Source organism: Ovis aries, chromosome 3 (genome assembly GCF_016772045.2).
Source record: "Ovis aries strain OAR_USU_Benz2616 breed Rambouillet chromosome 3, ARS-UI_Ramb_v3.0, whole genome shotgun sequence".
NCBI classification, from domain to species: domain Eukaryota; kingdom Metazoa; phylum Chordata; class Mammalia; order Artiodactyla; family Bovidae; genus Ovis; species Ovis aries.
The window spans coordinates 178,833,024-178,905,112 of NC_056056.1; the positions used below are offsets into that span (position 1 = coordinate 178,833,024).

A 72,089-nucleotide genomic window follows, 5' to 3' on the forward strand; every position below is an offset into this window, starting at 1 on the left:
ACAAAGTTACATAGAGAGTTAGAGGCAGATTTTCTATTAGAACCAAGTGCATTCATCAGCTACTGCTGTGAAACAACATCTGTCATGAGCTTAAAACCTCTATCATGTATTCACATGCATTCGTCTGTAAGTTGGCTGCTGCTGCTGCTGCTAAGTCGCTTCAGTCGTGTCCAACTCTGTGCGACCCCATAGACGGCAGCCCACCAGGCTCCGCTGTCCCAGGGATTCTCCAGGGTGTGCTAATCCAGGATGGCAGTAATGGCAGCCACGGAGAGCTCCATGGCACAGGCACCCTTAAGCCTTATTCTTATACCCCTATCTGCTACCTTTTCCATTTCCAAATAAGTCACATGGTCAAACACAACACTAACGGGGAGTATACCTCATCGAGGAGGCTGCTTCAGCCCAGCGTGTTCTCTTGGGGAGGACAGAACATAGAGAGAGTACATAAATGCCTTCAGGAACAGGCAGGTCATGGACAGGGTGCAGTGGGCCAGATGAAAGACAATAAGGCGAAGCAGGACATAGTGAGCTGGAGAGAAGGTGACCTCAACTTTAGCTGATTGCTGGCAGATTATACGTATCTTTCACAGACTGCTGAACCGCAGGCCTTTATAAAGAAAGCTTCCTGATTCTTAAATCACTAAGCGGACCAACAGACGGAGCCCACGAGACACACTCTTACAGGCCCTGTTCTTTGCCATGCTACCAGCGCCTGAGAATCCCGTAGTCCTTCTGTGGCTAAGGTTCTCAGGGTGAACCCCTGGGGAAAGTCAGATGATGACAACAGGTGAAACAGTATCCTGGGCACACCTTGACTTGAGTAGGGAGCAGGTGGACCACATGGCAGCTAGGTGGCCTCAGAAAGAGAGGGAATGAAGAAGTGCTACGAATTTGATTCTTAGCAGCAAGCACATTTTGGCCATTAGTCCTCCAGTTACAAAAATCTGCAAAAGGAGTATCATTTTCATTCCATCTACCTTCCCAGGGTATTCAAAATTCCTAGTCTCAGCTACGTTGGCAAGGACTTCTCCCTTGGCATCTGCGCTGTTTAGAATCTGAGACCCTGCAGTGAAGAACTGCATCATATTCTCCTGACGAAAAGTAGCAGAATGATAACAATATTAACGATAAAAGCAGCCCTATATTGAGCCCTTCCTGTATGCTGATACCATTATAAGCATCCTATTAATACATGCATTATGATGTTGAATTTTCTTAATGATCCTGTAAGGTAAGTATTGTTATCCCACTTTTCAGAAGCTGAGACACAGAGAGGTGGAATAACATGCCTATCATTACACAGTAAGTCAAGGCACCCATTTTTCCCAATACATAAATCTGATGGAGCAAAAGTCAGAAAAATTCAGGTAGCATCCAAAATCACTTTCATGAGTCACAAAGACATTTATTAAATCTGTACTCTGTAGTCAACACATGTTATTAAATTCTCCCACAGCAGCTGTATGGGGTGTATCTTACCTTCATTTTCACCATAAGAAATTAATGTTTGGATATTTGAAATCATTTCACTTCCCTGTAAGGCTAGAATGTGGGAAAAAGAGGAATAGAATCCACAGCTGTCTGGTGCCACCAAAGACCAGAGCCTTCAATTCAGGAATGAAGCTCATGAGTTCTTATTTATCTCTCCTCCCAGTCCCCTGCTCCTCACTGAAGCTCCAGACCCATTGCAGCCTCCCTGAGAACCTAGTCCAGAGATCCCAGAAGGTAGGTCTTGTCTTCCCACTGCTGATTTTTAAAGCACGGTGCCTGTTCCTCCAAGGGCTCAGAGAAGGTTGTGACCAGGACAAATCCTTCTTCCTCTTGGCACCTTTAACTTCCCTCCAGCAACCCGGATTCAGCTTGCTTCCTGATGCCCAGACAAGGTGGGCAGTGACCTCAGACAACTCACTCAGCCACTCTGGGCCCCAGTTTCCCTCTCTGTAAAATAAAGGGTTTGATCTGAAAGATCTCCAGGTCTCCTTCCAGCTTTAAATAACAATCAAGCTCAAAGACTAGAAACAAAATGTCTTTTAGCCCATCTGGCTCCTTGGTGGGGGAACCAACACAGGGCTTTATAGTCAGGGCTGGGAATAAAGCTCTAAATTGAAATGATAGCTTCGGGGAGGGTTTTGTTTATTGTGACCATAACTCACAGTGGCATGGTGGTATACCACTTGCAGCACCATTTTATGTAGAATCTCATTTCCTCTGTGCAACAGCCCCATGAAGGCGGTCAGACGCACTCTGTAGAAGAGGAAGCATGTTCCAGGAGTGTGTGTATTTGTTCAGCTGTCGCTCACAGAAGCCCTGACTTCTGTGGGCTTTAAGAAGTGTGATTTAAGGAAGGAGGGGGCTAGAAGAGAGCAGTTACAGGTGGGACAATGGCAGCAGGGCTGGCATCTCCGCAATTCTCTCGCACTTTCTCTTGTGGTCATAAAATAGCCAAAACATCCAATCTGCTGTCAAATCAGGTGAAGGAGAGGCACCAACCACCTCTCACAGAAACACAAGACTTTCTCAGAAATCCCAGTATCCTTTTCTCTCATATACTGACATTTCATTGGGTTGCCTTGTGTCACCTGACCAGACCTAGCTGCAAGGGAATCTTCAGAAGCCCTTTCTCCTGCCCCTGTTAGTCCTAGCACTGTCCTAACAAAGCGCTACAGGCTGGGGAGGCCAAGCAACAGAAATTCACTGTCTCGCAGGCTGGAGGCCAGAAGTCCAAGGTGAAACTGTCAGCGGCTGTACTTCCTGCCAGGGGCTATGCTTTCCTGCTTGCCTGTAGAAGACTGCTTTCTCCTTGTGTCATTTTCCTTTTCTTGAATATAGTTGACTTACAATGTCGTGTTAATTTCTGCTGTATAGCAAAGTGATTCAGTTATACATCTATCTTCTTTATCATAGTCTCTTCCATTATGTTTTATCACAGGATAAACTTACTGAGGGGGCTTGCCTGGTGTCTCAGTGATAAAGAATCTGCCTGCTAATGCAAGAGACATGGCTTTGACCCCTGGGTCAGGAAGATCCCCAGAGGAGGAAATGGCAACCCACTCCAGTATTCTTGCTGGGAAATCCCATGAGCCATATAGTCCATAGGGTCACAAAAGTCAGGCACAACTGAGCATGGCACAGCAGCAAACTCTCTGAGACTCAGCTTCCTGAGACTACCTTACCTCTCATATAGCCTCTTGTCACAGGAACCTGCATTGAATAATGAATGAAAAAACAAACTCTAGATACAGATTCCCTGGCTTCAAGTCTGCTTTTGCTGTGTGACCTTCAGCAGGCTACTTAACCTCCCTGACTCCAGTGAAACAGGCAACTTATTTACGACACCAATTATGAGCTGAGTCTCTTCTAGGTGTCAGTCATTGTTCTCAGGGCTGACAGTGACTGTAATAGAAATTAAAGTGTTAACGAATAGTGTTAAGGGCGGGGGGGGGGGGGCGGGAATCTGATGAAACAGTGCAAGTAAATAAAATACTTAATTCTACAGTGCCTAGCACTAGCAAGCCATCAGGCAATGCCATTACCATCAAAGTAACTGTTATTAGCTAGTCTCCCTCTCTCCTTTCCTGGGCTTTCTGAGATTGTCCTTTATATCCTGGTCACTGCACATAGCAAGATGATGGGTGTAGGTCAGCCATGGACACTGCTGTGGCAGGCACAGAAGCACATGACCTACGATGGAAGCTGCCCTAATGCTCCAATGTGAAATGTGTGTTTGCTGGCCCAGAAGTCTGGAGAAGGAGGCCACTTTCCCCTTGACACCCAGCAGAGCAGAAATGATGGAGAGACCAGAACCAGTAGCCTCTAGCAACAGAAAGGGGATGGAGCTATCACTGCAACTTTGATGGCCACAAAAAAAAGTGAACTGTGGCAAGAGGGAACTTGGGACCCTCTGGGAAGATAGTAATGGGAAATGAATGACATACTCAGAAACACAGAGTCCAGAATAAGATGTTTCAATACAGAGAGTTAAGGTCTGTGTCAAAGCAGGAAATGTGGGACTGCACAACAATGACCTTGAAGAGGAGAGGAAGCAAACTGACACTTAGCACCAGTCCTAACATTTAGCACCACAAGTTGGGGGGCTTCCCAGGTGGCTCAATGGTAAAGAATTTGCCTGTCAATGCAGGAGACATGGGTTCGATCCCTGGGTCAGGATGATACCCTGGAGAAAGAAATGGCAACCCACCCCAGTATTCTTGCCTGGGAAATCTCATGGACAGAGAAGCCTGGCAAGCTACAATCCATGGGGTCAGACGCGACTGAGTGATTCAGCACACACACACACTACATGTTGGACACTTCATACACTGTATCTCCTTAGATCCCTGTGACAATAAAGACAGGCAAGACGGTATCATAGTTAAAGGAGAAGGTTAGAACAATGGTCAAATAAAACCCAGATATAAATTCCTGCTCAGCTGGTGGTTTCTAAGTCCCATGCTGTCTCTGGCAAATTACTTAACTTCTCTGAGTCGGTTCCCTTATTTGTTAAGATGAGAGTGGCTATTCCCAATATACTCAATGAGTGAAAAATAACAAAGGCACATGCTTAACTTAAAAAAGAGCAGTTGCTGCTGCTGGTTTTGTTCGTATCTCTCTACCATCTCAACTCCTAAGCAGGTTTTTGTGCCAAAGGAAATTTGGATAACTCTGACTCCTTCTGCTAAAAGGCTTCTTGGCCATTCGCATGTGATGATCCAGCCTCCATGTCTGAACACATAGGATGGGTGAGTGGATTCCAAGAGAGCTCAAGCTGTCTTGTTCCCAGGAGATCATTTATATAGGTTATAGCAAGTGATTTAGAAGAAAAAGCAGAATAAAGGAAACCCCATCTTTCAGGATCCCAAAAGGCAAAAGACATCGTCAGTTCAACTTTCCCTGCCCCCTTGTCTCCCCACTCCCACCCTCCCAAAATGGGGAGAGGGCTCCAGGTCTCCTCAGGTGAAGGAGACTTCACCATCAAGGGGCTGGTAGTAATTGATTTTTACTTGATAGCATTTTGAGTAACAAACAAATACTACTTGAATTTTTTTTTAACTTTCTAATCAATGTCCGTCTCTTGAGGTTCTGAACCATTTATGCAATACTTTCTGAAAACATACACTTTGTGACAGGAAAGAAGAATGTTTGCCCTAAAACAAAATTCTATTTTCCATAGAAGCAGTCTGCCTGTCTGCCTGCTAAGTGGTTTCAGTCATATCCGACTCTTTGCAACCCTACAGGCTGTAGCCCACCAGACTCCTCTGTCCATGGGGAGTCTCCAGCTAAGAATACTGAAGTGGGTGGCCATGCCCTCCACCAGGGAATCTGGAGTCCTCTGTCACTCCCAGGGGATCAGAAGAAGGAAACGAGGACACTACAGTCAATGAGTGGCCATCCATGATTCACCCTGAATAACATTAGTAATGACTCATAGCTATCACTGATGGACACTCCTTCTCAACTAAGGGGTACAGGCCCAGATGCTTGAGAAACCAAGAAAGGGGGTGAGTCAGAGGAGAGTAAGCCAAGAAGGGTATAAGCTGGCCAGTGCTAAGGACAATGGGTTTCTCTCCCTTGCAGGGCCATCGTCCAATCAGTTGTATCAAGAGCATCTCAGGATGGTCCACTCGGGGAGGCAGGGGAAAGAGAAGGGATTATCCGCTGGCTCCTACCTACATCCTATATCCCGTTAAGAATTGACTCCCAAGAGGATATCAGTTACCCTAGTTCTATAGGCACCTGACCCATCGGCCTCAACAGGAAAGCTCTGGGCGTGAGGCAAGAGGCTGACAGCATTAGACTTCAGTGAGTTTTGGTCACGTTATGCTGCATAAACCTGGTCAAAATCCACATAGCAGGACTGGATTGGGCTGGGAGTGCTTTGGGGTAAATGATTATACGTTATCTGGGGAGAAAAGAAAAGGGAGATGGGTTAGATGAGTTAGAGTCTTCCTAGCCCACTCCTAGCTATCCTATTTTTAATTCACATCTAGCATTTTGGGACCATGTCTGAGAATCCCTTCTCTAGAGTACAGCACTTCTAAAGCTCAATGTCCTCCCACAAATGGGAATCAACTCTCTCTAGTTCAATAAAATGACTTTCAGGGTCAAAATCTGGCCAGACCCAAAAGGAAGAGATCACTTAATTATAATAACTTCTCTCAGCATAATTTTATAATTTAGATTTACGTTACATTTGTCAGATTCAGAATCTTGACTACCGAATTAATGAGGCCTTAGGTTCCCAAGCTATAGCATCCCCTCCCCCATTCTAGCCATCTATTCTAGCTTTACCTGGATACACATGCCAGTTTGCTGGGTGGCCTGCATTATACACCACGTGTGAGTTCTTAGTTGCTCAGTCATGTCCAACTCTGCGACCCCACAGAATACAGCCAGCCAGGCTCCTCTGTCCCTGGGATTTTCCCAGCAAGAATACTGCAGTGGGTTGCCGCTTCCTCCTCCAGGGGATCTTCCATGCCCCAGGGATCGAACCAGCATATCCTGAATTTCCTGCACTGGCAGGCGGATTCTTTACCACTGAGCCACGGGGGAATCTCACATTATATGCCAATGCCTTTCAAAATGTGGGGCTCCAGCAATCCCACTTCTGGGCATACACACCGAGGAAACCAGAATTGAAAGAGACACATGTACCCCAATGTTCATCGCAGCACTGTTTATAATAGCCAGGACATGGAAACAACCTAGATGTCCATCAGCAGATGAATGGATAAGAAAGCTGTGGTACATATACACAATGGAGTATTACTCAGCCGTTAAAAAGAATTCATTTGAATCAGTTCTGATGAGATGGATGAAACTGGAGCCGATTATACAGAGTGAAGTAAGCCAGAAAGAAAAACACCAATACAGTATACTAACACATATATATGGAATTTAGGAAGATGGCAATGACGACCCTGTATGCAAGACAGGGAAAGAGACACAGATGTGTATAACGGACTTTTGGACTCAGAGGGAGAGGGAGAGGGTGGGATGATTTGGGAGAATGACATTCTAACATGTATACTATCATGTGAATTGAATCGCCAGTCTATGTCTGACGCAGGATGCAGCATGCTTGGGGCTGGTGCATGGGGATGACCCAGAAAGATGTTATGGGGAGGGAGGTGGGAGGGGGGTTCATGCTTGGGAATGCATGTAAGAATTAAAGATTTTAAAATTTAAAAAATAAAAAACTTAAAAATAAAAAAAAATAAAAAAATGTGGGGCTCACCACACCTCATCCTTTACGGTATCTTCACATCATTTCTATTATTTGTTGGTCTGCTCCAACCTGGTCCCAGATCTGCCTGTCCTGTCTTAACCTGCCAACTAAGTCAGTCCCAACCTCAGTGTACTACTTACCACTAACTTCCACCAAACACCTCTGCTCTTTGCCACCCACCTGCTCAGCTACTTCAATAAACCCCACTGCCAAACCTGGGTCTAAAATAGATGCAGCCCCCAGACCCTACACCTGGATGTCCGAGCTGTTCCCTTCCAGAGCCAACCTCTGTGACCAGGTACATTTCCCCAGCTCTAGCCTTGCCTGGTCCCCACATCCTCCTCCCCACTGGTGGGGCCTGTGCTGCCAGGACCCCAGCGAGCTGATTTCCAAGCCCAACCAAGCAGAAATAAGCACTTCCTTCCCAGAATGCTCTATTCATCATGCCCCACACCAAGAACAGAAACCCAGAATAGAGAGAGAGTGTTATTGCAGACAGGGACGCCACCAGCACCAGCAGCTCTGGATTTCATTTAGCTTCATCCATTCATCCGTTTCTCATATTTAACAAATATTTATTGACCAACCTCTACATGCCAGACACTGGAAAACTGCACTAAAAGGGAGAGAGAGAGTCATTACACTTAGAATCTGGTCGGGGGAAGAGACTGCAGACAGTTTTACAAGGCACTACTCAGCAATTACATCTGTGATATCAATAGATGCTAGAGAGAAAATATACAACCCTGGTCCACAGAATACAGACGGACCAGTGACTCGCCTTCTGTTTTTACAACCAAAATAAAAAGGAGATTTTAAACTAATCTGCTTTCTGATTCACAAATTCTTTGGCATTATCTCCAGTTGTTCTTAACTTTAGTACAAGCCACAAGTTTATGATTCAAATGAAAATGAAAAGCAAACTCCAACCTTCCAAGTTACCACCATCAGCTCTATTAATAGCGTTCAGCTCCTTGGAAAGAAATTTGAAAAAAAAACAGAAGTGAATTCTCTGGATAGATAAAGGCCAAGCATTGTTTGATGACTATAGTTCACATTGCGGAGAGAATCAGTGAGCTGGGAGGCAGATGGAAGGCGCCTTTGGGATTTCACAGGCTGGAGACCCCATGCATTTTTCTAATTCAAATAGGATAAGCCTCAGAGGCCTTCAATGCAAGATGGTTTTTAAGTGTTTCCAAGCTTCCTGAGAAAGATAAAACTGCCTCCTTCATCAGAATTATTCGACTGTGGCATTACTGCTTAGCATGGGGTGGAAGGTGATTGCATTTCCCCCATGGCCCACCTCACCCACCGTGCTGACCCTCTTTTCTCCCAGAACGATTTGCATACGGCTAGAGCCACCCTGCATTCACTCACCGTTCCTCTCCTGGCCTCTCCCCACCCTGTCTTGCCACAGTGTTTTCCCAAGTCTCAAATCCCATGCCACACTACAGCCACCTGCTGCCCCTCCGCTCCAGCTCCAGAATCACATCCTGCGGTGAGACCTTCCTTGGGCAGTTTACAATAGCTTTCTGTACCTCAGTTTCCTCATCAGTAAAATGAGGATAACAATAATGCTGACTAGAGAGGGCTTTGTGAGAATTTATTGAGTATGTGGAAAACCTTCAGGCAGTGCTGGCAGGTCTGAATCACTAATAATATAAGGGTTAGCTATTATTGGTCTTAACAGCAGTAGCAGAACATGCTTTGCAGGATTATTGTGAAGACTAAATATGGGAATGACTGGGACAATGCACCTTGTATTCCAAGGGCTAATGGGAGTCTCAGAACTAAAAGTCAGTAAGCGGGTGTCTTAGGAGCAGAAAGAATAGAGGGGACAGAAAGAATAGAGGCTCCCTTGAGGGTCCCTCAAGGACACAGAATGTGTCTGTTTTTATCACCACTGTATCCCAAAGGGCAGTGCAGGGTCTGGCATTGATACCCAAGGAAGGAAGGAAGGAAGGGAGGGAGGGAAGGGGGCTGGGGTGGGAGGAAGATCAAGAGAAAAGTCACACATACACAGTTGAGTGAGCTCCCATTGGAGCTGAGTACCTTAGGTTGGTGGAGGTGAAGATCACTATGTTGGAGAAAGTCAATGATAAACGAGAGGAAGGTACAAGAAGTGCCGTACTCATAGGCATCAGGTCCTTCCTGATAATGGTAGGAAAGGATGCGGCTAGGAAGCCTCCAAGTCAGCATCTTCAGGAGGGTGGAAGACGGACCAGGAGGTTGAGAAATGTCCATCACATGGAATTATGGAGGGTGGCAGTGTTGGAGAGAACTTGAATCTCAGCAGAAGGGCTTCTGCACCAAGATGGGTTGGGGGCAATGATCTGAAGCCAGGGGAATGTGCTACGGCTCGTAGTGACATGCACGGCACCTCAAGCGGGTGACAGGTGAAGAGGCATCTTTAGGGAATAGGCAGCCCCTCACTACCCCTGAGAGGACAGGAGGCAGAGATACAGTCAGGGATACAGGAACGTATGTGCGCCGGCATCACAGTTAGATCCGGATGGTCACAGGTTATGTGCAGGAGCACCTAAGCTTGCTTCAGGTTTATACTGCCCATGCTTTATTTTAACAAGTCTCTATTCCTACTTGACAGTGAGAAAATTGAATTTAGTCCAGTTCAGCCCACACAGCCCAGTCTAGTCATTTTTCCAGTCACTTCTGCCTTATTTCATGTATGTACTCAACTTAACATAGGTATTATTATTATTATTAATTTTATTATCATGAGTAAATGGAAAGTAAGCTGTAAGAGGACAGAGTCATGGACTGATTTGTTTACCATTGTATACACAGCATCTAAAATATTCCCTGGCTCCTTGCTCAGCAAACATGGATAACTATCCAGCTCAACTCCTCTTGCCAGATACACACCTTGCTCCCGTGAGGGGTCCCCATGCTGCCCCCACCTCCACAGCAAGGGGTGGTAGACTTGGGCACATCCAGCTACTGCGTCTGTTTCAGGGACTGTTTCATGTTCCCCCAGCCCCCAGCAGGGTGTTCAATGCAGCCTCCTGCCATGGATAACCCTATCAAGAGAGCATTTCTCCTTTCCCAAATACTGGTTTCTCACTCCACCAGGAGGTATCCTGGGGTCTGAGCTAGCCCTGGCCCTTCCTACTCCCTTGCCTCATTTCAGGCCCTGACAAGATGTATCATTTAGCTCTTGCTGCAACAAAGCCACATAACAAATACCCCAAATCTGTGGCTTACTGCAATAAGCAGTTATTATCATACTCACAGGTCTGTGAATCAGCTGGAAAGCTCTGTTTCAGGCTTCAGGTCTCTGGGATGAACGGCAATGTCACTGGGTAAAGAGTGCGGAGACCGGAGGCTGAAATACCGGAACGGCAGTGCACTCTGCCACAGCAACCCTGCCCTCCATGTGCTGGGAACCCTGCATGCTGCCCTCTCAGCCATTCCCCCACCTGCCACTTCACGCCAGTCATAGGCAGTCTCTTTGTGAGCCGCCAGCTTTTCCTTAGTTTCCAGACAGGAAGATGCCAGAGCTGGCTTTGGAATCTCCACTCTTCAAGGAGAAGATGGCTCCCCCAACACTTTCCCTTTTAAAGTGGGAAGGAGGGAATAAGATGACCTTTCTCAAAAGTGGTGCTTGCCATCTTTAACTTGTTCTCTGAGAGAGGAAGGGACACAGATCAGCTCTTCTTACACTCCAGAGCATCTCCTTTGGGATGAGTCTTGGGTAAGGTGGCACCTTTACTCTTAGTGATCTTGGTGGAAATAGAGAAAAAAGCACAGCTGAGAGTTCAAACTATTGCCACAAGGAAATACTAGATATTCTGCTTCTTTGTATCAGGAGCAGAGGCTTCAGAAGATGGCAAAAGGAAACACAGAGGGAAGAACAGAGACGGGGAAGAACAGAAGGAGAAATACAATGCCCTCTCAAAGGGATTAAAGGGAGTTCGAATAAGAAAATATGGGTGTTTGAGAAATATTTGTTTCATTCTATTAAACTTTTAATTTCCTCCATCTCCACTAAAAAAAAACTCCGGCCAGAAACACCACTGAGTGACTTTATAGAAAAGTATTAATAGCATCAGGGAATGTGGTCTGAGAACAGTAATGTGCCAGTGCATAGGGGGGAATTTAGCAAAAAATAATAATAATAATAATGAAAGAAAGCATTATTTATCTTAAATTTCTGTAAGTGCCAACCTGGCCCAGGCACAATCTTTTAAGTGGCACACATACACATACAAACCCTGTTATTATCCAAAGCAAATAAATGCACTAAGCAGATTTCTCACTGAAAGGAAATAATGGCATGAAACAAAGGAAAAGTAATAATGTCTAGAAATTGTGGTTAATAAAAGCACAAAGCTGGCCAACTTTTGCTCTTTAATTTGTTTATTAAAATTATTACAAGGCATATGCATTAGGTGGGCTGTAGGCATAAACAGTATTTTATGCACCATAGAAAATAAAAGCTTTAATCCACAGGCAATATTTCCTACCACTAGAACCAAGTCCACCCCATCAGGCAAGAAGGCCAAGGAAAAGATGATTTAAAGAAACTGAAATGTTCCCTGCCTCCTGCTTAAGGTGAGCAGGAGCATCAGGAGGTCTGGTACATTTTAGGACATAGAACGAGCTTGTGCAAGGCACTATGGTAGGGGTGACACAGAGCATGTGTGTGTGTGTCTGTGTGTCTGTGTGTGTGCTTAGTTGCTCAGTAGTGTCTGACTCTCGGTAAACCTTTGGACTATAACCTGCCAGGCCCCTCTGTCCAGGGGATTTTTCAAGCAACAATACTGGAGTGGGTTGCCATGTCCTTCTCTAGGGATCTTCCGAATCCAGGGATCAAACCCGCATCTCCTGTGTCTCCTGCATTACAGAGGGATTCTTCAGGGAATCAAAAGGCCAGTATGGCTGGAGTTCTGAGTGGGAGAGGGAAAAGGGCCAGGAAACGGGAGAGATACCAATGGTCGGATCATTCTGGACTTCGGAGATCACAGTCATTTTGACTTGATTGATGACACCAGCTTTCAGCTCATTTTCTGAGCAGACATGATTGGTCAGCACACACAGAATCCATACAGAATCAGATCTTTCCCAACTCACATTTCTAGATCCTCCTTCTTGTAGTTTTCTTTACTTATATCTTAAGTGATTCTAAAGCAATTCTCTGACAAAACAAAAGAAAACAAAACTCACTCCAACCCATTGGCCACAAAGTAGATTCTTCCAAAAGCACAAGTCTCTTTTAACCTTACCTGATAGTTAGGGATTAAAGGCTACATGCTAAGTCCTTCAGTTGTGGCTGACTCTTTGCAACCCCATGGACTGTAGCCCACCAGGCTCCTTTTTCCATGGAATGCTCTAGGCCAGAATACTGGAGTGGGTTGCCATTTCCTTCTGCAGGGGAATCTTCCCCACCCAAGAATCAAACCTGGGTCTCCCATATTGCAGGCAGATTCTTTACCAACTGAGCCACCAGGGAAGCCCAGGGAGGGGTTAACGGCTATACCACAGCTAACCAGCTGTCCATCAGAGCTGCTTTCCTTTCACCCTGGGATGGCAGTCAATGTTTTACAGCCTCCTCGGCCACTAGGTAGGACCAGATGGCGAAGAATTACCAGTGAGATCTGCCACAAAATAAATAAATTTATATTAAAAAAATAAAATAAACAACAAAACTTTATTTTCTCACAGTTGTGGAGGCTGAAAGTCCCAGATCGAGATCCTGGCTAGTTCAGTTTCTGGTGAGGGCTCTCTTCCTGACTTGAAGACAGTTGCCTGCTCACCGAGTCATAACCTCTTTTTTGCCTATATGGACAGAATCAACAATCTCTCTTCCTCTTCTTGTAAGCCACCAATCTTCCTGTATCAGGTTACTGCCCGTATGACCTCATCCACCTTAATGACCCCCTTAAAGCCCTGGGGGCAGAGGAGTTGGGCCTTTTACACCCACTACAAGCTGCTGGGAGTGGGAGGGAGACAGACTCCCAGGCAGGTCCACTCTCCCCGTGATCAAGAAGGCTCTAGCCTCCAAGGACAGTTCTCTAAGGTGCCAGGGGCAGGTGTGAGCTGCAGCAGCACGCAGTGAGGGGATGGCTACACAGAGCTGAGGGGCAGGGTCAGGTTCCAGCACCGCCCGTTTCACTGCTTTGCACTGTTCCCTGGGGATCGAGTTAAATAGCAGCGAATACCTATCAGGTTTGCTTTCTCCTCGTCTCACGAGGGGTGCAATCACGTGGATTTCCACACACATGACTCTTACTATGTGCCAGACACTGTTCTGAGTGTATTAACTTATTTAGTTCTCACCCTTGACCCATTATTATCCCCTTTTAAAGACTAGAGCATAAAGAGGATAAGTAACTTGCCCAAGGTCATGCCACCAGTAAGTAGCAAAATGGGTATTTATGCCCAGAAAATGGGTCCAGAGTCCTTTGCTTAAACACAATGCTACACCGCATTTGCCCAAGTCCCTGCTTTCTTGCGCTCTAACACAAGAGCCGCCAGCCACATGTGACTCTCAAAAGCTAGTTAAAAACATTAAAATGAAATAAAATTTAGAATGCCATCCTTCAGACCTCCCAGGTGGCACAGTGCAGGCAACGTGGGTTCAATCTCTGGTCGGGGAAGATTCCATATGCTGCGGAGCAACTAAGCCTGAGAGCCACAGCTACTGAGTCTGTGCGCCGCAGAGATTGAAGCCTGTACACCGAGACTCTGTGCTTCACAAGAGAAGCCACAGCAAAAAGAAGCCTGTGCACAGCACCGAAGAGTAGCCCCACTTTGCACAATGAGAGAAAGCTTGCAAGAGCAACGAAGACAGAGCGCAGCCAAAGACAAAGAAATACATAATTTTTTTAAGAAAGAATGTTATCCCTCGGTCACACTAGCCACCTTTCAAGTGCTCCACAGTCTCATACGACCAGTACGCAGACAGTGCACACACAGGACATTTCCAATAGAAAGTTCCACCACATAGCATGAGGGAGAATAGAGTCCTGGAGAGAGGGAATAAAGGGATTAAGACCCTAGGATCTGCAAAGAGGCAGATGCAGCTCCTACTCCAGCTTTAGCACTAAGCTGTGTCATGCTGGGCAAGCCTCAGTTTCATGCCCTTTTGAAATGGGCAGAGTAATGGCATCTTCCTTTCCTGTACTTGTTGTGAGAATGGTGGCTCAGATGGTGAAGAATCTTCCTGCAATGCAGGAGACCTGGCTTTGATCCCTGGGTCAGAAGATTCCCTGGAAAAGGAAATGGCAACCTACTCCAGTATTCTTGGCTGGAGAACTCCATGGACAGAGCAGCCTGGGAGGCTACATTCCATGGGGTCACAAAGAGTCAGATAGGACTGAGCAACTAACACTTTCACTTTCACTCACTTCTCGTGCTTATTGTGTGGATGAAATGAACATAAGGCGCTCAAACAAAGCCTGGCACGAAGTAATCACTGAATAGACACTAGCTATTATTGCTCCTGTTCTATTTATTATCATTATTGTTACTGTTACTGTAGAGCCAGGGCAGAGCTGCCGAAGAGCTCACACCATATCACAGATGGAGAAATTGAGGTACAGAGAAGGATTTTGGCATGGAGGCAGCAAAGCCAGGACCAGACTCTAACTCTCTCCGTTCCCTACACGGTCATCTTTCCACTGGTCTGTGCTATAAAACAATTCCACAGCCATTTTAGCTCTTCAACTCCAGGCTTTATCTATCGGATTTAAATATTCCATCTCTGACCAACCGTGAAACCATGGAAACTGAATGGCAAATTGAAAAGGCAGCAAACAAATTAGCTTGCAAAGCCCCTCAAATGATATAATCGCTCCAGCATTTAAGCTGCAGATATTCTCTGCATTTCGGCCAAGGCCTTTCTCAATTGCTTTTGTAAACCTGCGCTTTGTGTGTTCCTCAATCAGCATCAGCCCACACAATATTATAGCCAGAATCTACAGCCATTCTCAGTCCCGTTGATTCAGAGCCAAACTCCAAGGGGTGAAGCTTCCACTGAAGGTAGAGGGTGGGGTACCTGTACCCTCCCATTCTCTGCAGAAAGGCCAAACTGCATGAATGGATTTCCAGTTCTGCTGTCTCCTTCCTACCAGAAGCTCCAAGAATAAGCAAACAGAAGGGGTGTCCTGTGGGTGGAGAAAGAGAATTGTTTGGAGTGGACCAGAGGGGAAATTATAATGAATAGTAGCCAGCCAGAAGCATGAGAGGCATCTGTGGCAGACTGAAACAATGGCTCAATTCCTCACCCTTCATGGTACCCACACATTTTGGATGGCAGCACTCCCCGTACACTAAAGCACAATTCCATGGCCCTGCAGGACATTTTTGGCCAAAAATGAATATTAACAAATGTTATGCAGAGTCTTGAATTGCTCTTATATGATTTCTGCTTTTTGTGCCCCTGCTATGACCATGAGAAGACCATACCTGCTCACCCAGGAGGAAAAAGAAGAGCATCCATTGCATCTGAGCTGTCTCAGCTTAGCTACTCCAGATCAGTGTAGGTTCAAACGGAGCACCCGTTACTCCCTCCCCTGAAGATCCGCAAAAGCATGAGCAAGTCCATCTAATATCAACAAGGAACCCTTCTTAGGCCAGTCAATGAATAACAAATCACAGAGGCATGAGCTGTAATAATAAATGAGTGTTGTCCTAAGCCATGAATATGATGGCGATTCTCTCACCTACACTCTTGCTTGCCTCCAGTCCAGTTTCCACACACTTTCCCCAAAGCAAAGTTGGATGATATCTCCCTAGACAGGGCGGGGGAGCCTGGTGGGCTGCCATCTATGGGGTCGCAGAGAGTCAGACACAACTGAAGTGACTTAGCATCAGGAGCTGCAGCAGCAGCAGCAGCAGCAGACATATTATAGGAATAAATTATCTGAGAATAATATCCAGCCACTATCCCTAAAGATCCAGCCTCTGTTTACCTCTCCTAGTTCTGCTCATGTAACTCTCCCTGAAATCAGACCAATCTTCTCTGTTTCTGGAACATGCCAAGCTCTCTCCCACCTTGAGGCCTTCATATATGCTGTTCCTTCCCCTGGAATGGCTTTCTCCCTGCTGTCAACGTGGCTGACTCTCTTTCTGGTGTGTGTGTGTGTGTGTGTGTGTGTGTGTGTGTGTGTGTGCTAAGTCACTTTTGTCATATCCCACTCTTTGTTACTTTGTTACTTTAGCCCTCCAGGCTCCTCTATGTCCATGGGATTCTCTAGGCAAGAGTACTGGAGTGGATTGCCACATCCTCCTCCAGGGAATCTTTCCCACCCAGGGATCGAACTGACATCTGTGTCTCCTGCATGGGCAGGCAGGTTCTTTACCACTAGCACCACCTGGGAGGCCCTCTCTTCTTGAACTATTTCCCTGCCCACTGTCCTGAAGGAAGCCTTCTGTTTTGTCCATGTCCAAGTCGCTGTATCGTTCTGCTTTGTAATTATTGGAGCTGGATGTTGTTTTATTTATTTGTCTGCCTACTTTATTGATTTACTCAAATATTATTTATTGAATTACTATTATGTGCCAGGCTTTGTTCTAGGTGCTCTGGGGAAAGCTGTGAAGCAGACAGACCAGGTCCTCACCCCTCATTAAGATTTCCTTCTAATGAGGGAGACTGACAATGAACAGGTAATAAACTGTCCTCACGCATCCTATCTTCCCTGGTCAACAGACTAAGTGCGGGTGACTACATAGACTTCAACCATTGACTTCTTGTGATTGACTGTGAGTTATGCAGTGGGAGACATATGACCTCAGAAGTTCCAGGTCAATCTCTTCTCTGCACCATCCAGTGTCATCCTTATGCTCATTCTGCAGAAGGCCTCCTCTCAATCCCCTCCCCCGCAACTAACCTTAAGTTAGCCCCCTTCATGGTTATTTACTCCAAGTGCACAGGGCTTTTCTCATTACTATTTGAATGGGCCCCAAGGCCCAACCCACTGAACTGTGGGAGATGAGTCCTTTCCAGCTACCACGATACCCTCTGCCCCATCTGACCAGCTCCCTACCTGTGCTCAGGGCTCACCTCACCTTGTGCTCATCAGAAAGCAGACTTCTGCTGGGTTTCAAATTCCCTCTTATTTTTTGTCTATTTCTTCACACGGTCATGATGATTTATACCAGTTCCCATGGATTCACTAACTTCCCACATTATATTTCTTCTTGCAAAACTTGCTAACATTCTGTTCTCCGATGCCATAAATTTACCTTCTGGTAAATACTACTGCACTCAAGACAGATAATGCAATTTTCGATCATGATAAGTGAGATGGAGAAAATGGAGCAGGGAAGAAAATACAGCTGAGTGAGTTGGGTGGATGCTGTGGCACGTGCTCAAGAAGTGTTTGTGGATTAATAAACTGACAAAATTATGAATTTGCTATGAATAAATTGAGGGACCTGCAGCTTTTCTCCTCCTCTGCAGATCAAGCTTCTCCTACTCCTCCCTTTTCTCTCTTCTCCTGGGAGTTGACCTGAATGAACTGAGTGACTCTTCCTCCAGATTTGGTCCAGGTTGAGATCCAAACTATTAAAGACTAAGCTGTTGCCATGCAATAAAGAAGCCCCAAATTGTAGCCAATTAAATAAAATAGCAACTTACTTCTTTCTCACCTAACAATCAAAGATGTGTGGTCCAAGCCACAAGGGCAGCTGTGCTCCACAAAGTCATACAGAAGCCCGGGTTCCTCCCATGTTCTTGCCACAGCAGCACCTAGTATGTCGCCTCCACCTCCACGATGATAGCTGGATCACTGCCAGTGCTTTGCTTCACAAGAAGTAAGCTCTTTCTTGTTAAAGAGATGACAGGGAGGTTACACATTCCACTGATACAAAATTAATCAGATGACTACAGCTGGGATCAAGGAAGTCTGGGAAATCCTGTCAATAGCTGGGTGGCTATGTGCCCAGATAAAAGTTCAATTCAGTTCAGTCACTCAGTCGTGTCCGACTCTTTGCAACCCCATGAACTGCAGCACACCAGACCTCCCTGTCCATCACCAACTCCCAGAGTTCACCCCAAAGTTAGGGGTGTATTATTTTTAACAAAAGGAAGGGGAGCATGGACACTGGGGAACAGTGACAACCTTAGCCACACCCACACCTTTCTGAGGACCAAACTCCAGCAAAGCAATTTTGATTCTATTGGTCCTTGTCTGTTAAATGACGGGTTGCTTCTTCAGATATCAAGCTCCTGCTGTTGTTTAGTCGCTAAGTCATATCTGACTCTTTTGCGACCCCATGGACTGTAGCCCGCCAGGTTCCTCTGTCCATGGGATTTTCCAGGCAAGAATACTGGAGTGGGTTACCATTTACTTCTCTGGAGGATCTTCCTGAGGTTGACCCAGGGATCCAACCCACATCTCCTCCATTGGCAGGTGGATTCTTTACCACTGAGAAACCAGGGACTCCTGCTGCTGCTGCTAAGTCAGTCGTGTCCGACTCTGTGCGACCCCATAGACGGCAGCCCACCAGGCTCCCCTGTCCCTGGGATTCTTCAGGCAAGAACACTGGAGTGGGTTGCCATTTCCTTCTCTGCCAGGGACTCCTACTCTTCCAATGAAGTTCAGCTCAAATGATCCCATCATCGTTCATGCATTCAGAGCCATTTGTGCTGAGGGCTATAGACTGAGTGCTGGACCCCTTCCCTTTGAAGAGTTCACCATAAGCTTCTACAGGTAAAGGCAACAAGCTGAGCAAGCATGTGCTAAAAGCAGATGCTGGGAAAGTCACCCATTGGACAAATTGGGACAAAAGACATTTTCATACAAGTAAGTAGACTCAAATCCTGGGTTGTTGTGGTTTATCAGAATGTCTGCCCTGCTCTGCAAAATCTCATTAATGTTAAACAGTACTTCTCCCCCCAAATGTATCCCTTCTCCTATATTTTTTTAAAGTTTATTGAGCAAGTATTATGCATCACACCCCATGTATAAGTATACTTCTGCCTCACTATAAAAGGAAAAATGAGAATGATTTTATAGACTGAAGAGCCAAGGAAATTGCCCAAGTCTGCACAGTCAGCAAATGGCAAAGCTTGGACTCAGACCCAGATCCATCTGGTTCTGATTCATGTCCTTTCCCACTAAAACAAGTCTGTCAACCCAGAAATTGTGCTTAATGAGCTCAGGAAACCAGTTTCTTTATTCAGCTCTGCAGAATTCAAATAAGGTAGTTCTACCATATTTCACAAAAATATGTATATTATATTGATTGTCTCATACTTGAGCTTGTTTCCCATAATCTTTCCCTAAAATATCATACATTTTCTGGTCTGTGTGGTCAAAAGACAAATGAACAAAGAGAAACATGCTTTCCTAGAAACACCCCCCCAAAAAAAGGTGATAGTATTAAGATCTTTTATATATTATTTTTTAATTTAAGTACAGGTAATTTACAATATTGTGTTAGTTTCAGGTGTCAGGATTCTTTATATATTTTTTAGGTTTAATGACCAGCATACACATAATAGAGTCAGACTTTAATCTGATCATGTGATCAGCAACATCACTTCTAGTTTGATTTCTAGAAGAAAACACACCTGCGAGTCCCAGCATTCCACACAGAAGTATATGTTTGCGACTATGCCAACTCCTGAATAAACTGGAAAGTTTAAAGAATTCTGGGTTCAAATTCCAGCTCAACTGTGGCAAGTGAAAAACAAATTTGGACTTAGGATGGGAAAGATTTTATTCTAAAAGACTATTGCAGTAGGAAAAATGCTTTGACTTCAGGATCTTCAAGCACCTCAAAATTCAAAAGAAAAAAGCCTTTTCTTTTGTGAGGGCTTTGCAGTGCTACATATTGGTAGGGACTTTGGGGAAGGCTGACAAGCATAACAGGGTTTCCTCTTTGTGGCCAGTTTTTTGAAAAGTTGTCCTGCGTCTTGTTGCTGCTGTGTTAGTTGTTGAGTCATGTCCAACTCTTTGCAGCTCCATGGACTGTAGCCCACCAGGTTCCTCTGTCCATGGGATTCTCCAAGCAAGAATACTGGAGTAGGTTGCCATTCCCTTCTCCAGGGGATCTTCCTGACTCAGGGATGGAACCTAGGTCTCCTGCATTGGCAGGCAGATTCTTTACCATCTGAGCCACCAGAGAAGCCCAAATTCTGCACCTTGGTTCCTGCTTAAACTTGGAGACCAGCCAAAATTTCAGAGCTTGTATGAAAGAGGTAAGCTTGACTAAAGTTTGGTCAAGCCAAACCTATGGATAATTGGGAGCACTTTTGGTCACCCACTTCTAAGCTGTGTGACCTTAGCTAAGTAACTTTACTCCTCTTAGAATTGGGTTCTTTTTTTTTTTTTCCAAAATGTGGACGGTATCTGATCCCTACCTCATAGCATAATGAGAATTAGAGGAAACGTGCTGCATGGGACCTTGGATCTCTATCCCTCCCACCCCCAAGGCACAGAAGGGTCCCCAGTAATATGTTTAGTCCCTGACACTTAAGCTGCTATCCTGATACACCCCCACCAAGAGGACTGTAAGAGGCAAACTGCATTGATGTTGGCAAAGTGCTTCTGAAGCTGCAACCTGAAAGAGAGGCTGTTCCCATTCCTCTTGTGCTCAAGGACCCTTCACTTCCCTGCAATGACAACATCCCCAGTGCAGGCTTAGTAAATGCATCTCAACCTCAAAGAAAATGGATTAGAAAGTTCAGTCAAAAAGGAAATTCTCCTTTCTGTTGTTTTCTCACGCAATTGATTAGGGAAAATAAATACTTTTTATCAGCCAGGACATTCTTCAGATATATTGTAGACCCTGATGCCAGAACAGAGCAAAATGCTCAAGATCTGGAAAGCTCCCAGGCAGCCTTCCATTCTTAGGATAAAATCTAGAATCTGGGAGTAGAGGAAGGAAAAGGAACTAGGTGCTCTGAAGAATGAGGAGTGTAGCTAACCCATCTCTGTCCCCTTGCCCAGCAGAGGGTCCAGCAGATGGTAGGTGGTGAAGAATTGCTTGTCCTACTGGCCTGTGGACACCTATTACACCAGGCTCTTTACTTGAGCTGTATTACAGACTCTAATTCCAAGACCTCATCCTGAACTCTGGAGCTCTCCACCACCCAGTCCTGCTTCATGTCATTCTTTCCCTTCCATTTGTCCTTCTGTCCCCTCAAACCATGTCAGCCACCTGCCCTTGCTGTTCCTGCATCGGGGTGGGGGGCTCCTCCCTCAGCTGCTGCACTGGCTACCCCCATGACCTGAAATCAGCTCCTGTCCTCACTTAACTTGGGTCTCTGCTCAAATCCCAGCTTCCGAGAAGAACTCCTCGACGCCCACTCCAAGCCAACAGTAACGCTGTGTCCCTGCATCCTCTTGCCATAATGCCTTTTTGGACTTATTACCCCTTGAAATGATTTTTTTTTTTTTTGGCGTTGTTTTCAAAGTTCTTGTGTTGGCCTGTAGAATGTAAGCTCCACTGTGTCCATGACTTGGTCTTCACCACTGGCTCCCCGTTGCCCAGAAAAGCCTCCGGCACATAATGAATGCTCGATAAATGCAGAGCTATTATCTCACTTAATCCAGCCCAGGAAGTCGGTACCGTGGTCCCCATTTGGCAGATGAGGAAATGGAGGCTCAGATATATGAAGTCAGTGGTCCAGGGTTGCACCGCTAGGAAAAGGCAGCCCTGGCTTTGAACCCACATCCATCACCTTCCTCTGCCCCCTGCTGCCTCCTTGGAAGTAATGCTATTAAAGATGACTGAGTCACCCACACTCCCTAGAGGACAAGAGCTCAGCCTAAACCCTGCAGTGTGGATGGGGCCATGAACTCCAGCTCATCGGGGTGTTGGCCATTTATATAACCCCAGCTACTCCTTCAGGATCTGATATCAGAAGACTCCTTTGGTAAGTTCAAGTGTATTGAGATCATCTATCACCCTTTCTGAATCATTACTATTAAGAGAAGAAACACAAGATACCCACCTTAAAAGTATTTTAAAGCAACAGTCAGTGGGAGCAGCAATCTGCATGTTACCTAATCTTCCCTAAACATCAACTCCAATACCCAAATAGACTTCTAAGTGGGCAGTCTCCACTAAAAGTCCAGGTGTAGGTGAGATGGGACTTCCCTGACAGCTCAGTTGATAAAGAATCCTGGGCCGGGAAGCTCCACTGGAGAAGGGTTAGGCTACCCACTCCAGTATTCTTGGGCTTCCCTTGTGGCTCAGCTGGTAAAGAATCCGCCTGCAATGAGGGAGACCTGGGTTCAACCCCTGGCTTGGGAAGATCCCCTAGAGAAGGGGCTACCTACTTCAGTATTCTGGTCTGGAGAATTCCATGGACTGTATAGTCCATAGGATCACAAAGAGTTGGACACGACTGAGCGATTTTCACAATGACAATGACAATGTAGGTGAGTCTTTGGCTGTGCCAGGCCATGGCTAGACCCCTCAAGCCCCAAGAAGGCTGTGTGGAACCTGCCAAAGAACTTAGCTTTTGAGCCAAATGAACAAAACAGCCTTCCCTCCCACTTACCACCTGCAAACTTAATAGGGGACAGGGACTTGCCAGGTAACACGGTGGTAAAGAACCCGCCTGCCAATGCATTAGACAAAAGAGACGCAGGTTTGATCCTTGGATAGGGAAGATCTCCTGGAGTAGGAAATGACAGCCCACTCCAGTATTCTTGCCTGGAAAATTTCATGGAGAGAGGAGCCTGGCAGTTTACAAAGAGTTCAACACGACTGAGCAGATACACACAACCTCTCTGAGCTTCACTTTCAACGTTTCCAAAATGGGAGCTAAGAGACACACAGTGGTACTGATATCCATGGGTTACTGTGAAGAATGAGCAATATACTGCATACAAAATTCTTGTCACATTTCCTGGCACATAGTAAGTGTTTAATAAATGATGGTTGACATATTTCTTTTCAATGTATCTGTTTCCCTGAAACAAGCTGCCTCAGAAGAAGAGCTTTTATTAACTTTTTAATAAAGAAGATATGCATTTACAAGACCAAAGTCATTCTTTGAAAAACCATTCATTGATCACCTGCCTTGTGCTCAATTCTAAGAGAGACAGAGATGAATAAGACATGAACCTCCAAGAATAAGTCCCTGGTGACTATGTCTATGCAGGTAATATTGCATTTTGCCTTCTAAATTAAGTTTGTTTGTGCAGGCTTAATTAGCATCAGTTCTTCTGTGTGCTTAGCAGTTGGCTCAACGGATTGTTAAGATTGTGGATAACAATGGGGATTGTATCTGGACATGGGGCCTTTAGAAGGTAAATAAGGTTAAATGAGGTCTTAAGAGTCGGTCCCTGATATAGTATGATTAGTGCTCTTTTAAGAAAAGACACCAGACCTTGCTCCTCAGGCTTTCTCCCTCTCTTTCTCTCTCTCTCTTTCTCTCTCTCTCTCCTTCTCCACCCCAAACCCCACATTCTCTGCCTAGGGTATTCAGTGGAAAATCCATGTGAACCTAAAGTGACCATCTGCAAGCCAAGAAAAGATGGAACATCAGGGACAGAATCAGCCACCATCTTAATCTTGGACTTCCAGCCTTTAAGTACTGTGAGAAAATAAATTTCTGTGGTTTAAGCCCCCCAGTCTATGGTATTTCATTATGGCAACCCCAGTCCCCTAAGACACAGCTCCACGCTATGCTTCCTGTTCTGCTGCCCAGACTTTCCCAGCAGTGCTTCCTGCCTCTGTCTCTCCCAGACTCTCCTCCTCTGGACACACCCGTGTTCACTCCAGTCCCAGCAAATGCAAAGCAGACAGCTTCAGAATTCAAAACAGCCTGCAGGCTGCAGCCTCTTATTTTAATGATCCTAATTTATCTCCAGCATTATCAATAATAAATCAAACTAAGTGGAGCTAAAGCAACTTACCCCGTGGCTGTGTCATGTTCTGTTGGAAAAGACGACCCCCTTCAAAAGGCTGTGCTGATCAGCCTCAGTCTGCCACTGGGGAGCAGGTTTCTCAGAAAGCACTCGGTGTGGCTTTCCTCCATGGAGAAAGACGTTTTCTATTTGCACCTAGAGTTCACTGCACACCTGGCATGGGCCACTGATAGCCCCAGGAGCATCACGTTACCTCATTTAATGTAAGCCTAAGGAATAGGAATGAGTAAGGTCCCATTTTGCTGATAGGGAAACTGAGGCACAAAGGAGTTCAGTGACTGTGAACCCAGACTTCCCCAGTCCCACATCCCCTCTCATGAAGAAGTTGATCTAGTCTGTAGCTGGCAGCCTGGTGTCCTGGCAAAAAGTCAGGTTTTGGAGTTAGACTTCTGAGCCCCCTCCTCTACATCTAATGATGAGTCAGTGCTCAGGGAAGTTACTGAATCCTGCTGAGCTGCCTTCTCATCTTGGGAAGGGGCAGCTTATAAACCCTACAGGGCCACCAGCTACCCAAGGGGTTCTCTTGGTAGATGTACTCCAGAGTGGTACTCCAGAAAGGACCATGCACAAGGAACACAGGAACAGCGCCCCCCAGAGACAAATCATGGGATGAATATGTTCCTCACCAGGTAGCAGGGAGATTTTGAATTAACAGCTGCAAAGTTCATAGCAAAGTATCAATCACATAGTCGATAATCACAATTATTATCATTTATCTGTTAGGATGTTTCTTTTGATATTCATGAGCTGAACTTGAGGTGGAATAAGAATGGCATTGCTTGCACTGCCTCCTGCTCAGGCAGTTGAATAATTGTAAATTATGGTCAACAGGGTAGAATGCTCTTGAAACCACAGGAACTCAAACACACATCCTGCAGCTTGAAGACCTCATTTTGAAAAGGAGGAAGACGCAAAAAAGAGGCTGCAGACTCAGTGGAGGTCACACAACATCACCCTGTAGCAAGATCAGGGTGAGAAGCCCAGTATCTCAATGCCCAGAACCGGTTCATCCCTCAAATTCCTTCCCAGCAGAATAACAGGCTGGCCTGTTGCATCATGCTCCATTCTTAAATTTGGAGGCAACCTGGTACTCAGTAAAAACTAAGTGATGGGACATGGTGCCCCAAATCATCCATATTTAGGTTCTAAAGGGGTTATCTAAACCAGAGTCTGTTCCAGGGAAGAAGATCCCTGCCATCTCTTCATGTATCCACAGCCCTCACATGGGACCCCTCATCTGGCTGCCCTGTCTGAACCTTCTGAAGTGGTGACAAAGGTCCGTGTTTGCTGGACAACCCAGGGCCACCCTGGGTCTGCTTCATTTCCATCTCTCCCTCTTACTGTTTCCCGTTATCACACAAACATATCAGAAAAGAAAAATGGTCCACTTTTGCACGTCAGCTAAGCGCAGGCTTGGCAACTGGTGGGTTTGCAGTAAAGGCAGCTGCTGAGATTGCTGGCTTCCCTGGGGCACAGTACTGCAGGATGCCTCTCGGACAAAGAAATAGTCTGGGACCCACTGTGAGAAGCAGCCCTATTTCCACAAATATTTGAGTTTAGTAGTCAAAGAGATTTCGCAGCAGTGTGATGGGGTCAGCAGTAGAGGTCCCAGCCTCAGACATCGCAGCCTCCTGCCCACATCACTTGCCAAACTGAGGCCTAAATTCTACCGCTCATCCCCTCATTTTGTGTAGCAGAAAATACTCAGACATTAAAATGTATAGTCTGTGTAACAAAGCCAGCATAATCAGAGTTAAAAGGCTATAGCCTGGGAGATATTTGCAAAACACGTGACTGACAAAGTCTAGTGTCCAGAATATGTAAAGAATTTCTACGAGTCAATAACTCAGAACAATGATGAATGAAGACCATCAAAAGACAATTCAGAGATGATTTCACCTGAAATGGCCAATAAATGTTTGACAAGGAGATTAGCCTCACTAGAAGCCAGGAACAGGTAAATAACAAGCAATTGTATCAACTTACCCCTACCGGGCAGCCAAGGATCATTACAGGGAGGAGCATAAATTGGTGCCATCATTTTGACGAAAAATATAGTATCACTTAGTCAATACAAAGATACAAATACCCTAAGACCCAGACATTCCACATCCCAGATCTCAGAAAAATCTCACATATGTGCACAAAAGATACGCCCAAGGGGGTTCAGCAAAAAATTAGAAAAAATTAGAAATTACCTAGATATTCACTTAAGGGGGAAAATGTAAATGATTTATGGTATAATTATACAATGGGATTGTCTACCAATCTTAAAATGAGTGAATTAAATTTGCATGTATCATCATGAATAAAATATTATGTTGATATAAAAAGGCAAATTGTAGAAGGTTAGATATTCAGTTTGTGTAAAATTATAAAACCCCAGAAGAATACTGGGTACATGCACAAAAGCATAAAATCATGGCCCTGAAGACTACACACCGACAGTAGAACAGCGTCACCTCTTGGAAAGTAGTGAGGGAGCAGGGGCTGGAAGAACTGGGAGCCTCCAACATTATCTTTTTTTTTTTTAACGTGAACCATTTTTAAAGACTTTATTGAATTTGTTACAATATTGATTGTGTTTTATGTTTTGATTTTTGGCCACAAGACATGTGGGATCTTAGTTCCCTGACCAGGGATCGAATCCTCACTCCCTGCATTGGGAGGTGAAGTCTTAACCACTGGACCACCAGGGAAATCTATTCAACAGTATTAAAGCATCTGAGTTCTTAGGAAGAGAAAGAATTTAGGGATATAAGGCAAAATGCCAACATTCATTAAACTTGGTTCTGGCTACATAGATGTTTGTAATTTTAGTCTCAATGCTTTTCATTCATTCTTTCATTCTACAAGTACTTATTGAGCATATCTGCTGTATACCAGGCACTGTTCTAGACGTTGGGGCCATAGCTGTGAACGAGACTGAAGCCTGGATCATCTGGAGCTGATACTAGTCAAATGGATGGTCAACAAATACATGAGGGAGATATATTAAATTGTGAGATGCTGATACAATTATGGAAGAAAAAATAAAGCAAGGAAGGGCAATATGAGGTGTAGAGGTGTCTGGAAAAGAGGGCAGAGGTTATAAAGTAGGAAGCCAGGAAGGACTTGGATGAAAGGGAGATATAAGGGTCAAAAGCAGCAGGAAGAAGAGAGCCATGGAAGAGAGGAAAAGTGAGAGAGATCCTGGCAGGGTCCTGAGTGGAGGAGGAGGCGGGAGATGAGGTCCAAAAGGTTAAGGGGCAAAGTAGGGGTATCATGTGACTTTTAAGTGGTTCATAGTTTTCACAGAGAAGGAAGAGGGGGATGGAAAGAGAGAGGACTTTCCAAATTGTATCTGGTTGAATTTCAAGAAAACTATGATTAGGAAACACAAATGTTAAAAGGGATAAAATGAGAGGCTAAAACTGACATGTACATACTGCTGCTAAGTCGCTTCAGTCGTGTCCAACTCTGTGTGAATCCATAGACGGCAGCCCACCAGGCTCTGCCATCCCTGGGATTCTGCAGGCAAGCGAGCTGGAGTGGGTTGCCATTGCCTTCTCCAATGCATGAAAGTGAAAAAAGAAAGTGAAGTCGCTCAGTCGTGTCCGACTCTTCGCGACCCCATGGACCGGAGCCTACCAGGCTCCTCCATCCATGGGATTTTCCAGGCAAGGGTCCTGGAGTGGGGTGCCATTGCCTTCTCCATGTGCACGCTACTATGTATAAAGTAGATAACTAATAAAAACCTACTGTATAGCACAAGGAGCTCTTCTCAGTACTCTGTAATGACCTATATGGGAAAAGACTTAAAGAGAATAGATATACACATATGCATAACTGAGTCACTTTGCTGTAAAGCAGTGTACACAACACTGTAAATCAAGTATACCCCAATAAATTTTTTTTAAATGATGAACTCTTCAAAGCTTTGATGTGCCACTGAGCATACTGAAGATTCAAGAGGGGAAGAGAGCAGAAGGAGTTTTAAAATATCCATGTGCCTGGGGGCACCCAGACCACTCACAACACAGTGTCTGGAGCAGGGGCCAAGCACAGACCGCTTGGAGATCCCAGGGCTCCTCAAAGCTGGGGAACCATAGAGACAGAGTGTGCAGGGTGTCCCGAACCTACTTGACTCTGGAGACTTCTTGTTTTTATTTTTCACAGGTCAAATCATGAGACTAAATTTCCCCCTCAGAACATCAGTTTGTGAAGCGTGACTCAGTTGTTTTGTTTTTGCTTTTTATTTAAAAAGGGTTTTTTAAAGCAATATATTCCCAGTCGTTAAACAAAATACAGATAAAGTCCTTAAAATAGCGCCTAGGGGACTTCCCTGGTGGTCCAATGACTAAGATTTCTCACTCACAGTGCAGGGGGCCCCAGGTTCAATCCCTGGTTAGGGAACGAGACCCCACATGCTGCAACTAAGAGTTTAGATGCCACAACTAAGCATGCCACAGTGAAGACCGAAGATCCCACATGCCCTAACTTAGACCAAATGCAGCCACATAAATACGTATTTTTAAAAAAAACAGTGTCTGGCACATCATTAAGAGCTCAATAGATCAAGGTTACTGTTATTGTTGCTCTTGATGTTTTACCTTAGCATGACGATGTTTATCAGCTCCGTTCCTGAGAATATGTCTTAATTAGGACATCAAAACATTTGTTAGGAACATTTAACACAGTCTTATAATATGCCAGAAATTTTATATGTTTGCAAGTCAAAATGCCCTGATGTTAACCGTGAGGAAATAAAGGCTCAGAAAGGTAAAGCAACCAGCCAAAGGTCATAAGGCTAGAAGTGGCCAAACCAAGGCAATGGGCACGGTTCTCATCCAACTACTAAAATCCAACCAGACTTTATAAGATATTTGTTTTTCTCTAATATGTAAATGTCATTTTGAATTTGATTCTTGTGTAAAAGAACACAGAAATGAGAGAACTGGATGCTTTTCTGGGCTCCTCTGTAGAACCAATCTCTCCCTTCTCTCGGATTCCACAAGCCTTTGTACGTCCTCTGTGATAGGTCTTACCACATCGCACAGCTGGAGCCAGGATTCAGGTTAAGATCAGAGAATGAGGCAGCTTCCCTGGACACATCCAAGGGCTCCAGCACTGGACTGTCCTGTGTGTACGGACTGCGATGCACAGGCTGTGGATCTTCTGGGAATGCTACCCACCCTAGTGAAAGGGATGAGATGACATGAAGGCAGTGCATCTCGGGGGTTGAGAGGGGGAGCCTGGAGGCAGACCACCAAGGTTCCAGTCCAGGGTCTGGCCCTTGGTTGCTGTGTAATCATGGGTGAATTTCTGGACCTTTCTGTGCCTCCATTTTCTTACCTGTAAAACTGGTAATTAAAAAAAAAAATCAAAGGTAATAACAGTGGTTGCAAGAGGCAGGAAGTGGGGAGTGGGTGGAATGGGTGGAGGTGGTCAAAAGGTACCAATATCTGGTTGTGAAATAGTAAGTCATGGGGATGCAATGTACAGTATGGTGACAATAGTTAATAATATTGTATTATATATTTAAGAGTCCCAAAAGAGTAGATCTTAAATGTTCTCGCCACAAGAAAATAAATGTGTAACTATGTGTGGTGATGGATGTTAACTAAGCTTATTGTGGTGATTGTTTTGCAGGATATCAAATATCTAACCATTATGTTGTACACCTGAAACGAATATCATTTATATGTCAATGATATTTTTTTTAAACTAAGGGAATCTGAATAAACTATATGGACTTTAGTTAAAACAACAACAACAACAACAAACCAATACCTTCTGCACAGTGTAGAGGATGAAATGCTTTCACATATGCAAACTTCCTAGAAGGATGCTCAGCATACAGTAATCACTAAATAAATCCTAGCTATTAGTGTCATGTTATAATTAAAGGCTGACCCACTTAACTCCAAAAACACAGATTCCTGGTTACCACTAACCGGTTGGAGAGGTTGACGAAAATGTTTTGGAACTGGATACAGATGGTGATCATGCAATATTGTGAATACATTAACTGTCACTGAAATTTTCGCTACTAAAAGGCTAAGTTTATTTTATGTGAATTTCACCTCAATTTTAAAGAAAATCTAACCAACCTATACTCCCATCCCAGTTCACCATGTGGTAGCCAAATTTGTATTTACTCACCTGTCAAAAGTAATGATAGTAATATTTTGAGCATAGGTCACATGTGAGATTTAAATTAAGTGATTATGTAAATTATTCCCTGCATATAAACCACATGGCATATAATAAATGCTGAAGAAATAACACTGATTATTCTTTGAGTTTAAGGCTCAAAGTAGCAAGCACGTTAGAAGTTACCCTTTTCACAGGATGGATTGACCCCTCATTATCAAACTGTCAAGTACTCATAGATTTAAGCACTATACATTTAAGTACAGAACATTCCCCAAGATCAACCTTCTGAGATTCATCTGGGAAATCCATTCTCTGTAAGTCAAAAATTCTCACTTTAGCTCTTTTGGAATAAATATTAAATTACTTAGCAAATATTTGAGATAAGTCTGTCAATTACAATCAAACATATTAGTAAATAAGAGATTTCTCTCCACTTTTATTTAAATACCAGTAAACAGCTTCTACTCCCATACTAAATGCTGTTGCTCCAACAAGTAACTTTAATGGAAGCCATTAGCAGAAAGGATCCAGTTCTGTTTGAAAAGCAGTCCCCCAGGAATTCCTGTAACGCCTGTTCTGGCCTACAGGTAGGGAACGGCATTCATGGAAGGTATAAATGTCTACACTGCCCTTCTATACTCTGGTCAAATTGCAACAGAAGGAGGGGAAGAAAAAACATTCAGAGAGATTCATAAGATACAAATCATAAGACCAAAGGAAACAGAAATACAAATGGAAGAACAGGTGTGCTGTTTCCAAATTATTCTGAGTTGAGCCCAAATCCCATACATCTCATTTGGTACTGGCTATCCAAACAGATGTCTTAGCCTTCAGGAAAATTACTAAAAATGGAAGGGTGAATCCTCACTGGGCTTCTCCTTTGCCCAAACCTGCAGCTACGTTGATGGTTGCAGCATTAAATTACCAGCAACAGGAGCATCATGGTAAAGTAGAATGCCAGGACATGTCATGCAACTTTTCTTGTTCATCTACTACACAGATGAAAGCATCCTCGGAAACCCTGAGTCTGAGGAGCCAGATCCCTGACCCAAAGAGCCTGTGAAACTGGAAACGCTTGCTGGCTGTTTGTTTGTTTTGTTTTGGCTGTGCTGGGTCTTCTTTGCTGCTCACAGGCTTTCTCTAGTTGAGGCAAGTGGGTGGCCTACTCTCTAGTTGCAGTGTGCGGGCTTCTCCTTGTAGTGGCTTCTCTTGTTTCTGAGCACAGTCTCTAGGCACACGAGCATCAATAGTTGCAGCACACAGGCTGGGTAGTTGCAGCACGCAGGCTTAGTTGCTCCATAGCATGTAGGAATGGAACAGTGTCCCCTGCATTAGCAGGCAGATTCCTATCCACTGTACCACCAGGGAAGTCCATGTTGCTGTTTTAAGCTGCTAAGTTTAGGGGTAATTTGTTATACAGCCAGTGATAACTAATACATTATATGATGCCATTTTTATAGATGAGTAAGCTAGAGCTTTGAGAGGTTGGCAAACCTGCCCGCATCGCACAGCTGACTCCAGAGAGCAAGTTTACACTGCAGGCTGCCTGCTGCTTACTGAGACGTGAATTTTACTTCTCCTTCCCTTCAGCAGCCCCTGAGCCACTCTCCCTCACTTAATGCCCTTCAAGCACTTGGCTCTGTTGCTCCTTCTGGGGTCATTCTTTCTCTGCCCCTCGTCCTCTCTTTGTTTGTTTGCTTGCTTTTTTCTTCAGTAGGGTCTTCCTCTCGACCTCTTTCTTCTCTCATCCCTTCTTCCCCTTCCTTCCTTTTTCCACAGTCCTGGAACCTGAAGGAAAGGGTTTACAGGTAAGACAACCTCCATTAAGGCTTTCAGTAGCTGATATCAAAAACATTAACTTAGAATGACACCCAAATTGTATCTTAGAAATAAACTAGTCAAACACTCCCATCTCTGCAGTTCATCTGGAGGGAAATTCTTGCTACTTCATGGTATAGTACATAGTAGTCATTTTCTTATTTATTAATGTTTGTTTCCAATATATGAAAGCTCCAAGCAGGCAAAAACCGGGACTTTTTCACCACTCTTCCCCAGGTCAAAATAGGACTTACCCCACCGTTGGCAAGCAAGAATTATTTTCCAAGTGAATGAGGAAGAGGAGGATAGCGAAAGATGGAGAACAGGGCTGCAATTTAACGAATACCTTCTTCAGGCCATTTATCAAAATTATCACTCATAATGATCACAACCACCTTATACCATTCCCCAAGCAGTACAAAAAAAAATAAATGAATAAAACTACTGAGGATCAGAGAAATAAGTTGATTTTCCTAAAGTAGCACAGATAGTAAGTGACAGAACAAAGATTGGAACCCAGGCCTCCCTGGCTTCCCTGGTGGCTCAATGGTAAAGAATCCGCCCACAATGCGGAGACATGGCTTCTGTCCCTGGGTCAGGAAGACCCTCTGGAGGAGGAAATGGCAACCCACTCCAATATTCTTGCCTGGGAAGTCCCATGGACAGAGAAGCCTGGCAGGTTACAGTCCATGGGGTTGCAAAAGAGTCAGACACAACTTAGCAACTAAACAACAACTCCCTGGCTTCAGAGCCTGTTTCTTTTGTTCTGTATCCCACTGCTATCACCCTATAGGTTTCTAGAATGGCACCTCATATCCTCAGACTAGAATCTGTACCTCTTATGACCTGGCTTCTCAGAAACCAGCCTAAGCAAGTAGAAATCTCATCTTGGCCCTTACACAACACCTTTAGAGACACAGATCAGAGATGTGTAACCCTTAGCAGCACCCCTTGCTGGTAACAAACAAGTAAATCTAGATGAGAGAAGAGCTGGGAATCTGGCTTTCCTAATTACTAATTGAATGACTGAGCAAATCACCTAATATTTCCATGCCTCAGTTTCCTACATGAAAAACAGGGATATGCATACACTTAAACTCATAGGGTTGCTATGAGAATGAAATGAGTTAATGCATGAGATGCCCAAAAGTCCAACACATAGCAAGTGCTCAATAAAGCTAAGCTGAAAGAATCATTATAGTTTATCTTTAAATACCAGCTTCCCAATCTGGTTAAGTTAAGATGAAATGTAAGTGATTGGCCCAGATTATACAACAAAGTCAGGAGTGAGGAAACTTCAACCTTCATCTTATTCTGTCCACCCCACCCCAGACCCGAAATGTCTTCCCCAACAGGTCTTGCCCACTTACCTGGATGTCCAGTGGTAAAGAATCCACCTTGCAATGCAGGGGATGTGGGTTTTGACGCTTTCTGGAGAACTAAGATCCTACATGCTGCAGAGCAAATAAGCCCGCACACCACGGCTAGAGAGCCCACGTCCTGTAGCTACTGAACCCACGAGCCGCAACGAGAGAATTCGTGTGTCACAACGGAAGTTCACAAGACTGAGACCAGATGCAGCCAAATAAATTTTTTAAGTGCTAAATTCATCAACTTTGTGATGTCTGGATTTTTTTTTTTTAATCCCAAACCTTTAGTCTGTTCATTTAGCCTCACACTTCCAAGTTATCCTGAGTCATCCTTAAGGTCACAGCCGAGAGCTTTTCTGGGTTGTTCAGCATTTGCTTCTGAGATGAGCCTTTTTCTAAGAGGAGCATGGAGCAGAAGATGGAGGCCCACATGTAGGGGGAAACTGAGCAGGAGGACAGGAAAATAAACAGGATTTCCAGCAGGGCCGTCTGTCTCCATGAAGCTCAGTATACTCATTTCCCCAGCAAAAGACTTATTAGTTGCAGAATAGAAGGGGGAGCCCACAGTAACGAGTCTTTAATTACAAAACTCTTTTACCTTATTGCTTTTGTGTGGTCCCAGTGAAAATGAGCAGTGGCTCATTTCTATTAGAAATGTTAATTACTTTCCCGGGTAATTAGACTCACTGGGTATCGCAAGCATCTGACCTCCCTTCATAAGAGCAGAGATGGGAGGGAGGGAAAAATTGGTTGTGGGGTGAGGAGGGAAGGGGAGGTGGGGGAAGAAAAGGAGAGTGTTTATAAGTGCTGAGAAAAGCAAAATCATGCAAATTAGTTGGATGGAAAATGAAGTTACAGAAGCCCCTAGGGAAAGGCTCGGAGTACAGGAAATCTACTAGGAGGGGCTTCTGAACATAGAGCGGGGATCTGTCAAGAAGATGGAAACAGAGGCAAACCCCCCTCAAAATGATGGGCTCTTGGAGAGGTTCCCAGTCTTAAAAATGAAGCTACTAGCACCAGGCTCTCAGAGACTTCTTGGGGTCACACAGCAGGTGGAGGCAGGGCTGGGACCACAGCCTGGTAAATATTCCTCCCCTTCCTTCCTTTCTTCCTTCCTTCTAGAAGCATCCATTAACTGGGTGGGAAGGGCAACCAGGAGAACAGAACAGACACAGTTCCTGCTCTCAAGGAGTTTTGGGTCTGGGGATGCAGACAGGTATGATGGCAATGTTGCTGTGAAGGAAGCCCATAGGAGGCTGTGATGAAGGATAATTGGGTAAAAGGACCTCGGTGAGGATGGAGTAGTGAGGGAGGGCTTCTCAGGGGAGGTGGCTTTTCTCTTGAGACCAGGTTGGGAAGTCATGCTACTTCGATAGTTGGAGTGAACAAGTGTATTATTAGTGTTGTGGATTAAATAGCATCCACCCCACATCAAATTCATATTTACCCAGAACCTCAGAATGTGACCTTAATGGAAATAAAGGTCTTTGCAGAGATGATGAACTAAGATGAGGTCTTATTGGATCAAGATGGGCCCTAAATCCAACGATTGGTGGCCTTGTAAGAAGAGGAAATTGGCCACTGACATACAGGGAAGAGACCACGTGATGCTAGAGGCAGAGATCAGAGTGAGCCAGCTGCAGGTCAAGGAAGAGTGAAGACGGCCCACCACCGCAGAAGCTGCCAGAGGCTGGGAGGATGCCCCCAGGGTCCTCAGGGAGCAGGCCTGATTCCACTGGCGCCTGGGTTTCAGACCTCGAGCCTCCAGAACTGAGAATGGACGTCTGCTATTTGAAGCCACCTCGTCTGTGGTACTTTGCTAGCAGTCCCAGCAAACTAGCATACTTGTATCTCTGACGCCACAGACTAAATTTCCAGAGTAAGACAGCTAGACCCACGGTGGGAGCACTGGCAGTGTCCAGCTCTCCTGCTAACCTACCTTGTCTCTTTGAGCAAGTCATTTCCCACTTTGAGCTCTGGTCTCATGAGGAAGAGTTTGGGGTTCCCCACCACGTGGTCAGGGACCAGCCAAATCAGCACCACTTTGGGGAGGTCTGTTTAGCATCACATCCCTGGGCCCCTCCTCCCCTCCTGCCCACCCTGAAACATGCATCTCTGGTGGGGCTCTGGAATCTGTATTTCTAACAAACTCCCCATGAGAGGAAGCCAGACATGTCACCAAGTCCTCAGAATCTCTAGATTCTAACACATGCCCTAAGGCAGGGGTCCCCAACCTCCAGGAGCTAATGTCTGATGATCTGAGGTGGAGCTGATATAATAATAATAAAGTGCACAATAAATGTAATGTACCTGAATCATCCCAAAACCATCCCCTCACCCCAGTCCACGGAAAAAATGTCTATCGCGAAACCAGTCCCTGGTGCCAAAAGGGTTGGGGACTGCTGCCCTGAGGGTCCTTCTAGAGCAGCGTGTGTATTACTCTAAGGACTAAGCACTCTGGCCGTGAGGGCCCCTGCCTGCCTGTGCTGACCTAACAAGCTATTGTGTCTGTGAAAAGCCCCAGACACCCAAGATGCCAGGAGAGGCTCACGCCAAAAGAGAGAGGCAGGCTTGGTCCTCAGAGTCATTAAAGAAGCTGTTTACAGAGCCCTGCTCCTCTTTTAATTTGTTTGTCTTTTCGATTGTGTAATTGAATCTCAGCCGCGGGGCTCAGCCGAGCTTTGCCAGGGAAGGCAGAAAGCCATCAATACCCAGGAGTGACTGACAGTGGTATCCAAGGCGAGAAGCTCTGTGGGCGGACGGCAGAAAGGCTTGAATCCCGCCAGCCTTCAGAAGCAAGGCCAGGTGTGCAGGGGAGGCTGCCTGGACTTTGCCATTGTGACAAACCAGGGTTCAAATTTCAGCTCAGTCACCAGCCCGCTGTGTGACCTGGGGCAAACTGCTGAACTTCTCTGTTCCTCAAATTCCTCATTTGTGAATCCAAGGATAACATACCCACCTGGCAGGGTTGCTGGGAGAACTATAAGAAACAAGCTAATGAGGACCCAATGACTTGTTGGTGCCTAGGCAATGGCACCCCACTCCAGTAGTCTCGCCTGGAAAGTCCCATGGATGGAGGAGCCTGGGGGGCTACAGTCCATGGGGTAGCTAAGAGTCGGACACGACCGAGCGACTTCACTTGCATGCATTGGAGAAGGAAATGGCAACCCACTCCAGTATTCTTGCCTGGAGAATCCCAGTGACGGGGGAGCCTGGCAGGCTGCCGTCTATGGGGTCGCACAGAGTAGGACACAACTGAAGCGACTTAGCAGCAGCAGCAGCAGCAGTAAACTATTTGGAGAAGGAAATGGCAACCCATTCCAGTGTTCTTGCCTTGAGAATCCCAGGGATGGGGGAGCCTGGTGGGCTGCCGTCTGTGGGGTTGCACAGAGTCGGACACGACGGAAGTGACTTAGCAACTTAGCGGCAGTAAACTATAAATTATTATTGTTGTTATTGGGGCTTCCCAGGTGGAACTAGTAGTAAAGAACCTGCCTGCCAATGCAGGAGACGTGCGTTCAATCCCTGAGCTGGGAAGTTCTGCTGGGAGAGGATATGACAACACACTCCAGTATTCTTGCCTGGAGAATCCCATGGACAGAGGAGCCTGGTGGGCTACAGTCAATAGGATCACAAAGAGTCTGACACGATGGAAGCGACTTTGCACACACATTGTCATTATTATTATTATCACCATTGAACAGTAGAAAGCTTGCCCTGGAGAATGCTAGTCCATTTGGCAGGGGACAGTACACAACTGTTCGAGCTGGAAAAGATTATGAGAAGGCTGTTAGATGTCATGGAAAGAGCCCAAGATTGGAATCAGAATTTCTGATTTTGAGTTCCAGTTCTGCTGTATTTTCTCTGTGGCCCTGGGCAAGCCACTTAAACTCTCTGAGTGCCAATGTCCTCACCTCCAAGTGGAGCCCAGAGTCCCCATCCCCCCACCTCTCCTGTGACAATCAAACAAGACAGCGTTTGTGAAATTGGGTAAACTTCCAATCTTTTGACATATCCAAAAAAGAGATTGCTATTACCCAGCTCACTGGTTCATGAGCCTGGCTGCCCACTGAAATCCCCCGAGGGACTTTGAAAAAACACCAGTGCCCACACCTCTTCCCAGACCAAACAAACAGCAGTTCCCCCAGGGCTAGGATCTAGGCAAGGCTGCTGTCACTAGAAAGCGGAGGGTCTGGCCCAGAGCTCTCTTTCTGCAGAGGAGGAAGGCGGGACCCAGATAGGCACGGTCTTGCCCAAGTTCACATAGCAGGTTACTAACCCTCTGGAGTGTGTCTCGCTCTACCCTGCCCTCTGCCAGCACAAGATCCCGCAAGGCACATTCTCAGGGGCCCATCAGAAAGGAATGCTTGTTTTGAACAGTCTGCCCTGGGACCTGGGAGCACATAGCTGGTGTTCACCAGAAGGGCTATAGCCAGCAGTTCCTCAGCAGTGGGCACTGGCCCAGCAGAAGTGCCCCATTCCTGCACCATCGAGAGAGGCCAGGACCTTCCTCAGGTATCCTGGCTGGGGACAGGGGACTTGGAGGTGGTCATGGCAAACCACAGTTGAGAGGTGCCCGTGGTAGAAGCAATTAAAAAGGAAGGTGAGCAAGCATCAAACCCACCTTGTTCTGACTTGCTTGCTGCCATGGTCTGTGTGTGCCCCATTAAGCAGATGGAATAAATGAGAATTTTGCTGCTTAAACACAGTGTCCCTGCCCAGCGGGCTCTGGCTCCTACATCTTAGAAACGCCTTCTTCTACCTTGAGGTTCAGCCCAGCCCTTTGGGTGAATCAGCTTTTGTGGGTAGGAGCAATGTCAGGCGGCTCTTTGGTCTATAACAGAGCAGGTCGAGAGTTAAAGAACGAGGCTAGGGTGCCCAGAGAAGGCTAGGGAGCAGAGGCAATGAGGCCTCGGCCTCTGAAAGGCTACATAGGGAAGGGGGCCCAGGAGCAGGATTAAGACCCCATGAGGAAGCCCAGAAAGCAAGCTTTAGCCCAAGGAAGAGAAGTGAAGCAAAGGAGCCAGCTGCCTAGTGAGGTAGTAAGCTTCCCATCACACCAGAATTATGTCCACGGAAGTTGCCCAGTCCTGGTAATGATGGTATCCATGAGATACCTGTCTTCAACAGACCCATGAACTAAATGAACACCAAGGGCCCTTCCATGCTCATATTCTACGTGTTGATGAAGCTGAAGTTCCAGTGACTAGATTGGCAAAAACGTATTCTGGCCAATATTCAAGCCCTAACTTCATCACTTGTTAGTTGCATGACCTTGAGCAAGTTATGTGATCTCTCTGAGGCTGTTCCCTTATCTGCAATACAACAATCATGACATCTATTTCAAATGACTGGGGTGAGAATTGAACAGTTCACTGGTGGCTCAGACGGTAAAGAATCTGCCTGCAGTGCAGGAGACTCAGATTTGATCCCTGGGTCAGGAAGATCCCCTGGAGAAGGGAATGGCAACCCAGTGCAGTATTCTTGCCTGGAGAATTCCATGGACAGAGGACTCTGGCAGGCTACAGTCCATGGGGTCACAAGAAGTCAGACATGACTCAGTGACTAACACACACACACAGTACACAGAGCACTTGGATGGACCTTGTACATGGTCAAGTCTGAAACAGCAGAGCACCCCAGCTGCCCTCCTAATTGTGAGCAGGAGTCTCCCATCTCCAGGTCTTCCAGAAGATGCACTCTTTAAGCAGATTAATGCACAAAAGCAATCGTCACTCACATCCTTGGATGCGCAGGTTTAAATGCTGGTCGCAGTCTCTTCCCATTAAGTTCATGCTTCGCAGAGCCCAGGCTGCTTCGCAGGGAGTGAGGTCTTAATAGCCATGCCTAAAGGGAAGCTGTTATTGAGAGGAGGAGAAAAAAAAAAAAAAACTAGGCCTAAAGGGCCTTGAAGAATGCATGCCTGGTGCTGGAACTGAAAGCTCACATGTCTGACTGTGGGGCTGCGCTACTGGGTGGGAAAGCAAGCTCCTTCCTCCTCGCTGCGGGTGCAGACAGCCAGACACTCTAATCCCTGGGGCACCAGCTGGCTGTCTCCTCCACCGCCCCCCTCCTCCTCCCCAGGGCCCACCCTAAAAATAGAAGGTGAGCATCCCTCAGCTGGGCCAAGGCCAGCCAAGGCCAGCCAAAGCCAGGGTGACACCACACATCCTACCTTCTATGCATGCTGTGAGCAGGGGTCTCCTGGTAGAATGTGAGGGGCTCAGACATACTGCCGCTTTGGTCCTCAAAGCATCTCCTCTACTAACTTAACAGCTGGGCTTGGACTTTTCAGCTTTTTTAGAAACTTTTTATTTTGTATTGGAGTATAGCCGATTAACAAACAATGCTGTGATAGTTTCAGGTGAACAGCAAAGGGACTCAGCCAAACATATACATGTATCTATTCTTCCCCAAACTCCCCTCCCCTCCAGTCTGCCACCTAACACTGAGCAGAGTTCCCTGTGCTATACAGTAGGACCTTGTTGGGAATCCATTTTAAATATAGCAGTGTGTACATTGGATTTGTCAGCTTTTAAAGTACCTTTACCTCTGTTTCCTAAAGCTGCATCCCCAGCCCTCCAGAAATCGAAAAAGCAAATGGTCAAAACCATTTACAGTAACTAAGAATTCCTAGTTGTCTTGGAAATGATCTCTGAGTTAAGCTAGCAAACCTAGGGGAAAAGTTGGGGGTTGGGGGGTGACTTCAATTCTGGAAACTGAGAAGAAAGATACTACAGTATACAGAATCCTCAACTCCTTTCCCTCCCCAACACACACAGAAATCACAGAAATCTGTCTTGAAGCTATCAAGGTCCATTCATTTGAGATGATAGCAGCTAATATTCTCATTTCGTACATCAGGGAGGGCCAGTGACCAAGTGGCCTAGTCTGTACCAAGTCTTCTAAATGGGTTCATACTTTAGAGAAGTTCATGACAAACTTGGTAGCCAAAACACGAGAATAGCTGTCTTCTTGGATGGACCACATGGGAGGGTAAAAGTGAGCCTTCCCTTGGTATTGCCATGCCCATTTTACAAATGAGGAAGGTGGAGTGGTGAGAAGTGACTTGCTCATTGCCATGGCAAACAGGTGGCAGTCAGTGAAAGTCACTCATTCATGTCTGACTCTTTGAGACCCTGTGAAATGCAGCCCACCAGGCTCCTTTGTCCACAGAATTCTTCAGGCAGGAATACTGGAGGGAGTAGCCATTCCCTTCTCTAGGAAATCTTCCAGACCCAGGGATAGAAACTGGGTCTCTTGCATTGTCAAGCACATTCTTACCATCTGAGCCACCAGGAAGCCCAACAGGTGGCAGAGCTAGCTGCAAATCCAAGTCTGCCAAGCACTGAGAGGTGTATTGTTTGCCTTATGTCACATGTGTTCTTATCTGAAAGCCTCTCTTGGCTTACTCCAGTGTTGAGAGAATTGGTTTGAGCCCTTTGGAAGCAAAGCTGTTCCCAGGGACCTGTGGTTGTCAAAATTTAATGAACACAAGCATCACCCAGGAGGTCTTTAACCATGCCAAACATAAGCTCCATCATGGTCCAGCTCTAACTTTCACATGCACAGAATCATCTGCGGAGCCTTTTAAACACAGATGCTAATGCAATGACTCAGGAGTGAGGGTGAGACCCAGCATTTCTAACACACTCCTGGGTAATGCTGATGATATGGTCCATGGATCACACTTTGAAGTCGCAAGGGTGACAATGAGTCTTCTGGCACTTGAATCCCAGCATCACCACTACTAGTTGCACAAGACCTGGCAAGCTACTCAGCGTCTCTGTGGCTCCATTTCTTCATATGTAAAAGCAAAAACAAAAACATGTATCAGTACAGTGCTACTTGGCAGAGTTATTTTTAGGATGAAGGGAGATGATGCATGCAAGTCAGCACAGTGCCACAGAAAATCTCAGTAAATTATTGTTAGTGAGTTTTGTCATACATTATAAGCTCCAAAAAATAATGTTCATAGTGGCACTATCTACAATAACCAAGACATGTAAGCAACCTAAATGTCCATCAGCAGATGAATGGATAAAGATGTGAAACATAGACGATGGAATATTGCTGGGCCATAAAGTAAATGAAATGATGCCATTTGCAGCAGCATGGTTGAACCTAGAGATTCTCATACCAAGTGAAGTAGGAGACAAATGTATGACAACACATATGTGGAATCGAAAACAAGGACACAAATGCACTTATTTATGAGACAGATTCAGACTCACAGACGTAGAAAATGAACTTATGGTTACAAAAAGGGAAATGAAGGAAGAGGATAAATCAGGAGTCTGGGATTCACAGATACACACTACTGTATATAAAATAGATAGACAACAAGGTCTTACTGTATAGCATACAGAAGTCTACTCAATATCTAGTAATAACCTATAATGGAAAAGAATCTGACAAAGAGTAGATACGGATGTATCACTGAATCACTTACTATACATCTGAAACTAACACAACTTTGTAACTCAACTAGACTTCAATTCAAAAAATTAAAAATAAAGATAAATGCTGCTACTGCTAAGTCACTTCAGTCTTGTCCGACTCTGTGCGATCCCACAGACAGCAGCCCATCAGGCTCCCCCATCCCTGGGATTCTCCAGGCAAGAACACTGGAGCGGGTTGCCATTGCCTTCTCCAAAAGATAAGTGAATAAAACATTAAAGTTGTTATAAGTTATATATCCTGACCCAGGGATCAAACCCATGTCTCCTGCATTACAGGAAGATTCTTTACCATCTGAGCCACCAGGAAACTTCATGCTTAAAACCACCATGATTTATTATTTTTACAATTCTATGTTCAACTAAGTTCAGCTGGGCAGTTCTGCTCCACGTGAAGGAGCTGAGGTCTCTCTGTATTGAGTAGGGGCTTAGCTGGGAGTGATGCTGAGCTGGACATCATTCCCACCACTCTGCCTCCAGGACTCTGTCCATGGAGCTTCTTATCATCTGCTAGTCTAACTGAGCTTCTTTCACAGCCCAGGGGCTCCCTCCTCAGAGTGAGGATCTGAGAGAAGAAGCCCCACCAAGCACATGTGTTTGACAGTCCTTTACTCACATTACGATTGCTGATGGCCCTTTGACCCAAGCACGTCGTAAGGGCACAGTCTACATGGGGCATGAACATTAGGAAGTGTTGTCGCATGGGGAGCCACCAGTGTAACATCCATCACAGTCTATAAGCTTACTTGATTACAAGGCCCTTGAAGACAACTCATCTACCCCATGCATTGTTGTATCCCAAGTTGTAGGAGACTGGTGAATACATCTGATCCTGTGACCGCCCTGAGAAACAGTTAAAGCAAAAAGATGATCTCCATTTGCAGACAGCTGTAAGAGTTTGGAGTCACGCAGCTAGATAGGGGCTGGCACCCAGGACATCAAGCCCAGGTCCGTCATCCTTTCCTCTCCTCTCTTCCTGCTAGTCTTCTCATGCAGTCATTTTCTGCCAGCCCCTCCTTATCACGTGTATCTCCTTTCTCCAGGCTTCCTGGTAGCATCGTTAATTATTTACAAATGAACAGTTAAATGCACCAGGATATGTGCTATTTAAAGGAAACCTGTGGTGACTCAACAAGTAATTAAAATAATCATTTATTCCATAACCATTTATCAGGGCTCAGTTTTCACCAGACACTGTAAAGTGGAGGTGGAGGGACAATGGAGGAGTTCAGAATTAGAAGATGGGGTTCTGCCCTCAGGGAGTGAAATCACATATGCTTTCAGCAACAGATGTTTTTGGGGGGCAGGAAGAGAAGGGGACGACCGAGGATGAGATGGCTGGATGGCATCACTGACTCGATGGACGCGACTCTGAGTGAACTCCGGGAGTTGGTGATGGACAGGGAGGCCTGGCGTGCTGCGATTCATGGGGTCGCAAAGAGTCGGACACAACTGAGCGACTGAACTGAACTGAGCTGAACTCTGTGTCCAACTAAGTGCCAGGCAATAAGGGTGAACCCAGCACCATTCCTGCCCTCAAGATGCTCACAGACTGGCAGGGAGACCGGCAAGCAAGCATCCCATATCACACAGCACGTGTGTGTGTGTGTGTGTGTGTGTGTGTGTGTGTGTGCGCGCGCGCGCGCGCACCCACATATGTGCTCAGTCCTGTCCGACTCTTTGCAATCCCATGGACTGTAGCCCATCAGGTTCCTCTTTCCATGGCGTTTTCCAGGCAAGGATACTGCAGTGAGTTTCCGTTACCTATTCCAGGGGATCTTCCTGACCCAGGGATCGAACCTGCATCCCTTGCATCTTCTGACTTAGTGACTAAGCAACAGCATTCACATCACTTAGGTGTGTTTGAGGAAAGTCATTCAATGTGACAAAGGGACAAACTACCTGATGGAGTGGCAGTGGTCTAAGAAATCTTCCCAGGAACAGTGACCCATGAACTGTCCCCGAGAGAGCCTTGCAGGCTGGGACAGGAAGGCACTAAAGATAATCAAAGTCACTAAGTGTGGGGACAAGGTTTTCCTGCATCCTGTGTGCAGAGCCAGTTTCTTAAGATGCAGAGTCCAGGCTGTTCTACCCAGAGGTACCAGCAGTATTGCTTGACCAGAAGGTGCTTCCCTGCCCCATCCTTCAGACTCCAGTCAAGGTCAGATGTTCGCAAAGGCCTTCCCTGATGACTGGAGTGGCCCCTCCTTTGCCACCACTCCATGTTTCTGTCCCTCATGGAGCTTAGCACTGACAGGACCAACTTGCTCACTGTCATCTCTACCCACAATAGCTCCGTGGAGGTAGGGACTTTGCTATTCTAAGCCATCCCCATGAAAATGAAATCTGTGTGGGGACCAGGACTTCATTTGGTTCCTGTGGCACCAAGCACCTAGAGCATGTGTAAAGAATAAATGCAGGTGAGGGACCCCAGCAGGAGGAATGAGGGACTGGGAAGTAAGGTGGGCACCAGGAGCAAGTCCTAGGAGTCCTGTGTCTTTAGAACAAGCCCCATCTGAGTTCCTGTCTTGCCTCTGTTCCTTAATCAAGGACTACAGAAAATCAGGCTTCCCAGGTAGCACTGGTGGAAAGGAATCCATCTGCCAGTGCAGGAGACACTGGAGATGCAAATTCAGTCCCTGGATCTGGAAGATCCCCTGGAGGAGGAAATAGCCACCAGTTCCAGTATTCTTGCCTGGAACATTCCATGGACAAAGGAGCTTGGTGGGCTACAGTCCATAAGGTTGCAGAGTCAGACATGACAGCGACTGAACCCACATGGGAAAGCAATTTCCAGCCCCATTCAGGCTCCTAGGTTCCCATTTCCCCTTGTCAGGCAGCCTTTTGCAGATCAAATTTCAGAACAAGTACAAGTGTTCTGTTTTTGACAGGCCTTGGAAAGATGGAGGCAGCTCTATGGGTTCTCTAGGGAGGTCAGATCTAGGAGCCAACATCGTATGATCAAAATCATGACGAGTTATAAGCTCAGTAGTGCTTGGTTCTGATTCAAGGTCACAGCCTCCAGATTCCTGAGTTCCTTCTGGGGCAGTGGGGCATTGAGATTGGTATGGCCCAAAATACACAAGGGTTAATGAGTTAGCTGCTTGGCAGTTTTGTCTGAGGCCTCAGCCTAGGACAAAGAGAGAGGGCAAGAGAGGTTTCTTATGGACATTTGCTTTTTCATACATGCTGATCCCTCTTCAGGAAAAGACTTTCCTGCCCTTTACATGGTGAATTCCTACCCATCCTTCAAAACCCCATTGAAATGCTCCCCGTCTCTGAAAACTGCTTTGTCCCTCCATGCAAAATTAGTCACCCCCTCTTCTGTACTCGCATAGTACTTTATCATCTTCTCTGTTCAGCAAGAACTTTCCTAGAACAGAGGTGGCCTGGTCTCTCTGTATCTCCAATGTCCGTTGTAAGAGCTCCTATGTGCTACACTTATAACAACCACCATTTACTAAGCACACACTCTGTTTCCAGGCTCTGTGCTAAGAGCTTTCTTCCCATCATTTAATTGAATCCTTACAACAGCCCAGCGAGCTGGGTTCTAATAGGACCCATGTTGCAGCTGAGAAAACTGAATGATGGAGGTAGAATCCACTACGTGTCTAATGCGTGTGCGTTCAATAAACGGGCAACTGAGGAAGTGACTGAGAGACAGAACTAAGAAATGAAGTCATTTTTCTATCTTAGCTGCCTTTGCCATCTAGGGAAATGATCCCTGGGACATGCTCTTAGACTGAAGAGCTCAACATCCAGTCCTTAGAATCCTAAGGTGCCCAGAATGTGCGCTCAGTTGTGTCTGACTCTTCGCAACCCAGTGGACTGTAGCCCACTAGGCTCCTCTGTCCATGGGGAGAATACAGGAGTGGGTTGTCATTTTCTCCTCCAGGGGATCTCCTCGACCCAGGGAGCAAATCTGTGTCTCTTGCATCTCCTGCAAGATGGGTTCTTGACCACTAGAACCACCCAAAAGGAAGGTTGACTAGGAAGTATAGAATAAAAGACTCGGTTATAAAAAATCATTTCCCAGATAGGCCCCCTAGAATGGAAAACAGGCCCGAGAAATCTCAGCCTGTGGGCAGATCATCGCCTCTTGGAGGGCTGCTGGTTCTGGGATGTCTTTCCTCCCATAATGTGCCCCCACACTCCGCCAGGCTACCCTGCTTGGGGATGGATTTGCCTGCAGTTCTCATTTCTCGGGGCATAATGATCTGTCCATCTGTGGGTGTTAATGCACACACATCTCCTCTCTGACCCTGGTTGGCAAGCGCCTTCAACAGGAATGCTGCGACCAATGTCCTCGCAGATTGAAATGGATTTCCTCTTTAGCAGCTTCTCTTTGAAGCCGGGGGCTGGGAAACAGTGATTATGGCAGATTCGTGGCTGCGGTGTGACGGTAAGAGCTTCTGGGCTCAGTCTCAAAACCACCGTTAGGTGATATTGTTGCTAGTTACACACCAGAGATAAGAGGTGAGTGAGCTTCAAAGACTTGAAGGAATCCTGGCCCCTAACAGACAGCCCCTTCTCAGGTCCACCCTTCAGGGTTTCCCCAATTTGCCATTTCCCCAAAGCTCGTGACAATTACCCCAGGAAGGCAGAAGAAGTGCCTTCTTGCAGGTGCCAGCTACAGCCACAGAAATCATTTCAAGATGAAAAAGTCAAAAAGATGAAGGCATAATATGCTAAGCCCTGCAACAGACTTACGCATTCATTTCATATAGAGATGACATTAACTAGGATAACAATCAGATTTTGATACCTTGGGAAGTCTTGCCAATTAAATCACATCTAATAAGGGTTCATATTTATTGGGCACTCATTGGAGCTAGGCTCTGTGCTAAACAGTCCACAGGCATAATCTGATAGAGGAAGTGTTCAACAATCCAAAGAGGAAACAACTGTTAGCACTACTCTCAGTTTTTAGGTGAGAAAACCAAGATTCAAATGGCTGGCACATAATTTCCCATCCACATGGGGTGGACCACAGATCTGACCCCAGGTCTGTGTGACCCCTGTGTCTCCATGTTCTTCTGCCAGAGTAAGAGCCAAGTCCACCTTTGGCTGGCCAGTCATCTGACTGGGAGGAGCTTAAGAGCCAGGAATCTCACAATCACAGAACTATACCAGGGCTTCTTGGCAAGCTCCAAGAAAGCAGATGGCATCCCCCCTCCTAAAGGGAGCCATCCACAACCAGCAGTCTCAGCAAACAGCCTACCTCCTCATCACCCAAGAAGTATCTACCTCTTGCAGCACCAGCTACACCTGTTCTGACTCTCAAAGGATTCAGCAGGAAGGAACGCCTCTACCTTTCAGGAACAACCTGGGCTGTTGTATCCATCACCCAGCTTCTGTTGACTATCTAGGATCCCTAGGTCCCTGCTCGGGCACTTTACCACACTGAATCCCAAGACAATTGTATTTCTCTGAACCTCCTTTCTCGGTGAAACTGGGAATCAGACTAGATGGATTCTGATAATTTTGGCAGTTTGACATTGCCTGGTCTTCTAGAACGGCACTGTTCAACGGAAGTTTCTGCAGTGATAATGTTCTAAATCTGAGCTGTCCAGAATGGCAGCCTCAGCCACATGTGGCGGTTAACACTTGAAATGTTGCCAGATGTGATAAAGGAACAGAATTGTTAATTCCTTCTAAGTCTGATAGATTTCTAACAGATTTCCACTGTGGCTAGTGGCTATCATTCTGGGCTCTGCCATTCTAGAACTGATATTAAGATAACCACTGGGTGTCATCTGCCATTCTGTATTATGAGTAACATCACTGTAACAACCAAGAGGGTACCACAGGGTGGCTTGAGAGGCTTTAACCCCACCACAACATCCATCAGCCACCCAGCAATGACATCAGGAAAAAAGACATAAATTTTCTGGAAAAAAAATGTTTCCTCTGCAAACAAGCCTCAAAACTATTTGCTTTCTAGATTCCAATATTCTTTAATATACAATATTTGTTTTTCTCTTTCTGACTTACTTCACTCTGTATGACAGACTCTAGGTCCATTTACATCACTGCAAAGGACCCAATTTCAGACCTAGATGGGTGGGATGGGGATGATGGGAGGGAGGATCAAGAGAGAGAGAGATGTGCATACATATGGCTGATTCACTTCATTGTACAGCAGAAATTAATATAGCATTGTAAAGCAATTCTACTGAGCAAGTTTAATAAAAGAAAATTTAACCATTTTCTTGGCTTGTATAATTACATTGCCTTGTATAATTACATTGTGTCCCTACCTCTTCTTATTCAAGTATTTTGGGGTCACTACAGCTTCTCATATTGGCTCAACATTTTTAATTTTTTTCAGTTTTAACAAAACCATTCTCTTTGATCCTCACACCGTCACTGAAGCAAGTACCCTTATTCTTATTTCATGGCTCAAGAAATTGAAGTTTCAGATTTTCTAAAACAAATTCCAACCCGGACAGTGGGGCTCAAGGCTAATCGGCCTATTCTCTCAAGCTTGGTACTGATGGAAACCTGATCATTGTCGATAGGTGAGCTGTCTATGCCTTTGTGGCCTGGAGATATTTAATAAATGTACAAAGTGGAGAGAAGCACTCCAGGTCTGGATGAAGAGCAGATGGAGCCTGGCTCAACAGAGGGAAGAAGGGAGCACATCACTCTTGGTATTAAAGGTGCCCTTTGTGGAGCTCTGATCAAATTCGGTGCTCTGCGTGGTCGCTGTCTCTCTGGCCTTGGTCACCTTCTCTAGACATCCCAGCTGGGAAATACCAGGTGATCTCTGAGGACTGAGGCACCTAGGACTTGAGGAACTGATGAAGTGCTTTCTACTTGCCACGTGCCTGGCTCAGTGCATCAGGGAGATACAGAGGGGAAGAAGTCAGGTCTGTAAGAAGCTTTGCCAATTGGTCCTCATCATCTGTAGAGTCACTCAAACTGCAGCGGTGTGTGTGGAAGGGACAGGACAAAGACCTGGGTTCACCATCCTGGCCCTGCCACTTGAAGCTGTGTGGTCTTGAGCAGGTCACATAACCTCTCTTTCTGAGCCTGTCAACTGTAAAATAGCGCTGCCACTCATCTCAGAGGCTATAATGAGGACCACCTGAGACAACCAAGAAGCATCTATCGGTGATGCTTGCGCCATAAACATCACTTCCTTTCCCTGCCTTTTGTCAGCCAACCAAGAGAGAGTACCCACTGTCTGCCAGGAAGCTCCCATCACTGGTTGGATTCACTGCAGGTTCCCACTCCACCCTGCTCTCCATCCCCAACCTGTGCTTTCAAGCCCTCCTGAATGCCCAAAATGTGTCAAACCCACTTGGTGAGTCAGGAGACAGAGACAAGAAAAGAAACACGTCTCCATGATGGGCAGAGAGGAGGCCTCCCAAGGATGGGATCCTTGGCCAAATCTCCCCATATCTCAGTTCAGACAGTCTGGAAAGTTGCTCTCCTGAAGGTTCCACCCAAAAATCCCACTCACACATCATCCTCCAAGTAGGAACAGCTCCCACAGTGACAAGGAAGAGACATCTGTCCCTTTCCTTCCCACCAACCTCCAGAATGAGCCTAATTAGATTGCCTCTTCTTTCAACTGCCTTGATGATCAATGCCACCAAAGTGCACCAACACGATGGCTGCAGGCACAGACGCCTGAAATGCCACATGCTTGCCAACCCCGGGCATGGGCACTTGGCTGATGTCGAGGGGCTGGAGTCCAACCACAGAGTCTTACAGAGGGCACAATGCGATGAGACCAAGATGGGAACTGGGTTTCTGGAGGGAAATGAACATTTTCTCAAAATAGGCTCTGAGCCAAGCTAGCTTTTGAAATCTTATTCCTGAATTTTGGATCTCTCATGAGAAATTATATCAGTCAAGGTCTTGGCAGGAAACAGAAGCTCACTCAGTTGGTATATTGAAGAGACTTTTAATGAAGGAACTAGGGTGGGCACACAAGGATGGGCAGGATTCAGAGAGTCCGCAGGGAGTATGAGCACCCAGGGACCAGCAAAGGCAGGGAGTCCAAAAGTTCAAGGGGAGAGAAAGTTACTATCAGAGTCCATTTGCGAGCTGGAGCCTGGAAAGGAGGCTACTTACAACCACTGGAAACCCACAGTCAAGCAGGAGGAGCAGCAGGCTTCAGCTTCCTACTCCTCTACCAGCTGAACCCAACCAGAAGTTAAAGGTCAAGAGCCTTGCAAGTGCAGTCCAGAGAAGCAGGCTCCTGCAGCATGGAGCCAGCCAAGAAAAAGATGAAGATGGATATGGGGCAATAAGGAGTATCCAGGTCAGAGGAAGAAGTTTTTGGTATTGGTAATACTGACTTGGGATTAGATCTTAACTCTTACACATATGATACAAGTGATGACAAATTCCTTACCTTTTCTGAACCTCGGTATCTTGTCTATAATGGTATATTATCCAGTTTCAAAAACTAGAACTAATGTTTGTAAAGATCATGTATAGGGGACTGGCACAGATGAAGTCGATAATTGATGACATGGAGGTGGCTGAAATATCACAGGCTTTGGAGTCAAATGCCTAGGCTTCCTATCCTGGGTCCATCACTCCTTAATGGTGTGATTTTGGCAAGTAGTTTAACTGATTTGAACCCAAGCTTGTCACCTACTACATAGATATTGTAAGAACACCTGATTCAGACTGATATTAACAAGAGTATAAAGTGTTTATGGGGACTTCCCTGGTGATCCTGTGGTTAAGAATCTGCCTTCCAATGCAGGGCACGTGGGTTAGATCCCTGGTTGGGGAACAAAGATCCCACATGCAGTAGGGCAACTAAGCCCAAATGCCACAGCTAGAAAGAAGCCCTTGAGCTGCAGTTAAGACCTGATGCAGCCAAAGAAATAGAATAAATATAAATAATACATGTAAAGTGTTTAGCATAGTGCTAGCACAGAGAGCGTCAATAAATAGTCCTCACTAGAGATTGGGTAGAAAGTATCTCTCCTGCATGCCTGAAGGTTTGTGTCTCCCTCATCTTGACTCTGTTTCCCCTAGTAGGGGCTCTTGAATTTGAATTTCAGTGGTCACCACTCAGCAGAGCCTCTTCTGTGCTTATGATGCTCTCCAAGTTCAGATGCGCAGGTTCTAGGAAAGACAGGGCATCTATCTTCCCATAGACTTGGCCTCCTCCTGCCACAAGTGGGCTATTCCTCCATCCAGAGAGAAGAGCAGCCCTTACCTGATGAATCACAGAAGGAGGCCCACTTGGATGAAAGAAAGTTTGGTCCCTCTGTGTCCAATGACAAAGGTGATGATTTTGAAGTTGGAGACACAGCCCAGAAATCCTGAGCTTTGATGATCCTTTTCCAGGTGAAGAAATGGGTGTGCTCTGACCCAGGCCCACACTCAACCATGAGCACCTAGAGGATCAGGATGTTCTTAAGCAACTTACTGCCCCAGCATCTGTCACAGTGATACACCTGAGGAATGCCAGGCACTAAGTGCATTTCACTAAACAAAGAAAATACTAGGTGCATTTCACTAAACAAAGAAAATACAGCTTATGCCCTTGTGATGCTTACAGAGTGGCAGGGGAATCAGGAATTTTATGTTAGTTTGTGTTAGTCACTCAGCTGTGTCCAACTATTTGCAACCCCATGGACTGCAGCCCACCAGGCTCCTCTGTCCATGGAATTCTCCAGGCAAGAATACTGGAGTGGGTTGCCATTTTCTTCTCCAGGGGATCTTCTTGACCCAGGGATCAAACCTAGGTCTCCCACATTGCAGGCAGAATCTTTACCATCTGAGCCACCAGGAAAGGAATTTTATAAGTAATCACAAATGTTATCGCTGTTATGAAAAGTAACATAGGAGATTCACTGCCAGCTGGGATGCACGGGGTTACAAAGGATTGTTTCCATCATTAGCAGAAGAAAACATCAGATAAAATAAAGTCACCAAAGAGTGGCAGATGCAGTACGAGCATCCTGGGCTAGATGCAGGTAAACAGCCCTATATTGGTGAAGGAAACTACCTGGGATAAATTACCTGGCCTGGGTTTGTGCAGGCAGAAGAGTAGGTCTGCCAGAGGCAGAGGAATGTTGCTGAAACAAGGATAAACCAGGAAACTTTTACTGACAGTGTGGGCTGGCAAGGCAGATTGGAATCTAGAAGAGTCCAAATGCAATAATAAATCTCTTGGCCAAGCAGTTGTCCCTCACAGGAGCTGTGCTGAGTAAGCAGCTGTGGAGGTGGAGCTTGAAACGGATGGATCTTGCAGTTTTGTGCAGTGTTTAGGTTGAATCCAGAGGTGAATTAAAACTATTGAAAGCTGCAAACCAAATCCATCCTAGCTCACATTCTGATATCAAAGGACCAGTCCATCAGCAGTGGCAGCATAGGAAGCTGGATTTAGGGATGAAGGACAAAGAGAGATCTCTGTTATCTCATTTAACACCAGAGGTAAACTGAAAACTAATTCAAACTTCATGTTAGCCCAGCTCAGCTTGCTCATGGTGGAATCTCAATGTTTAGCCTCTCATCCTAGCCTTCTGATGGAGCAAAAGCTGTCCTCTCTTGAGTAGGGGAGAAGATAGATGATAGATGGGTAGATACACAGACAGATAGAAAGATAGATTCTAGTTCAGTCTCTACTGTTCTTTTAATCAAAATATCCAACATACAATTAAAAATTAGAAGATATGCAAAGAAGCAAGAAAATATGACCTATAATCAAGAGAAAAGATGGCCAATACAGATAGACCTACAGATGGCCAAGGCATGAGAATGAGCAAACCAGGACATTGAAATAATTAGTATAAACATTTGAAAGAATTTTGGAAGAAAACATGCAGAACAAGTGGACAGACAGGGAATTTTAGAAAATAAAGGAAAGAAGATAAAAAGAACTAATGTAAATTCTAGAACTTGAAAATACAATATTTGAAATGAAGAATTCAGGGCTTAATAACAATAGATTCAATAGAAGAACAAATCAGTGAACTCAAAAAGCCATCAGTATAAAACAGCCAAAACTGAAACACTAAGAAAATAAAACATGGAGAGAGGAAAAGGAGTAAGGGGAGAGAGAGAGGAGAGGGAGATGGAGAAATTTGTAGCATAGGAGCTAACGATCTAGGGACGTCCCTGGTGGTCCAATGGTTAAGATTTCACCTTCAATGCAGGGGGTGCAGGCTCAGTCCCTAGTCTAGGAGCTGAGATCCTGCATGCCTTATGGCTAAAAAAAAACAAAACATTTAACGGAAACAATACTGTAACAAATTCACTGAAGACTTTTTGTAAAAAGCTAATGATCTAACATACTTAGAACTGAAAAAGTAAAGTGTAATAACTATAGGGGTATGTAACCCATCAGTGTATTTTCCTCTCAGGTCTTTAAAAATGCTGTTCCTTGTGCCTGAATCTCAGAGTCACAGGGATCATTCCCCCACATCCTTCAAAGTTTTGCTCAAAGCTCTCCCTCTCAGTGAGGTCATCCCTGACCACTCTATACAAAATTTACATTGTCCCACTCATAGCTGGAATTTCTTCTCACCATGTGCCTTATGTTTTCCTTACCTCTTATTATTAATAAACTATATACTCTTTTTTTTTTTTGCCATGCCACATGGCTTGTAAGATCAGTGAACTCAAAGAGACATCAGTATGAAATATCCAAAACTGAAACACTGAGAAAATAAAACATGGAGAGAGAGAGAAAGGAGTAAGGGGAGAGAGAGAGGAGAGGGAGATGGAGAGATTTGTAGTGTAAGAGCTTACGATCTAGGGACAAGATCTCAGTCTAGGGCAAGATCTTAGTTCCCCGACAAGAGATTGAACCCAGGTCAAGGCAGCAAAAGTGCTGAGTCCTAACCACTGGACCACCAGAGAACTCCCATTTCTGTTTGGATTACTTCCCCCCTCTGCTAGAATGTACATTCCTGGCTGGGAGGAATTTTTAATTTTTTTTTTTTTACCAATTTGTTCACTGACAACTCTACTGAAAATATAGTGCTCTCAATAAATATCACTGATTAACAAATAGTGAGATTTAAACCTACTCAAAAGTAAAGCAAGGCAGGACTTCCTGGTGGCCCAGCAGTGGGCCCAGGTTCAGCCCTTGGTCAGAGAACTAGATCCCACATGCTGCAACTAAGACCTGGCACAGACAAATTTTTTTTTTTTTAAGTAAAGGTGGGCATGACCAGTCATGCTCATGACTTATCAACAGAACTTCCACTTCCAAGATATCTCCATGAAATACATTTGAAGAGCAGAGAGTCTCCTGAAGTAAGAGAGGAGAGTAAGGATCTGTATGGGCATCAGGGAACATGGAGGGTCAAGCCAGAGAAGGAGATCTCTGGGTATGATGGAAGGGGGCCCAGAGGTTAACCATCTGGCTCAAGTTCTGATTTCATCACTCACAGTCACGTGATCTTGGTGCAGGTCACCTTGGAGAAACAGGCTTGTAAAGTTTGTCTGTAAGTAAAGGAGAATTTCTTAAAAAGTAGAGAAAGTCGTGAATAAAGTGTAGGGTTTCATGCTTCAGGCTATGTCTAGATCTAGTTGCTGAAAATATAGTTCAAGAAATGTTATCTCTTTTTCTCTGGGTTCTAGTATCTGCATGAGCTTCATTCTCAAGCAGGCTTTCTCCAGGGGTTAGTTAAGAAGGATCCAGAACCTTTAGCTTTGTGTGCTTTCAGCTTAGCCACTCCAGATCATGCTATGCTCATTGGCCAGGCTCACAGCCAATTCCTGGATAGATTCACTGTGACCAGGAAGATACAGAGCACTGATTGGTCAGGCCTGGGTCATGTGACCACCCTTGGCATTGAAATGCAAATTCACTCCAGCAAACCACATGGTCTGAGAGTGGGGGTTCCTTAAGGGAAAACGAAGGTGTGATTTCTAGAAGAGGGAATACTACACAGACTTAAAAAAAAAAAAACACACATGTTTATTTATGTAAGCATCTGGAATGCAGAGGCATGGAAAGTGAGAGTTGTCCTAAGTAAATGCTTGAGGCCAGGGAGAGTGTGAAAAAATAAAAAATTTCTTCTCAGTTGGAAAGAACAAGAAAGGAGTGATGAGAAATGGGACAGTAAACAGAGGCCAAACCTTGTGAGCCTTATACATCATGTCTACAAATTTGGATGTAGCCCTAAAAGCAAAGGGAAGCCTTGAAACATTCCAAGCAAGAGATTTAAATGGTTAACCTGATTTAAAGAACTCCTATTAACTACCTTATTTAGAATGGTAGAGAGAAATAGGACTGGAGCTGGCCACTCCTGAGGTATTACAATTGTCCCTAGGAGAGAAACGATGGAGGTCTATAAAGGTTACAGTGGGGGTGGAAAAATTAAAAGTATTTGACAATTTGTAGACATAATCCAAGCATTCTCAAAAAAGACCAGGATTTATCAATAGCTTTTCAAGCCTTTACCTGGAAAATCTCCAAGCTGTCTGCTGCTTCTCTGCTCTTCCACTGTGGGCTGCAAAAAGCCACGATAGGCAGGCGATATTGTACTTGCCTCCTCCCCTTCCCCTTTGCTCCCCTACCCTCACTCCAGCCAAGCTTTTCCCAGCAGTGGGTCCCTGCTGTGAAATCTATATGTAGATGAGTTGTACAAATTTGTGTGGATAATAAAGCTAAGTGTAGAGAACTCATGCTGGCACCACCTAGGGTACGCACAGTGCCCCAGAGTCAAATAGAGCCAGGTTACATTCCTGCCCTGCCACTTATTAGCTGTGTGCCCTTGAGCAAGTTACTTAACCTCTCTGAACTTCCATTTCCTCATTTGAAAAAAGAATATATTACATTAGCTCACAGAGCACTTTTGAGATTTAAATGACTGTGCTTGTGAAGGCAGGGACAGCATTTGGCACGCAGAGGGAGCTCAATGGAAAGGAGTTCCATTTTCCTCCCAATCCCTCTCCATAGGTGCCTAAGGACCTCTTTACACCTATCTTCCTTTTTGACAGCAATCCTTCATCATGCCCCAGTTTTGTGATGCAACTGTGATAAATTAAATGCAAATAATCAAGCTGTCTAATTCATTACATTTGGCTTCAGTGACAATTACTAACTGTTTCAAGCCTCCTGGCAGGACACCACAGCTGTTGTGAAGCCTCAGGCTACTGGTTAGGCCCTACTGGGCCATGAGTTCAGTGAGGAGGGGATAAGAAGAAGCAAACGGCACTTACAGAACTCAGACACACCTCTTTAACCACTGGGGCATTGGTTAGACCCCCTAGACATTAGGAAATTACTGTCATTTCCCAGAAACATGAAGCTCCCACTGCCCATTAATTCTCTCACATAGTATTTACTCAAGGCTTGTCATCCTACTACAGCTAGGGATTACAAACTATGAGGGAAATAATAAGAAATAACTCGAGTGTGAGTATAACCTGTGACTTGTTTCTAACCAATGTTATTGTTGTTGTTCAGTAGATAAGTTGTGTCTAACCTTGCAACCACATGGACTGCAGTACCCCAGGCTCCTCTGTCTCCCAGAGTTTGCTCAAATTCATGTCCATTGAGTCAATGATGCTATCTAACCATCTTATTCTCTGCTGCCCCTTTCTCCTTTTGCCATCAATCTTGCCCATCATCAGGGTCTTTTTCAATGAGTCAGTTCTTTGCATCAGGTGGCCAAAGTATTGGAGCTTCAGCTTCAGCAACAGTCCTTCTAATGAATATTCAGGTTGATTTCCTTTAGGATCGACTGGTTTGATCTCCTTGCAGTCCAAGGGATGGACTCTCAAGAGCCTTCTCCAGCACCAATCAGTCAAATGCATCCAATATTCTTCTAACCAATAGAATATGGCAAGAGTGTTTGGATAAACATGATTACATGTAAGTGATTATGTGATTGTGTTACATTGGATTACAGCACCCTTCTTAGTGGAATCTCTTAGTCTCTTCCTATTTCTGAGCAAACAAACAGCCACCTTAGGGAACGTCATACATTAAAGAACTGCAGGCAACCTCTAGGAGCTGAGGGCAACCTTCACTAACGGCCATCATGAAACTGAAGCTCCCAGTCCCATAGCTCAAAAACTGAAACCTGCCAAGAACTGAGTTGGAAGCAGACCCTTCCTCAGTCAAGCAACCAGATGAGACCCCAGCCCTAACCATTACCTCAGTTATAATCTCATAAAGACACACTTATGAAGGGGAAGGGAAAGATGGCGGAGGAATAGGACGGGAAGACCACTTTCTCCCTCACAAATTCCTCAAAAGAACATTTCAACGCTGAGCAAACTTCACAAAACAGCTTCTGTAGGCTGGCAGAGGACATCAGGCAACCAGAAAAGCAGACCATTGTCTTCAAAAACAGGTAGGATAAAATATAAAAGACGAAAAAGGAGACAAAGGAGGTGGGGAGGGAGCTCCGTCCTGGGAAGGGAAGCCCATCCCGGGAAGGGAATTTTAAGAAGAGAGGTTTCCAAACACCAGGAAACACTCTCCCTGCCGAGTCTGTGGCGAGCCTTGGAAACACAGAGGGCAACATAACAGGAAGGAAAAATAGATAAATAATTAAAACCAACAGATTACAAGCCCAACAGTAACTCCCCAAGCGGAAAAGCAGCACAGACGCCTGCATCCGCCATTGGGAAGTGGGGGCAGGGCAGGGACGCACGGGAGCCTCGGGCTGCAGAGCTTTGCAAGAATCGGGCAGGAACGCCCCACGCACAACCAGAACGATCTAACTTGGGCTAGCAAATCAGACTGTGGGATAGCTACCACGCGAAAAGCTCAAACATAAGACACCGCCAGGACCGAGCACAGAACAAAGGACGGAACGGAAAAAGCCGGCTGCAGACCATCCCCCGCCGGGGACAGGCAGCCAGAGCCGTAAGGTCTGGAAAGGGGCAATTGCAGACCCGGAGAGACTTTACTTACCTAATTGCAAGCAGGCACCTTTGCTAAGACTTCTGGGGGTGCTGGACAGTCACAATCTGCCTCACGGGGTGCGCCAGCAGTCCACCCAGAGAGCTGAGCGGCAGCGGCAGAAAAGGTGACAAGCCACAGCGATCGCGCTCGCCAAACTCCTGAGCTACTCGGACCTGGGAAGGGCACAAAGCGCAGTTCCAGCCGAATCTGTGCCTCTGAGGGCTGCCTGAGCGCTGAACCTGAGCCACTTGGACCGGGAAAGTGCACGCAGCCTAGGGCCGGCCCCAGACGGTTCCCGGCTGAGCATCCTAGAACTGGAGCGGTTTGTGCGCCGCAAGAAAGGACAGGTCAAGCGGGGCAGAGATACTGTGTACACACGACAGTGCTATTTGTTTGCAGCATCCCCCCTCCCCACAGCGCGACTGAACTAGTGAGCCTAAAAAACCAGCAAACAGAAGAAGTTAAACAGAGGGAACCACCTTGGAAGTGATCCCACATGGCCCATAACACCAGAAAAAGCCAGATATTTTTAATATTTTTAAAATCATTCCTTTTTTTTTTTTTTGCTTTTTTTTCTAACCTTTTTTTCATTGTTAAGTCTTCTATTTCTCCTCTAATTTTTATTTCTATAACCTATTATTACTATTTTTTTTAAGACTTTTTTTTTTTTTTAAGGCAAACACCATATATAGTCTTTGGATGGTTGTTGATGGTTTTTTTTTTTTGATTGTTTATCTGTTTGTTTGTTTTTTAATAATTATTTTTTTTTTTTTTTTTTTTTTTCTTTCTTTTTTTTTTTTTTTTTTTTTTTGCTTTCTTCCTTTTTCCTTCTGCTTCTGTTTAATATTGTATCTTTGAAAATCCAACCTCTACTCTAGATTTTTAACCTTTGCTCTTAGGTGTTTGTTGCCAATTTTGTGCATTTAAAAACCCAAACTTCACTACCCCAGTTTACCTGAGAGCGAGATTACTGGCGTGACCACTCTCTCCTCCTCTGGACTCTCCTTTTTCTCCACCAGGTGGCCTCTGTCTCTTTTCTCCCCCATCTCTCCTCTATCCAACTCTGTGAATCTCTGTGTGTTCCAGACGGTGGGGAACACCTAAGGAACAGGTTACTGGCAGGATTTGTCTCTCTCCTACTCATTCCTCTCTCTGATCCTCCTGGTCACCTCTGTCTACTTCCTCCCTCTCCTCTTCCCCGTATAACTCTGTAAATACCTCTGAGCGGTCCAGACTACAGAGCGCACATAAGGAAGTGACTACTGGCTAGCTTGCTCTCTTCTCTTTTGATCTCACCGCATCTCATTCCAGTTACCTCTAACTACCTCCTCCATCTTCTCTTCTCCTTATAACCCAGTGAACCTCTCTGAGTGTCCCTCAATGTGGAGAAACTTTTCATCTTTAACCTAGATGTTTTATCTTCGGTGCTGTATAGATGGAGAAGTCTAGAGGCTACTGTAAAAATAAAACTGAAAACCAGAAGCAGGAGGCTTAAATCCAAAGCCTGAAAACATTAGAGAACTCTTGAATTCAGGGAACATTAAGCAATAGGAGCCCATCTAATGCCTTCATACCTACACCGAAACCAAGCTCCACCCAAGGGCCAACAAGTTCCAAAACAAGACATACCACGCAAATTCTCCAGCAACACAGGAACACTCCCCTGAGCTTCAATATACAGGCAGCTCAAAATTATCCCCAAACCTTTGATGTCTCGTAACCCATTACGGGTTACTCCACTGCACTGCAGAGAGAAGAAACCCAGCTCCACCCACCAAAACTCCAACACAAGCCTCCCTAACCAGGAAACCTTGACAAGCCACTGATAGAACCCCACCCAAAGTGAGGAAGCTCCATAATAAAGAGAACTCCACAAATTACCAGAATATAAAAAGGCCACCCCAAACGCAGCAATATAACCAAGATGAAGAGACAGAGGAATACACAGCAGGTAAAGGAACAGGAGAGTTGCCCACCAAACCAAACAAGAGAGGAAGAAGTAGGGAATCTACCAGAGAAGGAATTCCAAATATTGATAGTGAAAATGATCCAAAATCTTGAAATCAAAATGGAATCACAGATAAATAGGCTAGAGACAAAGATTGAGAAGATGCAAGAAAGGTTTAACAAGGACCTAGAAGAAATAAAAAAGAGTCAAAATATAATGAATAACGCAATAAATGAGATCAGAAACACTCTGGAGGCAACAATTAGTAGAATAACGGAGGCAGAAGATAGGATTAGTGAAATAGAAGATAGAATGGTAGAAATAAATGAATCAGAGAGGAAACAAGAAAAACGAATTAAAAGAAATGAGGACAATCTCAGAGACCTCCAGGACAATATGAAACGCTCCAACATTCAAATTATAGGAGTCCCAGAAGAAGAAGACAGAAAGAAAGATCATGAGAAAATCCTTGAGGAGATAATAGTTGAAAACTTCCCTAAAATGGGGAAGGAAATAATCACCCAAGTCCAAGAAACACAGAGAGTTCCAAATAGGATAAACCCAAGGCGAAACACCCCAAGACACATATTAATCAAATTAACAAAGATCAAACACAAAGAACAAATATTAAAAGCAGCAAGGGAAAAACAACAAATAACACACAAGGGGATTCCCATAAGGATAACAGCTGATCTTTCAACAGAAACTCTTCAGGCCAGGAGGGAATGGCAAGACATACTTAAAGTGATGAAAGAAAATAACCTACAGCCCAGATTACTGTACCCAGCAAGGATCTCATTCAAATATGAAGGAGAAATCAAAAGCTTTACAGACAAGCAAAAGCTGAGAGAATTCAGCACCACCAAACCAGCTCTCCAACAAATTCTAAAGGATATCCTCTAGACAGGAAACACAAAAAGGGTGTATAAACCCGAACCCAAAACAATAAAGTAAATGGTAACGGGATCATACTTATCAATAATTACCTTAAACGTAAATGGGTTGAACGCCCCAACCAAAAGACAAAGACTGGCCGAATGGAAACAAAAACAAGACCCCTCTATATGCTGCTTACAAGAGACCCACCTCAAAAAAAGGGACACATACAGATTGAAAGTGAAGGGCTGGAAAAAGATATACCACGCAAATAGAGACCAAAAGAAAGCAGGAGTGGCAATACTCATATCTGATAAAATAGACTTTAAAACAAAGGCTGTGAAAAGAGACAAAGAAGGCCACTACATAATGATCAAAGGAACAATCCAAGAAGAAGATATAACAATTATAAATATATATGCACCCAATATAGGAGCACCGCAATATGTAAGACAAATGCTAACAAGTATGAAAGGGGAAATCAACAATAACACAATAATAGTGGGAGACTTTAATACCCCACTCACACCTATGGACAGATCAACTAAACAGAAAATTAACAAAGAAACGCAAACTTTAAACGATACATTAGATCAGTTAGACCTAATTGATATCTATAGGACATTTCACCCCAAAACAATGAATTTCACCTTTTTTTCAAGTGCTCATGGAACCTTCTCCAGGATAGATCACATCCTGGGCCATAAATCTAAACTTGATAAATTCAAAAAATCGAAATCATTCCAAGCATCTTTTCTGACCATAATGCATTAAGATTAGATCTCAATTACAGGAGAAAAACTAATAAAAATTCCAACATATGGAGGTTGAACAACACACTTCTGAATAACCAACAAATCACAGAACAAATCAAAAAAGAAATCAAAATATGCATAGAAACTAATGAAAATGAAAACACAACAACCCAAAACCTGTGGGACACTATAAAAGCAGTGCTAAGAGGAAAGTTCATAGCAATACAGGCATACCTCAAGAAACAAGAAAAAGTCAAATAAATAACCTAACTCTGCAACTAAAGCAACTAGAAAAGGAAGAGTTGGAGAACCCCAGAGTTAGTAGAAGGAAAGAAATCTTAAAAATTAGGGCAGAAATAAATGCAAAGGAAACAAAAGAGACCATAGCAAAAATCAACAAAGCCAAAAGCTGGTTCTTTGAAAGGATAAATAAAATTGACAAACCATTAGCCAGACTCATCAAGAAGCAAAGAGAGAAAAATCAAATCAATAAAATTAGAAATGAAAATGGAGAGATCACAACAGACAACACAGAAATACAAAGGATCATAAGAGACTACTATCAGCAGTTGTATGCCAATAAAATGGACAACGTGGAAGAAATGGACAAATTCTTAGAAAATACAATTTTCCAAAACTGAACCAGGAAGAAATAGAAAATCTTAACAGACCCATCACGAGCACGGAAATTGAAACTGTAATCAGAAATCTTCCAGCAAACAAAAGCCCAGGTCCAGACGGCTTCACAGCTGAATTCTACCAAAAATTTCGAGAAGAGCTAACACCTATCCTCCTCAAACTCTTCCAGAAAATTGCAGAGGAAGGTAAACTTCCAAACTCATTCTATGAGGCCACCATCACCCTAATACCAAAACCTGACAAAGATGTCACAAAAAAAGAAAACTACAGGCCAATATCTCTGATGAACATAGATGCAAAAATCCTCAACAAAATGCTAGCAATCAGAATCCAACAACACATTAAAAAGATCATACCCCATGACCAAGTGGGCTTTATCCCAGGGATGCAAGGATTCTTCAATATCCGCAAATCAATCAATGTAATTCACCACATTAACAAATTGAAAAATAAAAACCATATGATTATCTCAATAGATGCAGAGAAGGCCTTTGACAAAATTCAACATCCATTTATGATAAAAACTCTCCAGAAAGCAGGAATAGAAGGAACATACCTCAACATAATAAAAGCTATCTATGACAAACCCACAGCAAACATTATCCTCAATGGTGAAAAATTGAAAGCATTTCCCCTAAAGTCAGGAACAAGACAAGGGTGTCCACTTTCACCACTACTATTCAACATAGTTCTGGAAGTTTTGGCCACAGCAATCAGAACAGAAAAAGAAATAAAAGGAATCCAAATTGGAAAAGAAGAAGTAAAACTCTCACTCTTTGCAGATGACATGATCCTCTACATGGAAAACCCTAAAGACTCCACCAGAAAATTACTAGAGCTAATCAATGAATATAGTAAAGTTGCAGGATATAAAATCAACACACAGAAATCCCTTGCATTCCTATACACGAATAATGAGAAAGTAGAAAAAGAAATTAAGGAAACAATTCCATTCACCATTGCAAAGAAAAGAATAAAATACTTAGGAATATATCTACCTAAAGAAACCAAAGACCTATATATAGAAAACTATAAAACACTGATGAAAGAAATCAAAGAGGACACTAATAGATGGAGAAATATACCATGTTCATGGATCAGAAGAATCAATATAGTGAAAATGAGTATACTACCCAAAGCAATTTACAAATTCAATGCAATCCCTGTCAAGCTACCAGCCACATTTTTCACAGAACTAGAACAAATAATTTCAAGATTTGTATGGAAATACAAAAAACCTCGAATAGCCAAAGCAATCTTGAGAAAGAAGAATGGAACTGGAGGAATCAACTTGCCTGACTTCAGGCTCTACTACAAAGCCACAGTCATCAAGACAGTATGGTACTGGCACAAAGACAGACACATAGATCAATGGAACAAAATAGAAAGCCCAGAGATAAATCCACATACATATGGACACCTTATCTTTGACAAAGGAGGCAAGAATATACAATGGAGTAAAGACAATCTCTTTAACAAGTGGTGCTGGGAAAACTGGTCAACCACTTGTAAAAGAATGAAACTAGATCACTTTCTAACACCGTACACAAAAATAAACTCAAAATGGATTAAAGATCTAAATGTAAGATCAGAAACTATAAAACTCCTAGAGGAGAACATAGGCAAAACACTCTCAGACATAAATCACAGCAGGATCCTCTATGATCCACCTCCCAGAACTCTGGAAATAAAAGCAAAAATAAACAAGTGGGATCTAATTAAAATTAAAAGCTTCTGCACAACAAAGGAAAATATAAGCAAGGTGAAAAGACAGCCTTCTGAATGGGAGAAAATAATAGCAAATGAAGCAACTGACAAACAACTAATCTCCAAAATATACAAGCAACTTCTGCAGCTCAATTCCAGAAAAATAAACGACCCAATCAAAAAATGGGCCAAAGAACTAAATAGACATTTCTCCAAAGAAGACATACGGATGGCTAACAAACACATGAAAAGATGCTCAACATCACTCATTATTAGAGAAATGCAAATCAAAACCACAATGAGGTACCACTTCACACCAGTCAGAATGGCTGCGATCCAAAAATCTGCAAGCAATAAATGCTGGAGGGGTGTGGAGAAAAGGGAACCCTCCTACACTGTTGGTGGGAATGCAAACTAGTACAGCCACTATGGAGAACAGTGTGGAGATTCCTTAAAAATTGCAAATAGAACTACCTTATGACCCAGCAATCCCACTGCTGGGCATACACACTGAGGAAACCAGAATTGAAAGAGACACATGTACCCCAATGTTCATCGCAGCACTGTTTATAATAGCCAGGACATGGAAACAAACTAGATGTCCATCAGCAGATGAATGGATAAGAAAGCTGTGGTACATATACACAATGGAGTATTACTCAGCCGTTAAAAAGAATTCATTTGAATCAGTTCTGATGAGATGGATGAAACTGGAGCCAATTATACAGAGTGAAGTAAGCCAGAAAGAAAAACACCAATACAGTATACTAACACATATATATGGAATTTAGGAAGATGGCAATGACGACCCTGTATGCAAGACAGGAAAAAAGACACAGATGTGTATAATGGACTTTTGGACTCAGAGGGAGAGGGAGAGGGTGGGATGATTTGGGAGAATGGGAATTCTAACATGTAGACTATCATGTAAGAATTGAATCGCCAGTCTATGTCTGACGTAGGGGGCAGCATGCTTGGGGCTGGTGCATGGGGATGACCCAGAGAGATGTTGTGGGGAGGGAGGTGGGAGGGGGGGTCATGTTTGGGAACGCATGTAAGAATTAAAGATTTTTTTAAATTAAAAAAAATAAAATAAAATAAAAAATAAAGACACACTTATGTCATGTCCAACCATGTCATGGTGGGATGGCATCACCGACTCAATGAACATGAGTTTGAGCAAACTCCAGGAGATGGCTAAGGACAGGGAAGCCAGGCGTGCCTCAGTCCATAGGGTCTCAGAGTCAGATATGACTGAGTGACTGAACAACAATGTCCTTCTAACCCACAGAAACTGTGAGATAACAAATTCAAGACTTCTAACCCACAGAAACTGTGACATAACAAATTCAAGTTGTTTTAAATCACAACTTTAGAGTACTACTGTTTTGCAGTGGTAGATGGCTGATATATATGCTAAGTATTAAATGACAATGACTCAATGAATGAGAAATTAGAGAAAATTTCTAATCAGAAAAGGGACACACCAAGACAGATTCAACACACATATATCTATTTTAAGTTCTGTTTGTGCAGATTCTATCTAATTATTCTGAGAGATGGTGGAGATGACTTATTCATATGGGTAGGCCAACTGCTGTAACTAACAGTCCAAACCCTTAATGAAGATGACCACAGTAAAGGTTTACTTTTCGCTCCCAGCAGATTCCGTGCAAGCTGTAGAGTAGCAGGAAATGAAGGGACCTCTGCTTCACTTGGTCATTCAGGGGCCCAGGCTATTGCTGTCTTGTGGCATCCCCTGGGTCTCAGAGTCTTCCCCTGTGTCCTCTGGAGGAGACAGCATTTAATCCAAGCTTTGAAGGATCAGAGCCATCTTCACTCCATGGGCTGTTACTTAAAAACCAAAATGTTCCTTTCTGGATAGGTACCAAATGAGAGCAGAGGGAGAAAATCCACAGAATTCAGGCAGGCCGAGCAGTGACAATGAGCACATTCACCAGCTCCTGATTGGAGGCTGGGACCTTTCCACTTCCATCTTTTCTGTAGCTTGGACGATTTTAGCAGAAATTTACAAAGAAGCATCAGGTGATGCAGCAGGTAACTTATGGAATTCATTTCCCCAGGAGGCTGCTGAGGTGGAACTTTTCAATCATTTCCCAAAAGGCTTAGTTAAGTTCATGAGTGATTGAGTCCTAATGGATTATCAAAGCCTGTTAGGAAGCAACTCCTTAAACTTTAAGGTTGAAGTCTTAGAAAACAGGGGTCTTTTTATAATACTTCTGTCTGTACCTCTGTCATAAGCAAAATTATTAGGTTGTATATGTCTCCAAGTTGATTCCCTGTGACAATGCAGTTAGAGAATCACTATAAGAAGACACTTTGAACCAGGAAGGACCAGTCCAAGGCACCTGTGCCATGACTCCTCCTGATGGGTTCACAGCAGATATTACTAGTCCATCACAGCACTGTTTGCTGCTGGGTGCCATGATGGCTCCAGACTCTTTCCTAGCAGAGTCACTCCTTGGCCATCCTCAATAGACCCCCATCTCTTCACAGAAGGTGAAAACAAGGCCCAGGGACTAGGAGAGATTAGCTCAAGATGTTTGCTCCACCCTCCCACTTCCATATTTTCTGTACCCCTTTAAATCCTCTAGCCAAGCCATATAGTATGAGAATCCAATAAAATCCAGGTGTCCAGTCTGATATTTAATCACCTCTATGCCAGATAACCGAGAGACAGGCAATCCTGCTCTCCCTTCTCTCCTTTACTCTTCATAAATCTGCTATTTGATTTCCCATAATGAGAGTCCAGACTTAGGAGATTGTAATACATAAGAATCAGGAAGAGGATGAGGTGGAGGAAGGCTAAGCAGGAAGAAGAGGAGGATGTGGAGGAAGAAATGGAGAGGAAGGCATCCTTTGTGTATGCATCATACCTGACATTTTACAAACACATTTATATCTACTTTATTATATTTAACTCTCACTGTATCCTCAGCTTCATAAAGAACGAAAAAATGAGGTTCATGGAAGTAAGCTGCTGCCTAAGATCGCACAACTCCTAAGTGATGAGGTTAAGACTCAAGTCAGACCTCTGTACCAGCTGAGCCCACTTTCCGTTCCTCCACACAAATTCATCTAGAAGCAAATCTATGTCCTTGTCTTGCGATCAGACATTGCAGTCTTCCACGTGGACTGAGAGGGCAACTCAGCTACATCAGACCCTGTCTCCTGATAACACGACTTATTCCCTTGGCCTGTGCTGTTTCATCTCTGTTTCTCCTGCTGCTCGGAGAATAAAGACACGTAGCTGATGCAGTAGCAAAGGATGTCATTCTGTGGCAGCTGAGGAAGCACTCAGGTACCAGATGTCCACTATCTCTCAAGCCAGATCTCCATCCCTCTATAATGATGATGTCGGCGGCACTGAAAACAGTCTAATTTCCCAACTGCCTATTATTGATTCACCCAACAAATATTTATTGAGTGTTTACTATGTTCTGGGCACTGGGCCACATCCTGGGGACACAGCAGGGATAAGACAGTTCATGGAGGATAAAAAATGAACATGTTTATAAACGAATGAAAATAATTTCAAATGTGACGCATATAATAATGAGGGTCCTCTGACAGAAAGGAACCAGGAGATTAAAGAGGGCTAGCCTACTACTTTAGACAGACCTCTCTGAGGAGGTGACTTTTCAGCCAGAGACCTTAAGGATGGAGTGGAGCCATCTGTGTAAACAGAAGAGAGAAAAGCACCACAAGTGAAGTCAAAGGCTCCAAGGCAAGAAAGCGTGAGTGCAGGAGTGAAGACCAACAGGAAGCTAGGGCAAGAGTTATTATCCCATTTGAAAGATGAGCAAACTGAGGCCTGGTAAGTTGGAGTGACTTGGCTAAGATCTCAGGGAAATTTTTGAGTGGTATTTATTAAACAGGCATCTCCAAATGGATCGTGATATAGTAAATGGTGTCCCAAGGTCTTTGTCAGAGAGCAGCCTTCACTGCACCTCTCCCTCCCATGCAGTCCCACTCAGGATCATAATATTCCCAGAGGAACATCACAGTCAACTCCCACGGAGCTGACTGCAGTATCACCAGATGGAGATGATCATCTGAGCTGAGGCCAGACTACGAGAAAGGAAGGGAGATGCTCTCTGAACAGGGGAGAACCTCTCTGCTTTCAAATGTCCAGAGAACAGCGGAGACGGAAATGGGATATCAAATGACATGATCAACAGGGCAGGTAGCTGGTTTGTTTCCCCAAAAGCATCAGCTGATCTCAGGAGCTGGCTTAGGATTCCAGTGTGTGATGTCTGTTGAGGCAAAGTCCTCTGTGGTCTGTTTGCTACTTTGTTTTCAGCTGTGCCACACGAGATCTTAGTTTCCTGACCAGGGATGGAACCCACACTCCCTGCATCGAAAGTGGACAGTCTTAACCGCTGGACCACCAGGGAAGTCCCTGTGGCCTCTCCATCTCATTAATAGTTCAACAAACTACTTCCTGAGCAATTATTTTACCCCTCGCTCTGGATTCATCCCTCCCCTCTAAAATAGATTCTGCACCCAGTAGGCACCTAGTAAGTATCAGTGGAATGAATGAGCAGGGTAAACACAGTAAGAGAAGAATGCAAAAGTGCATATGCCTATTCATTCATTTAGCTGTTATTTATCAATAAACACTGCATGCCTGACATCTGTCTAGCATTCTGCTAGATATGAGTGGGGAGGAGATAAACGATGGAAAAGACAGATTTGTTTGTTGATTCATGCACTCACTCACCTGTGTTGGGCACCTGGATTAGTGTTTCACATCACGTTGTATTTCCATGGTTTCATTTTATATTAATCAGTTCAGTTCAGTTCAGTCACTCAGTCGTGTCCGACTCTTTGTGGCCCCATGAACCACAGCACTCCAGGCCTCCCTCTCCATCATCAACTCCCAGAGTTCACCCAAACTCATGTCCATTGAGACCGTGATGCCATCCAACCATCTCATCCTCTGTCATCCCCTTCTCCTCCTGCCCTCAATCTTTCCCAGCATCAGGATCTTTTCAAATAAGTCAGCTCTTCGCATCAGGTGGCCAAATATTGGAGTTTCAGCTTCAACATCAGTCTTTCCAATGAACACCCAGGACTGATCTCCTTTAGGATGGACTCTCAAGAGTCTTCTCCAACACCACAGTTCAAAAGCATCAATTATTTGGCACTCGGCTTTCTTTATAGTTCAACTCTCATATCCATACATGACTACTGGAAAAACCATAGCCTTGACTAGATGGACCTTTGTTGACAAAGTAATGTCTCTGCTTTTTAATACACTGTCTAGGTTGGTCATAACTTTCCTTCCAAGGAATAAGTGTCTTTTAATTTCATGGCTGCAGTCACCATCTGCAGTGATTTTGGAGCCCAAAAAGTAAAGTCTCTCACAGTTTCCACTGTTTCCCCATCTATTTGCCATGAAGTGATGGAACCGGATGCCGTGATCTTAGTTTTCTGAATATTGAGCTTTAAGCCAAATTTTTCACTCTCCTCTTTCACTTTCCTCAAGAGTCTCTTTAGTTCTTCTTCACTTTCTGCCATAAGGGTGGTGTCATCTGCATATCCGAAATAGCAGCCTTTTAAAAGCAAAATCTTCTTACTGTGAGTTGACTGAGCCAACTGTGAGCCAAGTGAGTTGGCTTACTTGCTGTGAGCCAACTATGAGTTGAAATCAAACCTGACCATCGATGTAACCTAAGGCAAGTTATTTAACCTCTCTTTTTCCATCAGAAAAATGGGAACAATCATGATACACTTCTTCCTATGTTTCTGAAAGTCTTTATGCAATAACGTGTGAAAGGGACTGAGCAGGGATCTCAGCCTATGGAATGCATTCAGTGATTGGTAGCAAGTCTCATTACTATAACAGATGTTATTTCTGATCCTCCCTGAAGCAGGTATTCCACTCCCATTTTATAGAGCTGAAAGTCAGGGAAAATCACATAGCAAGGAGTCAGAACTAAGCTTGAGCCTTGGCCATCCATGACAGAAATCTCACAAGCTCATACCCTCTGCTTACGAATAAAGCATTTAGGAGGCTGATCAGATGACAGAGTAGAAATTTTTCCATCTGATGCTTACTTTTTAGATGGGGTCACTCACCAGATAGAGGTTAAGCAGATTGCCCAAAGTCAACAGTCTCGGTGGAGCTGGGATCCAAACCCAACTTTCTTGGGTTCTTGGGTCCTCAGTCTGTGTTAGACAATGTGTTTAACTCCAAAGATGCGAAATGAAATAGGGCTCAAGCCCTTCCTCTGAAGACACACAGCCTAGGGAAGATTGGGTGATTAGAATGAAGATGTATCTCCTGCGAAGAAAGACTCTTGGGGAACCTTACAGTCCTCACAAATAGAGGTAGGGCTGTCCTTTGAAAAGGGAAGGCAACACAATAAGGAAGCACAAGACACAACACATGGACTTTACAGTCAGGCAAACCCAGGTTCAAACCCACCGCCATCACCTTCAAGCTTTGTGATCTTGAGGAAGTCATTTAATGTCTCCAAGTCTGTTTCCTTTTCTCTAAAGTGGACATGATAACCCTGCCATAGACTGCTCACAGCCAATCAGAAATGGGCTTCATCCTTAGTCTTGCCCCTTCCCAAGGTGTGTAAGTCAAGGAGTCTGAAGTCTATGTTCCATGAGGGCAAGTACTCCAAGCTCCTCGTGGCTGGCACATGGCATGGGCACCATGTGGAAGAGGAGGGTGGGACAGGCAGGCCCCCAGGCACAGAGGAAAGCATGAGAAAAGTCATGGAGTTACCAACACTCATAAAATTGGAAATAAAATAAGCAGCAGTTATGTTTGCCTCTGAAGGAGATCAGCCCTGGGATTTCTTTGGAAGGAATGATGCTAAAGCTGAAACTCCAGTACTTTGGCCACCTCATGCGAAGAGTTGACTCATTGGAAAAGACTCTGATGCTGGGAGGGATTGGGGGCAGGAGGAGAAGGGGACGACAGAGGATGAGATGGCTGGATGGCATCTCATGAGTCTGAGTGAACTCCAGGAGTTGGTGATGGACAGGGAGGCCTGGTGTGCTGCGATTCATGGGGTCGCAAAGAGTCAGACATGACTGAGCGACTGAACTGAACTGAACTGATGTTTGCCTCTAAGAAGGTACATGGGGGAAGATAGGCAGGATCATCAACAGAAGATGGGGTGTCGGGCAGGATGGGCCATACCAAGGATCTGCCTTTTCCTTCCTGGCTCCTTACCTGGAGTTGAGTGTCATATCTCCGCACTCTCACATTTCTTGCAGGGGTAATGGGGTGGACACTGTGTGTTGTCTTCTAAAGGCTGTTTATAACCAATTTCTCCTTAACTTCCTCTATGAGAAAGGTTGAAAAGCTTAAACAATCTATTTGCCATCTGCCTGCAGAGTTTTTTTAAGCGGTTCTGGCCAGTGAAAAGTAACAGAAGCCTCAAGGGATCTTTTCTTTTCTAGGAGAAGTTGTGTGTATACATGTATGTGAGCACATGCGATTGTATGTATCTCTTTTTGCATTTGCCTCTTTCCCCTTCTAACCTACTAGAAGACCTCTGGAGATGGGCAGCCACTGTGTGGCTATGAAGTGATAAGCATTAAGGTGTGGCGCCACGTGGTAAGCAAGGTGGAGTGCTTGCTCTCTTTGACAAATAATCCTTTCAGTCATGATGGAGAGTTTTATATCCTTTGTAGCCAAAAGCAACCCCAGTACACACAAAAACTGGCCAGTCATCCAATCTAAGTTGCCCTACTCTGGCCAGATCTTTGTTGATTTCCCTGCCTCTTCTTCTCCTTAGATCAATCTTCTAGACATTTACAACTGGAGTCCTCAAGATGCCCCCTGTCTGCTCCCACAAGATTTAGACTTCAGTTCCAAACCAGCACCCTGGCCTAGAGACCAAGAGAGTCCCTTTGGCCTTCGGACTAGGGCACAAGAAATAATGTCCTTATCAGGGTGAGACTCGAGGTAGAGATGGCTTACACACTGAAGTGACCCAGATTTTGCAGTTTCATCTAGTGCTGCTTCCTGACAACTCTGTCCATGTTGAAAACACCACACCACCTGTAAGATCAAGCTCCAGTGAGGCCTTTCCTGGAATCACGCTGTAGCAGGAACAAATGTCAATATGTTTATCCTTATGCTTTTTCTCTTCCACATTACCTGGAGAATAATTAGAATTATGATGATCTTTTTACTGCAGTCTTTTTACTTCCTCAGTAAGCTCTCTAGAACCAAAGAGACAGACCCAAGGGAAGCTGGTGATGCTGCTTATGCCATAACAACAAGCCAGAAAAAGAACAGAGAGCCAAAACACCCTGTCACCTGGGAGACCAGAGGATGGCTCCCTCGTGTAAGGGAAAATTTTGCAAAGTCTCAGAAATGGGCAAAATCAAGTGTCCTGCCAGTGGAGTTCTGGATTTTATCTAGTAGATCTCAAAGGGATTATCTTCTTCTGCCAG

At 44.7% G+C, this 72,089-nt stretch overlaps 1 long non-coding RNA gene across 1 annotated transcript; it reads right to left on the reverse strand.

Moving 5' to 3' along the window:
- Nucleotides 1-28,300: 28,300 nt before the first annotated feature.
- On the reverse strand, nucleotides 28,301-33,524 carry LOC132659629 (uncharacterized). Its single transcript, XR_009600274.1, has 2 exons — nucleotides 33,408-33,524; nucleotides 28,301-32,007 (listed from the first exon to the last, which is right to left on the reverse strand). It is a non-coding gene; the product is annotated as an uncharacterized LOC132659629 (long non-coding RNA).
- Between the last annotated feature and the right edge of the window lie 38,565 nt (nucleotides 33,525-72,089).